Source organism: Grus americana, chromosome 1, assembly GCF_028858705.1.
Source record: "Grus americana isolate bGruAme1 chromosome 1, bGruAme1.mat, whole genome shotgun sequence".
Classification (NCBI taxonomy): Eukaryota; Metazoa; Chordata; class Aves; order Gruiformes; family Gruidae; genus Grus; species Grus americana.
The window spans coordinates 167,978,757-168,050,845 of record NC_072852.1 but is presented as its reverse complement, the minus strand read 5'-3'; positions in this window follow the sequence as shown (position 1 = coordinate 168,050,845).

The following is a 72,089-nucleotide window of genomic DNA, read 5'->3' as shown; positions in this document are numbered from 1 at the left end:
ATTAGCATGACAACAATATAAGAATGGAAAGAAATGTATAAGTCTTTGTTTCTTCTTTTTTTTTTTACGACTTAGGTATCACTGTGGGTAGTTTATCTTTTCCATTTTTTATAATTTGATAGTCAAATTAAATTAAGTAGATATAAACTCAGAGCATGTAAAGCGTAATCTGTTTTTGAATAAGTATTTCATATTCCTGTATTCCGAATCTATTTTACCTATTACAAAACTGAGGGCACTACTAGATATATCAGTTATATTGCTTCTATAATGAAATACAGTAGTTACACCAGTCTGAAATTTATATAAATTAATAAACAATGCAAAGTGACTCAATTTATGATCCATTCATTATCTTATTTTTTACAATAGCCTTGCATACAATCCCATTAAAATATTCATCTCCACAAATGAAGTGTGAGGTTTTAATATTAAAAATTCCAAGCATGTTTCCTCCCTGGTTGAGTTTACTATTCCTATCTTACAACATGTTTTGAGTTTCCTTTGCAGTTGCAAATACAGGACTTTACTATTTTATCCTTCATTAAACAATCTGTTTCTTTTCAAAATTGCTGCACATCAATAGATTTGGAAGAACAGATATATTTAAAAAAAAAAAAAAACAAAAAACAAAAAACCAAACTCAACACAAAATTCTATAAGATACACTCACACATTCTTATAACATCTGTGCCCAACACTGTGAATGAATGCATTGCTCTGTTATGTGGTCCAGTTGACTGACTTACAGTAAAGTTAACCGTTAGGAAAATCACTTCCTTTTGGAGTTTCAGACTTTTTTTTTTTTTCCCCCTTAAGTAGGCAGTTTTTCCCAAACATTCTTTCTCAGGGTTTTTAACTGAACTCCTAAGAATACGAGGATGCTCCTCTCTGTGTTATTGGGCTATGACAGTTTAACACTAGTTTGCTTGTTTGTTTAAGAAACAATTTTCCTCCCACATTTACATTAGCAGAATGAACCACTCTATTAAATCCTTGGCCATTAGACAGAATTAGGGAGTTTTCTCCCAGATCTTTGTATCTGAGTTAGTTGGTTGTTAAGGTGTCCTCAGAGAAGATGATGTCTGCACCCTGCCCTGGGGGCATGCAATGTTTCACTAGAAAGGAATCCAACCAGTCACAAAAGGCATTACTTCTGCTTTGGAGCAAATAACTATTTTGAACATTTCCTACTCTACTTCCCCCACAAATTAATCATCCTCTTTACAAGTGGAAATTGATACTACACGAAGCCAAACCTTTCCATAAGCTTATTAAAACATTTGGCAGATTTTTTACAAGTGCACAAAGATTAATGATAAAGGTGCCTACCAAACTGAACTCTCCTTTAAAACAAGTTTATTGTACTTTAAGATTTAAAGAAACATGGAATTCTCTTTTTATCTTCAAACTGTAAAATAATATAAGTCTGTTTCTTCTAACTCTCCAGGGATTTTTTTTTTTCCTCACAAAATATTCTTCACAGAATTACAAATACATAGGCCACCATGGAGCCTGATTAATTACAGGGAAAAAGTATTCACATGTCTCTTGTTATGACTTGACCAAACTTTTAATTACAATAAAATAACTTATTTTTTGCATAATAATATGGAACTTTAATGAAGCAACACTGAAGTCACAGCAATAAAGCTTCCAAACCCCTTCTTTAAGCCTTCACATTGGAATGCAGAATAATCCTTACTGTTAATTTTCTATATCATAAAAGATTTGGGGATTTATCTATCCTTAGTACTTACATAATGAACAAAAGCAAACTGAACAGCAAAGCTATTAAGGAATTTTGCATTCTCCAAACTCCACACAGACAAAGGCATCAAAGTCAGTGCTGTAGGCAATAAGCAACCTACAAAACAATCAAATTTCAGGCCAATTCTCATGCTTATTGGCTTTTTCATAGAACTAATTATATTTAAACAATACCCTGTTTAAATGTTTGTAATATGGCAGTTGTTACTTAAAACCACATGCTCTTCCTACATACTATAGAAAGAGCCTAAACAATTCTTTCAGTATTTCATATTTCTCTGCAGAGGCCAGATGCCTATAAATAAGGTTAAGTTCCTTGTTACATCCAGTCTTTCTGTATTTTAACTTCTTTTCTGTCAGACAGGGGATTATGACTCGTGATGAGGTGATGAGAAATAAATAAATTTTGTCAAGCACTGATATTAACACGGTGAGACAAGGGAAATATCTAACTATGCTGAATTCTGATTTTGATTGGACCTGAATATTGGAATGCAAACAATAAGTTACCCAAACCCAAGTGAAATTAATGTCAATTTTTCTACATGAAAAGATGTCTTAACATGTAGACTTTATTTTCTATGTAACCACATGGAAATGTTTTTCAGTGTGACAAAGTACCTCTTTTAGCTGCTTTCTGCAAAATCAGCCTCCCATGGTGAGTTTCAGCTTTTGGCACTTCTGTAATGCAGATTTAAACAAAAAGTATATGCAGAGTCAGGGTTAGAAAAGGGCGGGGGGGGGGGGGGGGAAGTATAAAAGAAGTGGTCCCAGAACTACCTGAAAGCTCTGCTGTATTGCTGTCTTTGCTCAGAAAAAAAACAAACCCTTAACATCTAACCAAATTAGTTGTAGAGAGGAGTAACAGTTTCCCATTCACAAGCAATAAGAGTTCAGCAGACCATTTTATGAGATTTAAATACAGAATACTCTGCCTGCCACTGTGGATGACTTAACTGGCAAGTACTCTCTCTCTGTGATATTTGTGACTGACCAAAAGAGGCAATGTCTATTGTTTTCATTTTTTATTGTTTTCCCCAGTCTCATAAGGCAAAAAGACACAACTTCCAAGACAGATATACTAGAAAAATCCAGAATGCAACTTTGCATCACTGCTTTTTTTCTCTAAACTCCCCTTGCAGAGGTCCTTATATAGACTTCATCTCTATTCTTCCCGGAGTAGTGAGTTCACTATAAATGGAAGGACACAAGGATAATTCATCTTCTCCCCCAAACCCTCATCCTTCAACGTCTGATAGGTCTCACAGTAGTTTGCCTGGGTTTTATGTCTTCTTCTGTGACAATACTGAAAGGGTTTCCAAGTGAGTAACGCTGCAGGTAGAAGTGCTGGGGAGTACGCATGCAGCTATCCCACAGCTGTTACAGCTATGTCTGTACTCCTGGGCACAGTCCAGCTCCCAGGACCTCGGAGTGTAAATTCATCCCTAGCCTGATTTTATCTTGGGGTATGCTACTTTTTGCACACGCACAGGAAGACTACAGTAATTTATAGTAGGCCTACAGTTTATGTGCCTTCAAATACAGTTCTGCATTTATTATTCTAGTCTTTCGCATTTTGTGGACAGAATACTTCCTATTCTGGTCTTCCTGTTCAGTTCTGTGTGTAAATTTGTTAGACTGTGTATAGCCCTCATCTCAGAATCTATTACAGTTATTCAGATCAAATTTTATGCACTGGCTGCGTAGGTTTTGCTGAGGACATTTGGAAATAATGCAAACAGTCATTAACAGACAGTTAGCTAAACTGTCGTATAGCTAACTTTCTTATATGCCGATACGCTTTCACATTACTAGGTACAAGCAATTGGGATTGCAGTGTGTGATCCTCCTTAGATGTCGAAGATAAGATTTCCTAAATTAATCCAAGTGCGAAAAAGCAAAAGACAAACAACTCATCTAACTGTATTAGTTTTAAATTAATTTTAAGAATGTTTTGAGTGAATGTATGGAAAGGTGACCTCAGAATTTCATGTTCAAATCTTTGTAGGCATATATCCTACCGCTACTACTACTAACTTTATGAACAACATATAGTTTCTGTTGATTACATAAGGAGTTTTCTATATACTTACATACATCAAAGATTTGTATTTAAACATTGGTCCTAGTTTGTAGGTACTGTAATGTCCCCCTTAGCAACTGCAATTTTTCATGCATGGTCAGTTCAGTTTCTTGAGTAAATTGGCAGTGAAAAGTGTATCTATGTTTTGATCTAAACTTTCTCATGCTATTTTTTTCTAAATTATCCCCATATAAAAAGTAAAGCTAAATAAACACACAACTAAAACATTAAATTAAAAATTTAAGAGAGTTTAAAAAGAAGTAGGGTGAGGTCCTACATGGACTCTACATGTCAGAACATTGCTACTTCTAACTTTTAAGTATCTTTTAAACTAACATAATTCACAGACTTGAATTAGATAGAAAATTGGGTATAGACAGATACAGTTGATTGAAAGAATGAGCATGCTGACCAAGGAGATGTGTAAGTTTGACAAGTGGAAACGAAAGTGTGTTTCAACAATCAAATGTTAGTGAACTTCCCTTTTTTTTTTTCCCATTCAGGCAACCTTCTACCAAAGAGGAAAATAGTCCTGGTATCAGCTCCTTTGGCTATGTTAATTTGAGTAGGACGTCTCTTTCCACAGACCACTGAACTACATTGTCAAGTCTACCACTCCATTGACAAAGCAGCACTATCAAGGCATGTTTAAAAACTTTCCATCCTCATTCCTGTTCTATTTAATAGTTTCCTGATTAAACTGGTTCTTGAGGAGGTACACACTGTCCAAAAGTGAGGCAGGACATGCCCCCAGTGTTGTTGAATTTTAAAGCCAGCAAGTTACTGTCAGAAAAGGGAATAACCTCTGCCTTCACTTGCTGCTATGTAGTACTAGCCTTACGTGTTCAGTGTTCACTGACAGTGTGCAGCAGGGAGTATCTTATGGATATTTTTTTAAAAATAAGAAATATTAGCAATACCCTTAGTTCATGAACTGTAAACTAATGTTTATGCTTAACAGCCGGTATTGTTATGATTAAGGGAGTTCCGAACAGATCTGTTAAGCAGGATGTAGCAAGATAGGGAGTTTGTTCTCTACCTTCCGAAGTATTTTTGGTTTTGCATGTCTGGTAGAAGATTATATACAGTCTAAGGTGGAAGAACCAGAACGCCAGAACACCTTTTTCTCTGCCAACTTCTCTGATCATTAGACTATTGCCGTCTGAACCACATCAAGCAATGTCTCCGCAGAGACCTCAGAGAATCCATGGAGCAGCCAAGGGTAGGAGACACATCAGCTTTTCAGCCTGGTAAAAGGGTAAGGTGCTGCTTGGTTTTTGTGCTGAATTCCTCCATTATATTAATTTCTTTATATTAAGAAGCTTTTCACAGGCCATGGCATTACATTTCATAGCTGCAAGGACACACCATTAATGAATCCTAATCTACAACAGAACTTAGAGAAGATGTTTATTTGCCTTCTAAGGTGCCTGTACCTCTGGACATATGGCGTAGCAAAACTGCAGACTTCAAAATATATATCCTAGAGAAAGCAGGTGTCCTCTCGGTTGTCCAAGCAGTTTAGTGTTTATTTTTCATCACTCTCATTCTTGCTCATCTATGTAATATTTTGATTCTCAGTCCCTTATTCCTGTCTCTCAATTTATAATATGCAAAATATAAATGAATAACCTATTCTGACCTCTGAGGAATTTAGCAAATATATATAGATATATATGTTTTTTTGCTAGTAGTTAACACCATGTGTTAAGTCAGCAGCTTGGTAGACGTGAATTATGTTTAGCTTTGAATTTTGTGACAACCATGCAGTTCTGAAATTCTTGGCAATTTATCAATATATTTTTCTGGCAATAGGAGAAGATTCAGCAAAAATCTGCTTTATATTATTTTTTAATTCCTGCTTGTTGGTTTGTACTTGCAGATATGCACCAGATGTGTAGTATATATCTAAGTCTGTTTATCTAGTGTACTACAGGTAAAAATACTTTTAACCTTCAAATACTTAAATTCAATTGTGACCAAAAAGTTGGGGGGGGGGGGGGGGAAGAACTCTGACTGACATTTAGCTGACCTTGATCTTTTGTATACATTTTTCTCACAAACCTTGTTGCTTTTGCTGGGCCAATATTGTGTACCTGAGACTGAACATAATTGTTGGTTCTGGGTTAGATATAAACAGAATTCTCAGCTAAATTCTTGCTGCAAAACTGGTAATGATACACAAAACTGAAAAAGCCGACTTTGATTCCTAGATACCACGGTGAGTTTGCAAGGCTGGTACTTGATAAAAGATCATGTTTATCCACTTTTCAATAATATAACAATTGAAACCTAGTTTCTCTGAAAATTTAATCTTCATTCTTAACAGCCTTCAGTTTTATGTTTGTTTGTTTTTATTTAAATAAAGCAACCTGCCGTAGTTACAGCTGTTTTCATAGTCCTTGTAAGTAGCTCTCTCTGCACTCTCACTGACGATAATTTGATTCTTTAAAGCTATTCTGCTTTCTGATGAAGCTTCATTTTACAGAACAGTCTTTAATTATTTTGTTTTTACCTCACTTCCCTTCAAGCTATCCAAGTTATTTTTCCTGTCTGTCATTCTTAGGTAGTGCATTGATCTTGGCTGAAACTATTTCAAGCTGTTCTCCACTGAGGTCAAATAATTAGTCACTTCTAGAAAGTAACTCTTTAGTTAGATCCTTTGAAGAATTACTTCTAGCCTCTGTGAGAGCTGATATTGCTCAATGTATCTGCAGTGCAAGGAAGACACGGTTACAAACTGACAGGCTGAAATGATGTCACTCCTGTTTTCACCATGCAGAAGCAGAGAATTGTCCTACTGGCAGCAGACCTAATGTCCCCAGAAAGGTCAGTTTCTTGTGGAGTGTTTTCTCAGTATGAGGTAGCACATTTTCCTCTACAAAATAGATAGGGCTCTCTTAAATGTTGATATTCCTTTGACACAAGAGTCAGTGATGCTGATCTTCTGCCTATATAATCTTTGCCAGTTTTTCTGTGCCTTCTCAGACAGTTTGCTGCATCTGGTGGAGGATCCTTTGCCTTTATCTGCACTGGGGAAGCACAGGCAGCGTCCCTGTTGGCCTGCAGCATCAGACTCCCTCTTGTTTATTCTCTCTGATGCTGTCAGTCTTGCATTCTTTGCAGGGCAGTCCAGTTTCAGCAAGAGGAGTAATGAATGTGTGTTTCTTCTCCCTCTTCTTTTCTCCAATCTAGCCCATTCTATAGCGTGTTAATGAGGGCAAGCTCTGGGAAGTGGGAACAGAAAGATGTAATACCCCGAGGGTCAGGAAAACCTTACACAAAGTCTCCAGCTCCCTAAGTGCTCTAATCACTAGGGCCATTCAGACTGCAACTCTCTATCACTGGGCTTGAAGTTGATGCTAAAGCCCAAATCAAGAGAGATTTCAGACAGCTTGTCTCCTAGTGGCCCAGCCACCCCTTGCGTGATAAAGAAACTCTTCTAAAATCCCTCTTAGTTGCCTCATTTTTGAAGCCTGCTGGTGTTCATTCCTAAAACTAGAGGCTTAGATTTCCGATGTCCCGATGATTTGAGTTGAAATGCCTAAAGGCTTTCTCTAAGACTAACCTCAATATTTTGCATTATGAGTCCTAAAACTTTTCTCTAAGTCTAATCTCTAGTGTGTTAGCTACAGTGGCTTAACTCAATTCTTGCCTTAGACCACAAGAGAAAACAAATCTTAATCTATTTCCTGTTCTTCTACTGCACAACACTCCATTTGGTTTACTGCAATTTAGAAGAGGTTTATATCAGAGGTAGTTGGTGTTGAACCACAGAATTTCTGTTCAGAAGCAGATTTACATGAAGAACTTGTAGATACCTGATATTAGCTAAAAAAGTTAAAGTTACATACTCATGTGTTTAGCATGTGTGACTGGTTATTGGGAGCCATTATGTCACACTTGTGGAATATCACTGAGTTTTTGGAGGCTGCGCTTCTAGTTACTTACTGGAAAGGACTGAGGGGGCTGATGATGGCTCTCGTAGAAAAGGAAACGCTGACAATTGGTACCTGCATGCTCTGGTACTGCTCTACAATGAAAGCAAACAAAAGAGTGAAAGTGAAAAACAAGCAATAAAAAATTTGCTGATGCTGGTTTCAGAGAGGCAATTCATATGTGAGAATGATTTTTCACAGCAGCAGAGTAACTGAGTATGTCTACTGTTCCAGCGTTAAAGAGGGTGTTTCCGTGTCAGACTGAACTGTGTATTTTGCCAGAGGGAGACGATTTTGCGCATAAGAATTGCTATTAGAGCAGTCAAAAGCTTAAAAAACAAGGGGAAAAAAAGTGCTAGTAAATATAGAGGCTTGTGTTGCTCAGCAATTTCATGTTGCCACTTGCTCTCTTCATCGATTCCATCTTGTCACCTGTCACTGCCTCTGACAAGTCCTGCTGAGTGCTGAGCCATGCTCTAATGCTATTATTGTGTCCTCAGCAGGTATAGACAATGCTGGGGTTTTTTTTAAGCTAACACTAAGTGTTACTGCACTCTTTATCATCCTCCTTACCTTCTGATGGTCACTTCAGGCATGTTGTCTGAAGTGGAGGGATTCTCAGCTTGCAAATAGTGGTATGGGTTTACAGGGCAGCGACTGATGTCAGTAAGGACATGAAGTTGACTGACAAATTATTAAAGAACTCAAAGAGGGAGAGCCAAAACCCAGGGAAGAACTGTGGGAGGAGAGGGAGGGAGTTTGCAGAGGCACAATATTGTGATCTTTTGTCTTTTTTATTAAAATATCTCTGTTTTTTACTCCAAGAAGACTTGAAAAGGGAAAGATCCCCTTTTACTTTGGATTTTCCTGGAAGCCTTTCTCCCCAAATGAGTGCCTGCTTGCATATGGATTACTAACTACAGCCCTCTCTTTGAAAATATGGTCATGCAACAGTGGTAAGGATGTGAATGGCCCTGTGAGATCTCATGTTTTATTTTTAACATCACTTGTTACTGATTTCTTTCATGCAGAAGTGACATAAAATTGTCAGAATACACAGTTTCTCTTTCTCTTTCAGCATGCTTTTCCTAGACATGGAATTGTTTGGGGTTTATTTATTCATTTACTTATTTGTGTATTATTTGCTTTAAGTAATATTATCTTTTTTGTAGGCTCAAAAGACCATAACTGAATAAAATGTTATGTCTGTATGTTGCAATCAAAACTGCTGTCAGCATTTCTCTGTGAAGGGAACTCAGCTCTGTATGAAGTCTGGATAGCTAACGCTCAATCATCAGCTTAAAAAATGTCGCAGAGTCATGTAAAACAGAAAAATAATTATTCTACAGACTCATAAATCTCCTAATTATCTTTAATGGGGATTTTCAGGTAGTAGCCTTTTAATGTCAGGCAAGGTTCTGGACATCATCTGTTTATAGCAAACCAAAAAAGAATTGTATGTGAAATTTCTGACAGTGTCTGTTCCAATTTAAGAACAGGAACCCTTATCCAGACTAATGTTCTATGTTTGGAAGCTATGAAGTAACTGTTAAACTAGAGTAAAGCTTAATACAGCTTGTGAATTAGACAAGCAGACTAAAAATGTGATTTAAATTTGCATTATGAGCAAGGAGGGGACTCATGATATGGTAGCAAAAATACTAACTGAACTTACGGAAGACCTAATACCTAGATTAAAACAAAGATCTTTTTTCTAAAATAATGTAGAGTAATGAAATGGAACAGTAGTGCTTTAGAGCGGCAACACTGTTTATCTCCTCCTGCCTGACTTTGAACATTAAACTGATCTTTGCACCACACAAATGTCTTCCATCCTCTGTATTATGCTTCTCTATCTGTTTCTTATGCTACACTATGCAGGTAGTAAGACTGGATTCTCAGATGGTGTAAATCATCAGAGCTGCTTAGGCCCATAGATCTTTTCAATGACTGGACAGAACAGAGAAGGAGAATCCTTTTGTCAAAGATCAATTATTTCTTAATTGTAAGTATTACCACAAGTCTATTAAAGACACTTCCTATGGGAGATGAATTATCAATTTAACAGGGACTGGTGCCAAGGTGCCTTATCAGTTCATGCTTATTCAGCTAACTTTGTTCTACTTGGCTGTGCCTCAGGTACTCTAAATAATCTTTGCTTATAACTTTTAATATCTCACAGTACTTCTGAGTTGCTATGTATTCTTGCACTTCCATTATTGTCATGGTCCTTCAGCTAAATTATACATATCTGACTTATTTTAACTTTCCCTATAATTTTTCACCAATTTTTCCATCTCCGCATTTTGCCAGCTCTTCCCAAATCTTTTTATAATTAAGATCCAGGTGTTACAATTTTCTGATTATGAGGTAACAAAATACTCCAAATGTGATCATACTAGAGATTTGTAATGAAGGCTGTATCTTTCCTGCATTAGAATAAACTTTTGTTGTGGATACAACCCAAAAACTCTTTGTGCTTTCCTGTTGCAAAAATACTACTAAAATTTTATGTCTCCTTCATTGTAAAAGACATTCTAAGGAGGGTCTACTAATGAAAGGACATGGCTGCAGGAAAGAAATAGCACTGTAACCACAGCCAGAAATGCTTTAATTAGCTGCATAGACCGTGCTGTCACTCTACTTAACAAATGAGGAGTTGAATGGGAAAACATGTAAGAGGGAACATACTTAGTAGATTTTTTTTTTTTTTTACTTATTTTCAGTAATATTTCAAAGTGGTACAGCTGTTTTATAGTTTACATTGGAAATAGTATGGGTCCTAAGAGCTATACTATTTGTATAAGGTAGTGTTGGTACTTGAGTTAGCTATGTTACAGCTTTTTGGTCAATATAACATACATATGCAACTTCTTTTCTCTTTTACAACGCGCTTTGACTACTTCTGCTCTATCCACTTCATTGCTTTCTCCTATAAATTGGCATAACAAAACCATATACTAGAGATCACCGGAGCCGTGGCCTTTGCCCCACACTTCCGTTTTCTTCCTTCTCTGCTTCCTCTCACAGCACAGGCAGTAAGGAGTTTCAACAGAGAGAAGCTTTAAAGGTCAGTGTCCTGCCGGTGCCCGAGGCAGGGCTGGAAAGTCCCTGACACTTTTGGGTTATGACCTTGTCATAAATTCTCAGGTACCACTCTTTGTTTTAGCAGAATCTATTTGAGTTATGTCAAAAAATCTGAGATAACTGATTCTTGATTAAGGTTGACTTCACAAAGTCAGAGGCTTCTCCAGTTATTGATTGTATTCTATTTGCACGCTCTTAAAACCGAGTTTTAGCTGCTGGCTGAGAGCCCTGGTACTGAATGGTAAATCAGAAAATGAATGCTATTTTAATGAAAACATTAGCACCTCAATGGTGTACGAAAGATTCTGACCTATGATGTGACCTAATACCATTAAAAGAGGTACAATATGGAATAAGAAGCAGTCTACATTTGTAAGTGAAGCTGCAGGAAGACAATGCAGTGTAAATGTACTGCCCTTCTGATAAGTTGCCTGAAAATATAATTAAAGTAGCTATAACCTGGAGCAACCAAAATATTACCCCAAATGGTACTGAGCTGTCTTTTCAAGCACAGCAGAAATGTAACAGTAGCTGAAAGTTACATCGTCCTGTTTTTTGTATCTGTGAGGTAAAAGCATTCAGAGAATCTGGGTAATATATGAAACAAAATTTTGAAAAAATATATCACAGCCTATGGTTTAAGTAATTTCTACTCTTCTTTTCTGACACTTTTTTTTTTTTTTTCCTAGCTGAAAATCAATGCATTACTAAATTTTGGTCCAGTACAATAAACCAAAATTACACACTGCTTCTTTACTATAAACTCTCTCTTCAGAAACATTTCAGCTTCTTTTCAACAGTATTTCCAAATCTAAATCCAGTCCAAAGATGTTTGAAACACATCATATACTTAACCACTCCATGTTATTCTCTGTCTCTGGCTTACTGTCTGGGCAACGTGCCCGTGGCAGACTCAGCATAGTCAATAATGATTCAAACTCTTTAGTTTTTGTCACCTGGATTAGCTCCCTTGTCAACATCTGCTCTGAGTTAATTCTTAAAATAAATCTGAATATGAGTCTACACTTGTCACATTTTTTTAGTTTTACTTGTTTCACAGTCTTGAAAGTTACTGTATCAAATATGTGGCAAGGAAGCCTTATCTGACTTGTCTGAGTATCAGATAACAATGGTCCTTTCTTAGTTTTCTAGTTTCAGTTGTTTTCTTAGTTACTCAACACAAAAGCAAATCTAAAGCCCTCTCTTTCATAAGAAAAAAGAGAAAGTGACTGTAATCATATTTTTTACTAGTGTATTCATTTATCAATTTAAAATTATACATTTTTTTCCATGTCTAAGTCTAGAGGACAGATAACATTCCTGTGTCATAAGTTATTTGATATTTTATATCTTCATTAAAATTACTTTCTGAGATATACTTTTTCCTTCCTGTATTATCAGCATTCTTCCCTCTGAGATGTATGACTTGACTTTAGGCCACAGTAAAATTAATCTTCCCTGGTGGTGCGTATTTTGCTGTTAAAAGCAGACTTTTTAATCTGACTAACCTGTTTCTTTAACACAACTTTCACAACAGTCACCTGCAAATTTTTTTGTTATGAATCAATGACAAAAAGGTTAAACTTCAGAGGCAGACTAAGAATGGTAGATTGTGTGACATCACTTACTGAAAGAAGACAGTATGTTAACAATTTATATCTACATAAAGGCTGATGCATAATGCATCCTGCATAATGTGTGCTGTGGTAAACATACATCTAGTATCAAATCACTAATCTAAATCATTCTTTTATATCTAAACTTCTACTTTTATATTTGAATAAATATATCATTCAATTGCTTCTACCAAACAAAGTTAAGCCTCAGTAAAAAGAAATACTGAAGATGATAGAGAAAATTAACTCTTGTATCAGCTTTGCCATTATTTTGGGATCAGTGTCAGAACTGTAATGGTCTAACTAACCTCATTTATGAGTTTTTAACGACCTAACTCACCCCATTCATGATTTTTAGATATTGGCACCATACTGGTTTTCTCTCAGGCAACTGTAATTTCATCAGTTCCAGACACTTAGTGAAAATTGACCTTTATCTTCCAAGGCTTCCAGCAGCTAGCTCTTTTAAAATTGTCTAAAGCACATTATCTAGATCTGATAACATTAAGATTCTAACATTAATAGATGCCCTTTATAGGCCTCTTAATTATGATGAAGTGGGAAAATTTTTATCACATGATATGAAGGTCATCTGGCTTTGTCCCCCTAAGCAGTTAATAGGATATTCATATTTTATATATGTGGATATATGATGTGGCTATATATGTGGATATATAAATATAGTGTGTATATTTAAATTTAAATGTAGATACCAACATTTTCACCAATCTTTTTGTTATACCTCAGTTGTTCTTTTTTGTGCTGCTTCCCTACATTTTCACTTCCATTATTAATTTTCCAAAATTATTTCTAGCAGTGAATCAAAATGATCAATTTCTGTTTTTTAATTTACTATGTGCATTTGTAAGTGTACGTGTATGTGCATACATGTGTATATGTGCCTTTTAAAACATGTATATGTATTCATGTTTTTATATATGCACACTTAATGTTGTCATAAATGCAATAGTAGCCTACCTATTAGTTCCTCAAAGTGTTTGTGGTGGTCACTAAGATGTGCTTAAACAGAGGCACTGCGCCATCATCTTTTTAATTGTGAGTATTTTATGATGTTTATCCTATCATCTTTGATCAGTACTTTTTTTCTCAAGATGGTCCTCAAGATATAGATTTTTCTGGTGCTGAATGTGCTCTTTTAATTTAAAACATTGTTTTGCATCAGTATCTATTCTTTCAAATCTCTGTAAGTGTTAGTAGCACGAGAGTAGAAGTTCTCCAAAATTAAAATTTTATTACATATTATGAAGGATTAAAAGGTCTAGTCTTATTGTTTTCCTGCATGATTTTATGCCTGTGATGCACACTTCATACTTTTTCTTTGGCTGCTAATCCATAAACAATCAAGACCATTTTTCAGTTATCAGTGACTCTGAAAAAGGTAATGTATTTTTCATATATATTATAATTTTCCTTTGCTCACTTCACCTTCCTCATAGTTTATAATCTTTTTTCATTAATATTTGAGTCACATTATTCTTTCTACACAATTTGAGTAATACTGCTAGGGTATTTATTTTCATAAACCTAAGGATGGTGCTCTATAAGCAACTAATTTTTTTCTTTTCTTCCTTGCTTGCTCTCGTGCCTTGATTTCTTTAGTTCTAAATGTGTGGTCATTTTTTCTCTCCTTCTATTCCCTGTTGTTGAGGAGTTCCTCTGTATGAATGCATATGCAGCAGGCAGATGCATCAGAACTGCCACAGGATAAAATGATCAATCTGGAAGCAGTCTTTGGTGCACATAGCAATTACAGTCTAGTAAGCATGTGAGAGCAAACACCACATGAACAGAAAAAATGGTCCCTTATGAGGCAAGGGCTACTCTCCCTGCATGCGTGCTTGCTAGGAAGTATGATGATGCTGGAACAAGGATTATGAACCTCTGCTATCTCCTCCCCAGTGATGATGAGGAAATCACACACTGCAGGTCATATCAGGAGTTTTCCACATGGGCTGAGGCTGCCTGTGTGAACTAGGAGGTATGAGAGAGCTCTGACCAGTGTTGGATAGAGTTGGCTGAAGAGAAGAGGGGCTTGAATGAACCAAAATGGTCTGTCTGGGCTTGACTGGGGTGTGTGGGTGCAGCTGCCTGCTGGAGGTTCAGCCAGCGACCCCAGGGATTCATCCAGGCAGCCTGCCACCTGGAAAGGAACAGGGGCCAGGCACTGCTGGGGGGTTTGCTCTGCTGCACACACTGAATTGAAGCTGCAAGGGGCCACATGAATCAGGAGCACAAGCTCTACCAAGGATATTTTCTCTAGCTCAGCCAAGCATCCAGGAGGAATGTAAGTTTTACTGGGTATCTGCGTGGCTGAGTGTTTTCCACTGACTTTTGCACAGTTGTGTTCTCTGCTTCAGACAACTACTCTCAATAAAACTAAGTGAAGAGTTGCTTGTGTCCCACTAGTCACTTCCTTGGATGCCAAAATTTGACTGAACTTTTTGTCACGGCTGTTTTCAGATTAAATTAATGACATCTTAAGAATTTCTGATTTTCTACTCTGATTATAAAGTAAGCCTGGAATAATTAAATGAGAATTAAATTACATGTATATAGTATATTGTAATTAAGCTGACCCTGTCTATATCCTTAAACACCATAAAAGGGTACAAGAGCTTGAGTGGGAACAGTTCTCCCTCTGTATCATCTTGCTACCTAAGGCAGTGAAAAGGAATTCAAGCTTAACTTGATTCTTCTTTTTCTACTTAAAGACTAATTTGAAGATCCTCTTTTATCAGAACCGGATGCCTAAAGCTATTTGTTCTATAAGGCACTGAACACACATATAAAGTGTTTTGCACCATGACTACTGCTACCACAGTGGTCTAGGGGGTTAAAACATGACTCATAATGCAAAGTTCGAAGGTCCCATCCAGCCAACATTCCTCTGATTCCTGTCGTAATTGCTGCCAGAAATAGTCTTACCTAGATGCTATATAGCATTAAACACCAGACTACGGATGGAATTAAGGCCAGATGAAACAGAGTTAGCATGTAACTCTCTCCTATTCCAGTTATTAAGCTGTATCATGATTTTAGATTATGGGCCTGTAAGAGTTTAGGTCCACACAGGTATCATGGTGCACCTCCATATTACAGTTTTTGTTCAGACCAGAGCATAATGTGAAGGGGTCTCAGAACACAAGAACAGAACTTCATTTGGATGAAAGAGTGGTGGAAGGTTTTCCCAAGAGTGTATTTAACAAACACCAGTTGCAAGTGGGCATTCAGTCTACAGCATCAGGCTGACTTGTGTGATGGGTTTTTTTTTTTAAAAAAAAAGGGAAAAAAGTATGAGACTTGAAATTTTTACATTATGACAACTAAAGTTTTTAGCATCAATTCTTTGCTACAGATCAATTTGTTTTAGTCCTCAAAATACATTGATGTAGACATAGCCATAAAGTATCCTGTTTCTATCTGTGCAACGTAGCTTCCCCGCATATGCCTGCCCCCACCTCTTGTGCACAAAGCAGATTGTTGTTGGTGACTTCTAAACCAATGTATATGTCCACTGCCCTTTTAAGTAAGGCCTGAGATGCCCTTTAAAATAACACCTGAGATGATGATGTTTCCCCTAAATTTCCTTCTTACTTTTGAGAGTTTATAGTCTCTGGATGGGAATACAACTGAAGGATACTGCTAAGAGATCTATCTTTCATATGCTTACCTGGGAATATGCGAAAAACATTAGAGCGTATACATACTCCTGACACTTTAATCAAAGCCTGCATGCATTGATTATATGTATTTCTTTTTCTGTCTTCCTCCTGATTACAAAATCTTGAACAAGAGTTACTGAGGGGTAAGTCATTGTTCTTTTCATAATTTTAACATGTGACCCTATAGAAGGGTAACTGCATACTGGGCTGTAGATTGCCTATTTACTCTTCTTCATGGTCCGTCTGGCAAGGTTAATTACAGGAAATCAAAGAAAAGCTTTTTGGCTTTTCCTCCTTGAATGAGGACAAAACGTACACATGGTCCTCATATTACAGCCATTGGACACATTTGACCCTTTGCCTGGGTCATCATCAAACAAACAAGCAAGGGCAGCAGAGGTAGGTTCTGTACCTAAATCTACCAGAAGAGCTAACACTTCTCTGATCTACTAAATTAAAACCACAGGTCTGCTTACTGAGGTTTGCTTCACACATCCAAATTCCTCCTCTACGGCTCATAGTAGATTCCTGGGAGAAAAGGAAGGCTACGCATTATATGGAGTCCCTGTGGCAATGTCGAGCAATTCTTGTATTTGGCGACATCTATTACAATTATCACTTTAACGACTGATATTGGTTGCTAAAAGAAATTATTTTATTAGTAACTTAAAAGTTTGATACGCTATTACTGTCTTTCTGATAAGACTTCTATGAAGCACTGCTCTTCAGGATGAACATATTTATTTTTATGATTCAAATGTAACGATGTTAGGGGAAAATATATAAAAGAAATGTGACTTACATCTCATGAATAAGACGCAGTATGTCACAGATTCTTTTAAACCTTCTACACTTTTTCAGACAGGAATAAAATCACATCCAATATGACTTTGAAGACAGATAAGATTTCTGAGTTTCTAAAAACCTCTCTGTGTTGTAAATTTTTTCAAGAAAAAGTAAAAGATATGCGTATTTTGAAGACAAATAGCAAAAATATGCTAATTCAATGATCTTCTGTCAATTTTTTTTTTTTTTAAGAATGGCATTTTAAGGTGCAAATCACCTCCATCCCTATCTTCAAAAGGGTACATGGTATATTATAGTTCTGTTCTCAGAAAATCTGAATTTATGAAACTCCCATAAGGCCTGATCTCCAGCATTTTAGACTGCTTATTATGTAAGTAGCCTTTTTTAAAAAGTGACTTTAAATTTTTTCTTTGTTTTAATGAATTTTCAGTTAAATAGAACTATTTTCTTTTGTTTGGTTTTTTTTTTTAGATGAACGGAGAAGAAGCTTACAAAGATTTTTATGCAACATGTGTAATAATAGAAGTGGTAAATGTGACAGGCTCCTAAATTAAGATCTTCTCTGTAGTCAAGTCAAATGCAAACTCTTCAGTCAGTATGAGGGGTCTCTGAGTTTCCTCAGTAAGAAGCACAGTTCCTAGCTGATCTGTGTTGGCCATGGCTATTGAATCCATGCTGGTAAATTTATATGACAGCTAGGCTTAAAACAGTTGTGACCAGCAGGTCGAGGGAGGTGATCCTGCCCCCTCTACTCTGCTCTTGTGAGACCCCACCTGCAGTACTGCATCCAGCTCTGGGGGCCCCAGTACAGGAGAGACATGGAGCTGTTGGAGCGAGTCCAGAGGAGGGCCACGAAGCTGATCAGAGGGCTGGAGCACCTCTCCTATGAGGACAGGCTGAGAGAGTTGGGATTGTTCAGCCTGGAGAAAAGAAGGCTCCGGGGAGATCTAATTGCGGCCTTCCAGTACCTGAAGGGGCCTACAGGAAAGATGGTGAGGGACTGTTTATGAGGGAGTGTAGTGACAGGACAAGGGGTAATGGGTTTAAGCTGAAGGAGGGTAGATTCAGATTAGGTGTTAGAAAGAAATTCTTTACTGTGAGGGTGGTGAGGCACTGGAACAGGTTGCCCAGAGAGGTTGTGGATGCCCCATCCCTGGAAGTGTTTAAGACCAGGCTGGATGAGGCTTTGGGCAACGTGGTCTAGTGGAGGGTGTCCCTGCCCATGGCAGGGGGGTTGGAACTAGATGATCTTTGAGGTCCCTTCCAACCCAAACCGTTCTATGATTCTATGATTCTAGATATTCAACCTCTGCGTATCTCACTTGCATGATATTTCAACAATCATTTTTGTGTTTTATAATTGTATAAGTAATGACTGAACAAAGAAGTTGACAGGTGCAAAAGGTGGAATTTGTGTGACCAAATGAACTCTGCCTCTGAGACAATTCCCCAACCTCCCTTTGTCATCAGCGGAATAAAGAGGTTTCATTTCTCTCCACGGAGTGTAAAGGGAGTCAAAAGGATCAACCCAGATGTAGATAGGTTTTATTGTACTCAAAGAAAATAAGAGAACAAATCCTTTTATAATTTTTTCTTCCTCTTTTCTGCAGCAGAGCATAACTATAATCCTTGTATTTAAGAGTGGAAGTACCTGTATATTTAAAGGTCAGAGAATCTTAATCTGATGTGACCACCTGCACCGTGTTTCATTCATAACTCTTGAACTCAGGGACTTGTTTGACTACTGCAAGCCTTTCAGAAAGGAAAAGTAATCTTGAAATGAATGTTTCAAAAGATAGAGAATCTTATTCCCATATCATCCCAAGAATCAGCAACTAAAAAAGGAAGCCAAGCTGATTCAGACTACAAATCATGCACCCTTTCAATGATGGACAGTAATTATTGGAACAAAATAATTAAAAGGACGTTGTACTTTAATATTTCTTTTGCTTTTTTTTTTTTTTCCAATATTATAATAGTTGTTAAGTACTATGACTCTGAGCAAAACATGAATCATACAAGACAAGGGTTCCTAAATTGTTATGTGTAACATGGCCTGTAAACCGCAGGCCTGAACAGAGCTGCTTCTGCTGCTGTCTTCACTTACAACATAGGGCTTGGATCAGTTGTGGCTGCTGCTTTACACCACCTTTGAGATCATCATTAATCACCAACTTCTAACAGATGCTTCAGAGAGCAGAATGCCTGGAAATGAGTAAGGCATACTCACCCATTTATCACGATATAGAGACAATGTAAAGGGACAGGGCTTTTCATATTCAATTCAGTTCTGTATTTAGACATTTGGAATCTTACAGATAATATTTGCTCTAATAAAAATAGGTTGCTTTAATGCAAAAGATATATCCAGTGTCAAAGATCTAGAGAAGCTCAATTCTAATCAAAATAGGGTGAGCATATAAGAAAGTAAACTTATTTTCACCTGCTGAAAGTTACAACTTTAACTCTGTAAACTTTACTTTTAAGATTGTAATAGTAAACTTTGTTAAATGTGTTTTCTATTTAAACTGTTGCTAATATACCTAAATTGACCAAAAATGTGCATGCAAGTGTGGAACACCATGGGAAACATGTTAAAACTTTTTTCTATGCAATCATTGCTATGAAGCAACTCATCATCTTGTGTTGGGTTTGCATGGCAAGGTTTTGGTAGCAGGGGGGCTACAGGGGTGGCTTCTGTGAGAAGCTGCTAGAAGCTTCCCCTGTGTCTGACAGAGCCAATGCCAGCCGGCTCTAAGACGGACCCGCTGCTGGCCAAGGCCAAGCCAATCAGCGCCTCTGTGATAACATATTTAAGAAGGGAAAGAAACAACTTCGGGGAGCTTTTGCAGCCAGAGAGAGGAGTGAGAAGATGTAAGAAACTCTGCAGACACCAAGGTCAGTGCAGATGGAGGGGCAGGAGGAGCTCCAGGCGCCGGAGCAGAGATCCCCCTGCAGCTCGTGGTGAAGACCATGGTGAAGCAGGCTGTCCCCCTGCAGCCCATGGAGGAAGGATGAGGGGGTGTAGAGATTCCACCTGCAGCCCGTGGAGGACCCCATGCCGGAGCAGGTGGAGGCACCTGAAGGAGGCTGTGGCCCGTGGGAAGCCCACGCTGGAGCAAGTTCCTGGCAGGACCTGTGGACCCGTGGAGAGAGAAGCCCACGCCAGGGCAGGTTTGCTGGCAGGACTTGTGACCCCGTGGGGGACCCCAGGCTGGAGCAGTTTGCTCCTGAAGGTCTGCACCCCGTTGGAGAGGCCCATGCTGGTGCAGTTTGTGAAGGACTGTAGCCCATGGGAGAGACTCATGTTGGAGAAGTTCATGAAGGACTGTCTCCCGTGGGAGGGACTGCATCCTGGAGCAGGGGAACGATGAGAGGAGTCCTCCCCCTGAGGATGAAGAAGCGGCAGAAACACCGTGTGCTGAACTGACCGTAACCCCCATTCCCCATCCCCCTGTGCCGCTGAGGGGGGCGGAGGTTGAAGCTGGGAGTGAAGTTGAGCCCGGGAAGATGGGAGGGGTGGGGGGAGGTATTTTAAGAGTTGATTTTATTTCTCATTCCTCTACTCTGTTTTGCTTAGTAATAAATTAGATGAATTTCCTCTCTAAGTTCAGTCTTTTTTGCTCGTGACGACAATTAGTGAGTGATCTCTCCCTGTCCTTATCTCGACCCACAAGCATTTCGTTATGCCTTTTCTCCCCTGTCTAGTGAATGCGGGGAGTGAGAGAGCGGCTCTGGTGGGCACCTGGCCCCCAGCCAGGGTCAACCCACCACAATCTGCACACAAGTCTCTAGTGGTTGTTTGGCCAGGAATTAGAAATAAATGGAACAGCTTTGGGTGCATTGTGCAGCCTTCAACCAGGGCTATATTAATTTGAAATGTCTCACTCAGTCAAAGAGCCTGGATGATATTATTTGTGCCCTTCCATCAGAAGCAATTTGATGAGGAGAAAGGGCAGTGAACTTTGGGCTCTGCTGTTAATAGTTGTCATATCAGATCTCTTTAGAGACACTATCTTCACACCTGGAGACAGGAGATAGAGCTTTCTCTCCCTTCATCTGTCACTACTGCATCTATCTCTTGGCTGTAAAGAAGTCCCTGCCTCCAGGGCTAGAAAGTTTATGCAGAATTTTCTGGAAATAGTCAGCCTTAAAGGCTGATTTAAAGCTTAAAGACTGGGAACATGAGGTGTAATGAGCTGGGAAGTGTGGACCTTGTGCTTGCAGAGCTCTCTCAGAAGGACTCAGCTCTGTGCCTGCTTACTTGAACCCACATCTGCGATGGAAAAGCTGAAGACGGGACTTCAGAACTACTAATTGTATGCTTTGAAATGTTAAACTAGTGCATTCAGAAGGGAAAAAAAACAGTACAGGGTCCGATTCTGATTAGTAATGAGGACACTGTTCTGTGCATTCCTTTTTCCAGTTCTGTGACATGTAATTTAATGAGCGTTAAATCAAAATTGCAAAATAATCCCTTTAGTAGGGACCCCTGACCCCAGCTGTTTCAGTAAGGATATTCTTCTGGTTTTAGTGACCTAAATAACAATAGTAATAGTTCATTTCAAGACCTCAGTATTTTCTGATATGTAAGACATTCACTTCTCATAAGAAGTAGTGAAGTTATGGCAGATTAACACTTGCCCAGTAATGCAGCCAGAACTCTCCACAAAGGAAAATCCTATTCCCCAAACTTCTGAAGCAGAAAGAATTATGCTATTTATGACCAAACTTTAATAGCCTCTTTTAACCATCATCTTAAACATTGGATTGTCCAAGTCTTTAGGAAGATTGACATGATTTTGAGAAGAGGGGAGATCAATTTTAAAAATAGACTGTTTCCTTCTTCTTCACCTTTATTTTCCCCTGCAGTGTTTTCATGAGATTTTTTTTCCAAATGCTCATTCACTCCTTTTTTGGATATGTCTTACATGTTTACACAAGTGCACAAACTCTCTGGAGACAATGTAAAAGCAATTAGATCAGTTAAGATAAGCTATAACTGCCTTGATGGCTTCATGTCCACTGATCAAAATAAAGCAATGAAGAGAAGTTAATACTACACAGAAACAAGTACTATTCCATGTAAATCAATATTAGGGATTCTATTTTACAATCTTTACTTATGATGTTGGCTGTTGTTCTATGGTCAGCCTGACGTGTAAGTACTGTTCAGCCTTAGTTAAGATTGTCAAATAAGGTCCTATATATTGATTAGCATTGTGCCAACATGTGCAGTGCTGCCTGTAAGCCAAATAGAATTGATAATTAATTAAATAAGCAATCACTCAACAGCTGATAAAAAAAAAAAAGCCCTAAAAGTAAGGAAATTCAACAAAATCGAAAAAAATCCCCTAAAACAACAACAACAACAAAACTGCACACAACCCTAAAACCAGAAGTTAAAATACAAAATAGAGCCACTGGAAATAAACTTCAGATGTGAAAGGAAAGCTTTGTAGTTGTAGTTAATTTAATATATACACAGAAATATTCGGAATAGAATTTGAAAAAGTTGGAAGTTTCCCCCAAAAAGCCACATTAAAATGGCATTCAGCACAATATGCATTAGGATTATTCCTATATATAAAATTAGCTCATTGAAACTTCTACTGATTTTAAAGGGAAGGATCATATATTTGCAACATTATGTGCATTTCACCCTTCCCTGAACCCAGGGCTGTTTCTCTGTGCAGTTATTTTAAATAAAAAGCATTGTATGTTGACACTTTTTTCAGTATCTTTTCAGTTTCTCTGTGTTCTCTGTTTATACAAAGTCTGGATATTACTTTGTTTACTGACAGAGAAGGAAATTACTTGTTTTCTAGTTTGTTCTCTTAAATGAAGTTTGCATAATGTCCAGCTGCCTAGTTAAAAGAAAAAAAAAAAAAAAAAACTAAAACAAAACCAAATGCAAATCTGTGTAATTCCAAAAGATTATGGTATGTGCACAGGCAAATACATGTTTACAGAAAGTACAACATGTTGCTAAAACTTTTGCATGACATTTGTGTGTAAGCTGGAGGAATAACAAGTAATGTTCAATAGTTTTATACACATATAATTAATGCTAGGAAATGCAATATCTATTACTTCAAAACTAGCAAGCCAATAGCTGTGGCTTGCCATCCACAAGTAAACAATGGTCATAAAACCACCACAACTTTCTGTGCTTCTAAGTCTGCTGCCTGCCTCTGGTGGGTCCTTTCAAACGCATTATAAGTTTACCTTTTGGAAGGTACTAGGTGTCTAATGGATCAGTTAAATCAGAGATTACTGCCGATGTGTCTGGCAGGAATTCTGTACTGTGTTGAATAATTTTGGGCAGTGCTGATGGAGATAATTGGGACTGAAGGCCTGCAACTGAACTGGACTAAGCTGGACTTTCAGCCAGTGTGTGCCTGACATCCATATATATTACACCTACATCAAGAGGCCACAGAAAGCTAGAGTATCTCCAAACATGACAAGAATGTATGACATGCATAAAAACAACTGCTGTGTACATATAAAATGCACAAATACATTTTGTAAACAATTAGCGAATTTGCAATGTTATGCATGACGGTGTACGTGTTCCACAGGGAAATGTAGCAAAGTCAAGCTTTAGCTCATGGAGAAGTAATCAACATTTTTTATTCTCTTTTATTTTGATACTGCCAGATTTGGAGACTAGGAAGGACAATGGTTGCTGGCTGATTGAAAACACGCTCCTTAGAAACAGCTGTAGAGAATGCCTCCTGCATAAAAACCCCTACAGCAAATATCACAATCTAAACAGGATTTTGGAGTTCATACAAAATATGCATGCCATCTTGCCTTTTGGGGGAGGAATGGAAGGAGTAGGTAATAGCACTGTAAGGAGTGCTCCTTTTCTTCCATAAGATAGTGCTGTGTGTTTTAAATCTATGAGATACTACTGGAGATGAAAAAGGATTTATGTATCTTCATTTCCTCTTTATCTTTCCTTTTGTGGCTGTAGTTTTCTTGATTTGGAGGAAGTCTGTTGTTTTAGAAATTACCCTGGGAAGACAAGGCTAATTTTCTCAGTTGCTATAGAGCTGGTAGGCAGACAACAATGCTAAAACAGCAATTAAAAACAAAAAAACCCAAAAAAACTCAAAACAAATTAGAATTTGGGTTTATCTGATAAGCTTGAAATTCTGTGTTTACAGAGTAAAGCGATAGAACTCCAGATGAAATAGGCAGAGCAGAATTCTCTTTGATTGTGAATTGGTTTATGAAAATATGCTTGCCATATGATTTTGTTCAGAGGAAAAGAACACATACATCCCTCAAATTAAAGTGTCATGTTTGAATAAGCTAGTATCCTCTGTTGTCTGGGAACAATGCCATAGAATACCAACAGCTGACCTCTGTGGTGAATGAACGTATGGTCTAGTCTGACAAAATGACTGTTGAACTGGTAAAGTAAAATGAAGAAATCCCGCATGGTCAGGAAGCATATCCTTGCTTATATCTTCCAGATATTTTACTTCCCCATTTTTTCTAATATTAGTTTATAAGAATTAAAAAAAAACACACTAAAATCATCATTTAGCTTTACACTTCTATGCCAGGTTAGATCAGAAGCTCTGCAAAGTGGAATACCTTATGGACTTCCACTCTGGGCAAATCTGACACAAAAAACTGAAAAGATAGACAGTCCTGATGTCAAAAATATTACCCCATTGTTTTGGTTTGATTATAAAGATTGCATAACCAAAGTCATGTTCAAACAGCTACTGTTGACAAACATTACTTTCCTTCCCAGCAAGACAGAACCTATGGAGTTACTAGCATACAGCTAAGAAAGAATAAGTTTTTGTGTCTTGACATCTTACTGTTCATGCTTAGTCTGCTGCTTGATGCAGATATCTTAGGTTAATATACTTCTTTTATAATTGAGGCTGACTCAAAATTTTTTCACCATCAATTACAGCTTTGCAGTAGATGTCTTAATATGTGATAGCACAACTGTTCTCTATCATGTACCCTTACTTTCAAACTAACTCTGCAAGAGTGAGACAGAAAGGGATCTTCATTTCCAGGCACAGTCCTCTGGAAAATTCCTTCAACGGGATGTTATTGGTGTGGGAAACAAACAATTGTTCTACTAGTAATGATATAAACCCACTAACTGATGTAAACTGAGGAAAGCATAAGGAGAATCTAGTCATGCAGGAACAAACAAGAAACAAAACATTTTAGCCTCCCTTGACTGTTGCTCTGTTTTAAGTTGAAATCTTCCAGTTTGACATGGAAAGCCTGCTAAGTCTGAGACTAATTTGGATATTTATTTTGCCCTTTTATAATTGAATAATGTTTAGTTCTAGGAGACCTTTTCATTCTAATTTAAACATTACATTCTCCATGAATAAATATTTATTCACTGCATATGGTCTTTTCATTACATGCAGACTGTTTAGTTTTCAGACTGAAAAAGGTCAGTTCATCAAAGAATACAGGTACCATAATGAAACAAAAGCAACCATTTGTATAATTGTAATGGTGGCAAGCAGTCCAGGTTAACAGTATGAATAATGACTAATTTAATTTCTTTCAAAATCTACAGTAAGGAAAATGTGAAAACATCAAACATTTCTCATAAGAATGTGTTAAAACTGGGTATCTTTTTGCACCCAGAATACAGGCTGAAGTCTCATTTATTCACAAAACTGGGCAAAGACCCTGAGGCTACATGTATACTTGTATACTAAATAGTGCTTTGGAACATTTTCGGGCACTGGAATGGGATTTTATGTTATGTTAAAGTGTTTGAACAGTTCCTTACATGCATTTAGGCTACGTTGATGATGATTACCCCAGTCCTTTTTCCAGGCTGATACTACCACAAGTTGTCATTTTGCAAACACATTGATATCACCAGCATCCCTTGGGTCACAAAGCATACTAACTCTAAGAGGCACAATCAAATTAACAGAAGAATCATTCTCCCTAATGAAAAGTATGCTTTTATTAAAAGCAGACATACATGTAGCTTCACATTTAATGTTTTTATTACTTTTACTGATTTAGATGACTATTTATTAATAAGGTGAACTGAAACTTGCACCAAAAGAAAACTTTTTTTTTTTTTGTCCCTCAAATGGTTGACTCCAGGTACTGAGACACACAGATATTGGAGAGAAAAGAACTCTAAAAAAGCAAGTGATAATGAATTATGCCATTTTTCAGTTACAGCTTAAGACTATCTTCATATCATTTTTTTATGTTATAAAATCCCAGATAGATGCCTGTCAAAAGTGAACAAAAAAGTTGCTATGATGTAACTTAAGTAGTGCAATACTTTTCTGGAAGGTTTGAATAAGCTTGCAAAATTTTTAAACAAATTTTCAAATGGATAAATTTGCATATGTCATTCTTTACATATTTAGAGTAGTACTTATTCAGAAAAAAAAAAGTTTAAAACATTTCATTTTTTCCATTTCCTTTATTTTTTTAATTTCCTTTCCTTTTAAATTTGCATTTTAACAAAAGCAAATGAAGAAAATATATGGAAGTAAGGTGCCATCATTTGGCAATTGTGCTCTTGTAGCTGCAGTCGTCTAGGAAGAAAAATATTGGGATACCTTCCGTGGGGGAAAAAAACACTTTCAGATCTGACTTCCTCAGTTAGTGGACTTCTAAGCAGTATTGTTTTATGATCCATTGCAAATTTTTCACCCTCACCTCCTGCTAACCCTCATTATTCCCCAAGAATCAGTTACGTCTCTCTCTTTCTCTCTTCCCCGCAGTGTGTAGTTTCATAAGACAATGGCTTTTCTTTCAAAGCCGGCTTGGAGTAGCCATGCCATTTGCTCCCTTTGATCATAGCTCACCTGCACAAAAGCTTGAGCAGCAGCTGTAAACTGGCTCACTGAAATTACCTGTGCTGGGAATAAGACACCATTTTGACCCCTACAATTTCACTTTGCTACATCTGTGGAGGGGCACAAACAGAGACAAGATGGGGAACTCATAAACTGTCTTTCCTGAAAAAACGGCGTCGTGAAATTACATCTTTCACCCACTGGCTTTATCTTTTACTTCTCTTCTTGCTAACCTGTCAGTCGACTCCAAATGCTAACTACCTTTTTCTGTCAAACTGATCAGTTAACATAATGAGCTGAATTTCATGGCAACTGTTCCCAGCATTTATATAGTATCAAGTTTAGTTCTTCCTTTTCAGCCCTGGAGAACATTTGAAAAAACATGCCTGCTTCATGTTTTCCCAAGTGTATCAGTGGGACTAATACAAGATATTAGCTCTCTTCCAGTTTTGGCAGGATGTAATGGCAGCAGGTAATAATGTAAAGTAATGATACTATGAAATGAATATAGAAATGCAGAGGTAGGAAGAAGAAGGTTTTACATCCATCCTTAAGTTGAATAAAATTTGTTATTTTCAGGATTTACATTGCTGTTGTCCAACATGTCATTGCAGCTACAGCATCAGATTACAACTGCTAATTTGTAGGAACATGTTTCATTTTATAATTTAACATTTTATCTCCATTGTAGTGACATCTGCAAACTTTAATCATGTTTTGATCTCACTGAGATAAGGCAAAATCATTTGGTTGACTTCTGTCTCTTTGCAGTTGCAGGGCTATGACCTTCTTGGGATCACAGAAAACTGGTGGGATGGGTGCCATGACTGGACTGTTGCACTGGGGGGATACAGTCTCTAGAGGGGTGCACCCCAAGAAATATGAAGTTATACAAAACTTCCAAAAGGCCTGTATGGATGAACAGGAGCTCCTGGCCAAACTCAAACACAAAAAGGGTGGAAGCAAGGATGGGTAACCTGGGAGAAATACAGAAACATTGACTAAGAATCTAGGCATAATGTTAGGAAAGCCAAAGCCCAAATGGCCAGGCATGTCAAAGACAATGAGAAGGACTTCAACAAGTACGTAGGTGACAAAAGGAAGACTCGGGAATATGTGGGCCCATTGCTCAATGAGACCGGGGACTTGGTTACACAGCACATGGAAAAGGCCTTTTTTGGCTCAGTTTTTCCTAGCAAAATGGATCTTCAGGAATTCCAGGTCCTAGAGATCAGGGAGAAAGGCTGGAGAAAGGAATATCTACCCTTGGTGGAAGAGGATCAAGTCAGGGAATACTTAAACAACCTGGACATACATAAGTTCATGGACCCTGATGAGATGCACCCACAAGTGTTGATGGAGCTGGAAGATGTCATTACAAGGCCACTATCAATGATCTTTGATCAATCATGGAGACTGGGAGAACTGCTCAAAGCGTATAGAAAGGCAAATGTCACTCCTATCTTCAAGAAGAGCAAGTAGGAGGTCCAAGGGAACCACAGGCTGGTCAGTCTCACCTCAATCCCTGGGAAGGTGATAGAGCAGCTAATCCTGCAAACTACTTCCAGGCCCATGAATGATAAGAAAATCATCAGGAACAGTCAGCATGGCTGCACCAAGGGAAAGTTGTACTTGACCAACTTGATGAAACTTTTGTGATGAAATGACTGATCTGGTAGATGAGAGGATAACACTGGGTATTGTCTATCTGGACTTCAGTAAGGCCTTTGACACCATCTCCCTTAAGATCTTCATTGGGATCAGTCCCAATAGACAGGGTGGACTTCTCTTGAACTTAGAGGAGGCAGTCTTCAGGCTGTTGACGTATGGGATGGATGAGCAGAAAGTGATGTGGATTTAAAACTGGACCAGAGTGATCAGTGACTAAAAGTCTAGTTGGAGGCCAGTAACCAGCGGTGTACCCCAAGGGTCAGCACTGGGTTCAGTGCTGTTTATCATCTTCATTAACATGATGAGGCAGAGTGTACCCTCAAAAAGTTTGCAGATGACACTAAACTGGGGGGAGTAGCTGATACGCCAGAGGGTCATGCTGCCATCTAGAGGGACCTTGATAGGCTGGAGAAATGGACTGACAGGAACCTCAGGAGGTTCAATAAGGAGACATGTAATGTCTGCACCTGGGAAGAAACACCCCCATGCACTAACATATGCTGGGGGCTGTCCAGCCGGAAAGCAGCTTGGCAGAAAAGAACTTGGGGGTCCTGATGCACACCAGGAATGGGCCCTGGTTGGAAAGAAGGTTAATGGTATCCTGGGCTGCATTAGACAAAGTATTGCCAGAGCGTCAAGGGAGGTGATCCTTCCCCTCTACTCAGCACATGTAAGACCAGACCTGCAGTCCTGTGTCCAGTTCTGGGATCCTCAGTACGAGAGATGGACATACTGGAGAGAGTCCAACAAAGGGCCATTAAGATGATTAAGGTACTGGGGCACCTGTCATACAAGGAGAGGCTGAGAGAGCTGGGACTGTTTAGCCTGGAGAAGAGAAGGCTCAGGGGGAATCTCATCAATGTACATAAATACCTGAAGGAAAGGTGTAAAGAACAAGGAGCCAGGCTTTTGTCAGTGGTGCCCTGTGACAGGATCAGAGGCAATGGGCACAACTTGAAACACAGAAGGTTCTGTCTAAGCATCAGGAAACACTTTTTTACTGTGAGGGTGACTGAGCACTCACACAGGTTGCCCAGAGAGGTTGTGGAGTCTCTTTCCTTAAAGATTTTACAAATCCATCTGGACACAGTGGCCAAATGGCTGTAGGTTGCCCTCCTTGAGCAGGGGAGTTGAACCAGCTGACCTCCTGAGGTCCCTTCCAACCTCAACCATTCTGTGATTCTGAGATTCTGTGATTTAGGCTATCACATAGATAAATTCGCAGTTCATCTTTCTGGTTTCTCTAATACCTCCTGTGTAATAAGATGATTAGCAGCATTTTCAGCATGACTATGGCTGAGATCAAAAAGTTGTGTTGTTGCTAGGGGATCTACCACCTACCAGTGCCTTGTCTTTAAAAAAAGTCAAGGTAGAGGCGCATTACCCAGTTTCATCTCAGTGCTGTGACCTGTTCCTCAATATAATCATATAAAACAGCAGTGTATTATACTGGGGATGAAAATAAACTTGAGAAGCCTGCTGAAGTATTGTAAAAAACAAAGTGTCTTTCCCCCTTGCTTTCTATCTTGCTCTCCCTGTCTCTGTAAGAACTGTTAAAAACTGTACTTTAAGGAATTAATGACCTACTTTCATCATGTTGACAAAGTTTTCCATTCTCATTCAGGTTGAAAATGGTGCTGATAAGGGATCTGGCATCTTCATTCACATACACAAATAATTGTTTGGATTAAAGCACAGATGAGCTCCAAGAAAGGATAAATGTTATACAGACATTCCATGACATTATTAAATGGACTAATATCTAATGTATTCTAACAGTATTTGTATTTATTGAAGTGCATAAAAAAATAGAAAATAGAACTTCGATTCTTAAACTGGGTCTGTTATTTTTGTTTCTGGAGTTATATTATATTACATTACAAAATGCCAAGTTTAGCTATTCCCTAGCATATCTGTTCTAGAACAATGTAGTTTAATTTCTTTTTCAGAACAGAGTACTAGATTTTGGGTTTGACCTATAGATCATCGTGAAAAGCTGTAGCCAACAGGAGAAACCATTGCAATGTAACTCTTCTGTTTTTACTTGGAAGGATATCAAGAGCTATGTTAGCTCTACTTTTTTTCCCCTCCTTTTTTTCTCTTTCTCCTATGATTAACATATAAATAAAATATCTAAAATTATTTAAAAGCAAAAGCAGATATATGAAAGTAATTATTGTTCTCCATGGTGATATTCACTGACAGAACATTAGGAAATAAATTGAAGACCTGACATTCTGCATAGGCTTAATTTGAGCTTCAGAAGGGAACTGAAAAAGCCAGTAATAAAGAACTTACTTTAGGAACTGAAGTTTACTTTAAGATCATATATTTGCCTGCTTTTTCTCCCACTTCTGAAAGCCCATAGCCAGAAGAAGATGAATGTATTGAGATAGAATTATTTTTAATAGTTATTTTTCATGGTGTGTTAAGCTTCAAACACTACTTGCATCTTGAACAACTTGGGCAATGCTGTCTGAGTATTGTTTGAAAAACAACAAAATCCTTTCATCAGGCTGACAGTCTGGAAGAAAATGACAAATAATTCCTCTACACAGACTTTTTGAAATACTGTGTTTTGATGGGTGATATTAGATGTTTTAGATTAAGGACACTTCTTGCTTAGAGGGACAGTGTCAACCTTAACATCTTTTTCTTAAACAAAGGCTTTACTTTGGTGCTAAAAACACCTTAGATGCTCAGACTTGACTTCTCTTCACAATACTACTTTTTCTGTCACCAGTTTTGAAATATGTTGCTTGTTTTAATGTTTCCCTTGTTTTGAAAGTACAAGCAAAGGTGTTGACATCCTTTCTTCTTCCTTTGTAACCACCCCAACAGAATAACAACATCGCATTAATAACCATTGCCCAGAGAACATAATCTTTGAATTCCTAGAAGGATCAAATTTGATATTCTTATAATGTCTTCCAGAATCATAAATGTTAATTGGATAAATTATCTCTTGATTTTTGAAATAAACTGGGTTTGAAATTCAGCACATGAATCCTCATTAGTACAGATGTTACGACGACCTGCTCGAGCGTCTTCCCATCAGCTTGAAAAAGTGGCACTCTGGAAAACAGTGGCACTTTTATTTTTAAAAGGCCACCATTAATTTCTAAAGCATGTTACCAGCTAAGTCTCCAGTCGTAATGAACACTCTTTTATGAGTTTTCAGATACCCTAGGAAGAGGAAGGATGGTGCTGTTAATATGATGTGAGTTAGGAGAGCCAGATTCAAGCACTTGGTTTTGCCACAGATGTCTTCTGTGATATTAAGCAAGTTGCTTTATCTCCATTCCACTCCATTTCATGCCAGCAATATAAGACAACAGGATGTTGCTCCTTTATTAGATTGATGTGAGGATATTGAAAGCCTAATCATGGCCCAGTGGTGAAATCACTCAGCCAGGAACAAAAGACTGGAATGCCTGTTCCCCTCAGTTAAATTTGTTTTCAATGAACAGTTGTTACAAAATTAATTAAGAGAAGGATTGCGGCTTTCCAGCTGGCTGCAGGAGAACACAGCTGAATCAGACTCTGTCCCATTCATTGGGCCAAGCAACTTCTGTAGGCAGTTTTCAACATTTCTTGTGCAGTAGCCTAACCAGCAGATTTCTGTGCAAAAGTACCATCATTAATATATTTATGTTCTAATTTAACCCAGTTAGTCCAAGTTGATTGCTTGAACTAAAAACACCCATCATTTTGAGCTTCTCCTGTAATTTCATAAATCATTAATGTACTGGCTACCTCTTAGGGCTTTCAAACATGTAAACTACCTACATGGTTTGCTTAATTGTCAGAAAAGTTCTTTTATCTAAACTTAAGAATATTTCTTTTAATTCTCTACCTACTCATGTGCACACAGAAATGTTCATGAAGTCATTTTATTGTCTCATTTGAAATATCTACAACAGGAATAAAACCCAACATTTGTATACATAAGAACTTTATTTTCATAAAGTCTTCAAATGTGTTTCTTAAATGGAAAGGAAAATATGAAAACAAAATGAGTTGAGGGGATTTAAGGAATTATCAAACTAAGTGTAGTCTTCAGGTCAACAGATACACCTCCTACTTTCACTAGTATAAGCACATTGTTTTATTTCTATACACTAAGATATACTTGAGACAGGGGTATATATTGAGCATTTTGCAAGAAATTCCATTGCTGTAATTGTGCGTTCTAAGTTTGATTACCAAGGAGAGAGGTGTATTACCTTTATACCATGATTTTAAAATATTTTGGCTCACTATTTAAGTGGTTTTGCAGTAACATTTCTCATTTTGAAGATATATTTTATGAAAAATTACTATCTTTGTTACATTAACGTTAACTTCTCTCAGCTTTTTTTTCTGTCATAATTAATACCTCACTCCTTAGGAATTTCTAATTCAACATGTGGAAGTAAACATAGACTATACCTCACTAACACTAAACAGTCTTTTATTTTAACTTCAACACGTGGTTGGTGAAATTCTGGTCCCATTCAAATCACTGGAAGAGTTCTCGTTAAGATTAATGTCATCATTTTTTCTCTTAACTGCTGTGTAAGAAACAGGTCTATTACTTCTTCTCTGACAGTGGAAACATGAGCAAGGGCTATGGCTCAGTGCTTGAGCTCGTCTTTCAAGTACAGAAGGCTTTGGGTGCAGTCCTCTTATTTCTGACAGCTTGTCTGATGCTTTCTTCACAGGTGTGACAGCCAAGCAGAGGACAGTAATTTCTTCACCCGGCACTGATGAAAGATTAAGGCCTCAGTTCAAAATACTTATGTTGCATATTTCTAAGGATGCATGTCTAGAACGATCCTTGTCTGCAAATACCTTGCAAAAGCAACACCTTAAGCATGCACTTTTCCCCTTTGTTAATGATCATGCCTAGACCAGAGGAGCCTGAAGCAGTCTCCAGCTTAGCCTCAAGATTCACTATGGCTCAATGACTTTCAACCAGAGTGAGATTTAAGCATGCAGCAGTTCCTCTTGAGCTCTAATTTCTATCGGAAAAAAAAGACGCTCCATCTGGGCTGGCAGGAAGCCATGGACTGCTTCTGTGTGTCTGAATGATTAGGGGAAGAAGGACCCCAGGATGCAACAGGTGCATTTCAGCAGGAATTACAGAGATTTAGCAAATGAGATGAATGAATGTAACAACATGCGTTTGTTGATGTCTTTGGAATACAAGGATGTGCATTTGTCAGAAGTTCAACTCATAGATAAACAATTATTTTTAAATAAAATATGTTTATATTTTAAGCATGCAAACTGTGTTCAGCTTTGTTGGCTTTTGGTTTTGACTTTTTTTTTTTTTTTTAAGGATGCTTATGTCTGCATTTTCAAAGAGGAATATTTAGGGAGAATTTTGGAAGCTGAAACCTTTGGGTTTAGATATCAGCTCAGGAATTCTGAACAGTGCAGTAAATAATTTTCTTACATTCATTAAACCACCAAATCCCTAGACAAAACTTGGAGGGAAAAAGACTTGACTCAACTATTATCCTGTAGTTGAGGGCAATTGCACTACCTCTTGTCAAGACTAAAAAAAAAATAATTTGGAAATTAAAGCAAGAATGTTTCATATACTGTGCTATTATATTTTCAACTTGGAAAAGAGATTATTTATAGTACAGAAACTCTATAATAATAAGAATCCTCAGGGATTATATTACAATTTTTTTTCATTATTTTTTGAGTCAGTTTTTATAGAAAATGGACCAAGGGAAAATCTGTTATCACTACTTTAATAGAAAGGCACAGCTCCTTAATAATTCCAGGGATTGGAAAGTCTCTGTGAATGTGTCTTCCTGTCTGTACTTTGTCTTGTATATTTGTGATCCTTACTAGCAAATACAAACTTAATTGGAGTATAAATAAATGATCAGCATTAACATCTTATTCCCTTTCAACACTTCCTCTAGAAATTTTACTGAGTTATTTCAGTAAAGCAGTGTATACATTAATAGAACACTTACCAGAATGATTCTACATAGTAATATCTTTGCTTATATTGTTCCTTTTAGAACAGAATTATTATTTAAAGATAGGTTAAAAAGTCTGAGAAAACCACAAGGGCTTTCCTTTTTATTTTATTTGAACTCCTACTTTAGTTTGTGCACATTACACTGTTAGAACTATTAGAGGACTGTAAGGTGCACAACCCTTTTATTCAGCATATATTCTCAGCAGACATTAATCATTAATAAATATCAATGATCAACACTCTATTTATGGTACTTATTTCCAAATGTTTTAAACATAACTAATTTCATTATCTCTCTCAAAAGGTGGTTGCTTTAGAAAACTAGTCTTTTAGATTTTTTTTATTTTCTATCTCAAATTTACAGTACAATGAAGTGTACCTATTTTTGAAGGAAGCTCAAACAAAAAGGTCTCCTTCTTTCTCCAACCAAAAAGGAAGTTATTTGATTTATTGCAAGGACTTTTCATTATAAATTATTTTTATTCAAAATTTAGAAATTTTTTTTTTCAAACAATATTCTACCATTCTTCCAAGCACTTGCAGCTAATGCAATTGCCACAAAAAGAAAGCTTTTCTTCTGCGTAGTTCTATATAATCAAATAAAACAGGTCATGTTCATAAATTTTGCATCGGTACTGCCACAGCACTGCACATCAGGAGAGGTATAACATCTTATTGGACTGTTAAAGCACCACTCAAAAAAAAAAAAAAAGAAAAAGGAAAAATGTCTTCAAATGTAATGTCCCTTGGCAACCAGCATGATATCACAACTTGTTTAAAAATTATTAAATGCCTGCAAACTCACACTGGATTATTGGAACCTAATTTGAGATTAATATTTTTGATGAGTAATGAGCCCACTTCCTGAGAAATACTGATAAAGAGACTCTCTTACACAGAGCTATAAATGACACAAGCTATAAAAATACTTGGAGCTATTTCTACGTTTAAAAGAAGCTTTTGCTCCTGAAATGAAGAAATGCAGACAAAGAAGGAATGGCAGGAAGACGTGAATTTCTGTTTTTGCTCTCTACATAAAATGACAACAGGAGAATAATATTTTTGTCAAACTCATTATCAGATTAGAAATTATATTTAAGTACGTATTTTAAGGGCAAGGGATGGCTTTGAATAACAAGTGGGGAGACTTGCTTGTTTCTGTAGCTATTTTCACACAAATTAGGTAAAAAAAAGTTGAGACATTAAAGATGTTACATTTTCACAGGTTTGAACCTGCTTTTACCTTTTCTGTACAACCAAAGGAGAGCTTTGTAACTGAAAGTTGAGGCTAAAAAGTAACCATGTCGTTCCAATATAGTGATGTTAAAGGAAATGCACATGCCAAGATTCACAATTAAATAGTAGCTGTTAGCGGTACTGACATTAACACAATGTTTGGACTTTGAGATAGAATTTCTAACATCTCAGACTGCCAGGGAGCCTCCTTCCATCTTGCAGTTTGTTCTCATCATCCCCACCACTGATTTGTGTAGAGGTCATTGTTGAATGGCAACCAAATGGCAGGCAACGCTGAACAGCTGCCTCAACAGCTTTCCCAGTATAGGGGGTAAGAGAAAGGGAGAATTGAAATCTAGGTCTCCTGGATCCTGTGCTACTGGATACCACCTCTCTCCCCTCTCCCCCTGACCTTTTTTTAAATTATTTATTTATATATATATTTTTTTTTATTTTCCCAGAAGTTCACTGAAAGTTTGGAATTCTTCAAGTGTGAGGTAAATATTGCTAGGTCACTCAGCTGCTTGTCAAACACTACACAGAACGTAACAAACCTGCGGAGGCACCACCATATGAATGGATTTTCTAGATGGGGCCATGTTGTGGTTTAACCTGGCAGGCAGCGAAAACAGGCACACAGCTGTTCACTCACACTGCCCCAGCCAGTGGGATGGGGGAGAGAATCGGGGGAAAAAAAAAAGTAAAACTCATGAGATGAGATAAAGACCGTTTAATATGACAGAAAAGGAACATTATGATGATGGCAATAATAATTATTAATAATAATAATAGAATATACAAAACAAGAGATGCACAGCACAATTGCTCACCACCTGCAAACCACTGATGCCCAGCTGCAGTTTAAACCCCTGGCCAGCTTCCCCCAAGTTATATACTGAGCATGACGTCATATGGTATGGAATATCCCTTTGGCTAGTTTGGGTCAGCTGTTCTGGCTGCATCCCCTCCCAGCTTCTTGTGCACCCCCAGCCTCCTTGCTGGCAGGGCAGTATAAGCAGCAGCAAAGTCCTTGACTTGGTGTAAACATTGCCTGGCAACAACCAAAACATCAGTGTGTTATCAACATTATTCTCATCGTAAATCCAAACCACAGCACTATACACACTATTAGGAAGAAAAATTAACTCTATCCCAGACAAAACCAGGACACGCCAACATGTTTTTATCACATGTAACATCTGAACAAGGACCTGCCTTCTACAAATATTTGATGCAAATGAGAGCATGCACTCACATGAGGAGTCCTGCTGATTTCAGTGAGACATCTTGCATGCATAACATTTTGCAGCATTGAGACAGTTCTGCAGCCAGTGAGGCTCAGCTGGAAGCTTGTCAAAGTTGATTCTAAATTTATGCAACATAGGAATCAATCTGTGCATATTTTCTCCATCTTCATATTTGGCGTGAGGTAGTGTTTGTAGCTGATTGTTTTGAAAAGTGGCAGTAAGGCTCTTATTTTACCAATTTATTTAACCAAAGACACACAATATTGAAAATTTATTTTTGTTGTCTTTTTTTTGTTTATATTTTTGAATATGCCTAAATATTTAACCTATTTATGCTTTAAGAATTCTATGCCAAAGCTAAAGTGAAAATTACAGCTTAAATGTTTTCTTTCCATGAATTGAAAGTTTCAGCAATTCATGTGTACTTCGCAGACCATCTCTGAGCTGGAAAGGCACTGAGGCAGACTTACATATGGCAACACCAGTGCACGTCATATGTGTTTTAGCACTTACAGCTCTGATTGAGGAACCCACAGGATAACATGTTAAATCCATTTCATTTTTTTTGTGAAAGTTGCTCTTGGAAAGGAAGGGATTTTAACTGAATGTGCGTGTTGAGGAGGATAAGAGTACTGGATGCCTGAAATTAACTTTGTCTGTAACCTTCAAGGCACTATGCAGACTAATGAGATGTAGAAGAATTGCCACTACATCTGTTCCCATTTGCTCACATATAAGATGAACACTTAAAAAAATATTCATATTATGGAGCCCTATTTGTTGAAAATAATATAATTTGTGCATACACATTCATGCTGTGTACTTGATGCTTGAGGAAAGCAAGTAAGTGGGATACTTTTCTTCCCCTTTATATTAATATTTAATTAAAAGCTCTAGAAGATCATATTTTGACAGATACTCTTAGCCATAGGAAAAATACATCTGCAGTACCACTTTTCTTGTTTGATCTCTTTTTTTTTTGGGTCAGCTTACATCCATACACAGACACACGCACATACTGCATTCCATGATTGGGACACAATGCTATTAGTAAGTTTTTATGCTTGAGGCCAGGGAAATTGTATCACACTTGCTTTTGACTCCAGATCAAGAATTGTAGCTGTAGCATGAAAAAATAAAAATAGAGAAAAGGCTTTGAAAGTTTGAAATGCTGAAATTCATAACTCTGACTTGTTAAAGTTATTTCTTGTTAACAGTAGCATTTGCTGCCTTGCTAATGATCTTCCAGTTGGGATGGATCCAGCCAGTGTATCTACTATTCATTTAAATTCATGTGGAAGTTTGAAACTTCACAATAAACTGTTTTGTTGAGACTTCTGGGGAAAAAAAAAACCCGAAACATAAAAACTTCCATAAATCTAAAAATTACAGTATCGTGAGATGCAGAACTTTTTATTTAAACAAGTGATTTCTAAGTCAAAGAATATTATAAAATTGCTAGCCAACTTCTCCACAGTGGTGTGTTAAACCAGGCTGGATGCCAAGTGCTCACCCAAGCTGCTCTATCACTCCCTCTCCTCCAATGGACAGGAGAGAGAAAATATAATGAAAAAATATAATGGAAATCTTGTGGGTCAAAATAAGGACAGGGAGAGATCACTCACCAATTACTGTCATGGACGAAACAGAGTTGACTTGGGAAAAATTAATTTAAATTATTACCAATGAAAATCAGAGCAGAAAAATGAGAAATAAAATTTAAATCTTAAAACACTTTACCCTCACCCCTCCCTTCTCTCCTGGCTTAACTTTATTCCTAATTTTCTCTAGCTCCTCCCCTGCAGCAGCACAGGGGGATGGGGAAATGGGGGTTGTGGTCAGTTCATTACACGTTGTCTCTGCTGCTCCTTCCTCCGCAGAGGGAGGACTCCTTACACTCTTCCCCTACTCCATCATGGGGTCTCTCTCAGGAAGACAGTCCTCCACCAACTTCTCCAATGTGGGTCCTTCCCATGGGCTGCAATTCTTCATGAACTGCTCCAGCCTGGATCTCTCCCATGGGGTCACAAGTCCTGCCAGCAAACCTGCCCTGGCGTGGGCTCCTCTGTCCACGGGTCCACGAGTCCTGCCAGGAGCTTGCTCCAGCACAGGATCTCCACAGGGTCATAGCCTCCTTCAGGTGCCTCCACCTGCTCCGGCGTGGGGTCCTCCACAGGCTGCAGATGGATATCTGCTCCACCATCATCCTCCATGGGCTGCAGGGGGACAGCCTGCTTCACCATGGTCTTCACCACGGGCTGCAGGGGGATCTCTGCTCCGGCGCCTGGAGCACCTCCTCCCCCTCCTTCTGCACTGACCTTGGTGTCTGCAGAGTTTCTTACATCTTCTCACTCCTCTCTCCGGCTGCAAAAGCTCTCTCTAACTGGCTTTTTTTCCTTCTTAAATATGTTATCACAGAGGCGCTGATTGGCTTGGCCTTGGCCAGGGGCGGGTCCATCTTGGAGCCGGCTGGCATTGGCTCTATCAGACACAGGGGAAGCTTCTAGCAGCTTCTCACAGAAGCCACCCCTGCAGTCCCCCTGCTAACAAAACCTTGCCACACAAATCTGATAAATCCACTCATGGCACAGTCAAAATTTCCACTGAAATAAAACTTCTTTGGGATCTAACAGTCACCATGTTTCAACTTCTACATGTACCTATCTTCAAAATACGGTAAGAGAGGAGGAAATTGTATGTTTTCCTACCTTATAGCTGTGTAACACAGGCAAAATGGTGCCTTGTGTGCTCATAATGCACACACCCCCTAATTCACAGACCCTCAAGCAGACAAAAGTGTCTGTTTTCAAATAAATTAAAGTCTATATACTGAATCTCAAAAGTGCCTCAGTTCACCCTTCAGTTTGCTTCTGATGAACTATTACTCTAGACACCAATTTTCCTTTCAATGATTTATGGACTTTCTCAATATAATCATTCCAGCAGAGAAAAGGGGCTCTGCCACAGAAAAATGTAGAGCCATCTGGAAATGACATTACTGTTACTGATTCTTAGTGTGAAATACAAATATTAGTGTAAGGTTGATGTCTCCTACTACTAATACTAGCACAAACATTCCCTCTATTAGTGCAGTCTCATCTCAGCTGAGGCAATGAATAAAAGTGGAATATAGTTGTGCTCTTCAACATTTTTGTCCTGGTATCAATAAATGTGATGGATAACTGAGGAATTGAAGTATTACCTTCATAAATCTGTCCAGTAGCATTAACGTTTAGGCAATAAATAATGACGATTTTTAATTAGATTCAGATGCCATGAAGCTTCAACTATACATTTCCAGGTGGATCAAGGTTTGAAAAAAATATTATGGAGGATAACAAACAAAAATAATAATAAAAAAAATCATATGCCTTGGAAAATAGTTTTGATATATTATATTGTGGATTAACCAGGGGGAAAATTATTAACTCCGTACAACAGCAGCATCCAAACTTCTTTCTTAGTGGCCTAGATAGCAGCCTGTGCATTTGCGCAAAGACCACGCACCTCTAAGCCTACACCTGCCACGTGACCATACATCCCTGTGTGTATGCATCATGCATGAGCTCTACACGTTTAAGAAAATGGATGTCCCCCCAAAGAATTGTACCTACTGCATAAGCACTGCTCAGTGTCTATCTCCTTTTATTAGACCTTTACCGACTGGGCTCATGTTGGAAGACTTTTTGGAAAAGAGGGTTTCATACTGGATTTATTCTGATTGAACATTTGTACTTTTAAAGACTGAGTTTTTCTGTATGACTGTAAGTGCAACTCTAAGTAGCAGACTTCTACTGATACCTAAACTTTAAAAAAAGGCAAGTCATATACTTTGTAACAAAGTTTTATTACGAATAACTTAGGTTGGTTTGAACAGGTAAGAAATGTTCTGTTCTTCAGCACAAATTGACAGAATCAAGTAATTTTGCTACCCCAGTGGAGGCTCATTTCTGGTGTCTAGGTGACAGTGCAGTGGTACTTACACTGCGATATGTTTTAAGTCAGATGAAGAATATCTAACAAGTTTTTGTCAAAAACAAACACTGAAAGCTCTGACTGGGTCAGCTGGGTTTCTGTCTGAATAATTTACCCTGCCCTGTTCCTTTCAGGGAAATGTCATAAAACCAGCTGCTGTATAAGTTTAACCACATGTATGCATGGGATACAGCCCACAACATCTTTTCCCTGTAGCTCATTTGTTTCCACTGCCCCGAGCTACATCTGAACTTCCTCTATGTAGAGTACAAAAAAAAATTTAGTCAAAGGTTACATTTGTAATACTCAGAGAAAGGTGAGGAATTTTTTTGTTTAATGGTAAAAACAAATTGTTGCCTTCAGTTCTTGTGATTTATGTCTCTTCTTTGTTTATTGCTACAGTCAATTTTTTCTATATGTAGTTAAACATTCATCCAAACAATCTGGGGCGGGGGGAAGGTTTCAAGTGACTTTGGGAAAGATTTTAAAAAATATTAGGGGACAGAGAGCTCTAAATCCCACTGCAAATTGATAGAAATTGTATGCATGCATTCCAACATGATTTTAAAATAAACCAAACTAATCAAACAAAAAAAAAACAACCCAACTCTTGATTCTAGAGAGGAATCAAGCTTGTGACAGTCCAGTTTTTAACAAGCTGGGTTTTCTTTCATTAAATTTGATTTTGAGATGGGATTGAGGGGAGGTATTAATGTATTATCTTAGAAATCCTAGTTATGAGGAGTTTAAACTGTGAATTCACAGGTGGAAAACAGTCTGAGCTATTTATCTTGTTTCTAGGAGACCCACAGACTTCACTGCCTTTCCCTGTTTCTAGAGAAAGCGTTTGCACTGATCTGTTCCTATCCCTCCTGCTCTTCCACCAGAGATGCTAAGGACTCCACTTTCAGGTCCTTGTGGCTTTTTTAGGCAGGTGGATCCACTAGAAGGCAAAGCAAGAGGGAAGAAAAGCTACAGCATCATTGTTAAATACACCACAAAGCCTATCCCTGGCATTTAGGCCAATGGATGCAGATTGTTTTATGTCCACATTCTTGACAGTGAACTTGAAACAGATCAGCTATTTCCACTTTGCACAGCATTTGTATCCAGACTGGGACTTCTGTCATTCTCTGAGAGAACTGCTATGCTCTCTTTATGTCATGTGTGTTATAATCACAGAGCTGAATTACAGCCTGCTACAGTAATGCTTTTATAGAGAAAAAGCAAAATAATACATTGCTTGCTCTGGATGCCGTCATGGCAGATGAGGTCTCTGAGGGACAAATCTTGTTGAAACACTGTAGAGAAGAACAAGCCAAGGCTAGTGCAGTCTTGTCTACATTGTCGTTCTCAGAGTGATCTCCACATTCTTAAACTTCAAACAGGGTTTGGTTTAGAAGAGGCTAGATGTTGCAATCAAAACGAGAGACAATTAGAGAAGGCCACATTTGTGCAATAGAGGCAGTTAATGAACCAGAATCCAGGAGTGAAAAGGGGACTAAAATTTTGAAAAGGGAAATGTGCTCTTTAAAAACCTGTAGATAACAGATCTCTAGTTTTATAGTCATTGCCATTTCTGTACCCCAGGTAGTCTGGTTAAATAATATTTTAGAAAGACCAATAAGATGTCTGTGTTACTGTTTCAGATTTTATTCCATACATGAAGTACATCATGACAGAAAGCCCTAAGGTAGTCTTCTAAATGCTACCTATATGGATTGTGAAGAAGACAGATGAGAATTGGGGTGTTCACACCTTTTTAACATTTAAGATATAACAATTAAGGCCAAAATAGACTATGATGGGCATCTGGGTGAGTATCTTATTGTGGGTACAATGGAAAGATACTAATACAGGAATAATTTGATTGAAGTTATAAGCCTGGAAAAATAGAACAGAACAGAACAGAACAGTTCAGTTAGAAGTGACCAACAGCGATCATCTAGTCCAACTGCCTTCATCTAGTCCAACTACCTAGATGGAAAAGAAGAATGACAAAAGATGCATTCAGCGTCCTTTTGAACGGATAAAGATGAAACAAGATCCTATTTCTTAGTGTTGGAAAATAAAAGATCATAATAAACAAAACACAGGAAGGTACACTAAAAAATCATCTTACAAGTGTTATAAAAAAGTCATCTTACAGGTGTTATATAGACTCTAGATACTTAAAAATTGTATTGATGCATATATTATTGCTTATGATTTAGATTTATTGCTTCAGGTGTCCCACAGCAAACATTTTATCCTTATCACTTGATTCAAAGGAATTTACAAGCATTGCGAAAACTTTAAAACTGGGATTTTTGCCAAAATAAAAACTGAAGCAAAATACTCCAAATGGCATGAGGATTTCCATAAATAAGGAAAGGAGCAGATAATTCCAAATATCAATTTTATTTATTTCTGTCTTTGGGGTGGCCCTCAAGTGTCATATCAGCTCATCCACAGCAAAAAAGTACCACTCAAGAATGTTAAATATTTAGCGTATTTCTATAATTCATAGCAGAACAAAAATATACCTATGAAATTCTGTTTATCCAAATCTAGAAGAAACATAGTTGTCACTTTCTTGAATGGGATGGAAATTTTAACTGTCTTTTAGGATCAGACTGGCCTGGCTTTAAATGCAGATCTGCAATCAGGTACAGATGGAACAAAGTAGGGATATCAAAACAACTGAATTATGTAAGGAATTGTAAAGATTTTTTTTCCCTCTGGAGATATATCTGGCTGTTTATGCATTTTTTTTTTTCTTTTTAAGTGGAAAATAATGTGGATCATTAATATCCTCTGTCTGTGAATTAGGGAGATTTTTTTTTGCTAACAGAAATAGTATAACTTGTGAACAAAGTAACCTCAGTTTTTATGAAGGTGCAAAATGATAAAAACATGTGATATAGAGATCCTCAAATGGCATATGAAAAGCAGTATCATAAAATCACATGGTTTGTCTCCTTTTGCATTTCCACCCATGTTTTCTCAATGGTTATTTAAATGGCACAGGCTTGTCAATCAGCACCATGTTCTAAGGTAATTAACATCCTCAATAATCTTTCTGTAAGCTTATGTTAGTTAATAGTCATCTAATATGTAATCATACAATCACAGACTTTTTTTATACTGAAAAAGACCTGTAAAATCATCAAGTCCAACCATTAACCTAGCAATGCAAAGTCCACCACTAAATCATATCCCTAAGCACCACATATACATGCATTTTAAATACCTCCAGGAATGATGACTCAACCACTTCCCTGGGCAGCCTGTTCCAATGATTGATAACACTTTCGGTGAAGAAATGTTTCCTAATATCCAATCTAAACCTCCCCTGGCACAACTTGAGGACATTTCCTCTTGTCCTATTGCTTGTTACTTGGGAGAAGAGACCAACACCCATCTGGCTACAACCTCCTTTCAGGTAGTTGTAGAGAGTGATAAGGTCTCCCCTCAGCATCCTTTTCTCCAGGCTAAACAAACCCACTTCCCTCAGCCGCTCCTCATAAGACTTGTGCTCTAGACCCTTCACCAGCTTCATTGCCCTTCTTTGGACACGCTCCAGCATCTCAATCTCTTTCTTGTAGTGAGGGGCCCAAAACTGAACACAGGACTCGAGGTGCGGCCTCACTGGTGCTGAGTACAGGGGGACGATCCCTTCCCTAGTCCTGCTGGCCACACTATTGCTGATACAAGCCAGGATGCTGTTGGCCACCTTGGCCACCTGGGCACACTGCTGGCTTATATTCAGACAGCTGTTGACCAACACCCCCAGGTCCTTTTCCGCTGGGCAGCTTTCCAGCCACTCTTTCCCAAGCCTGTAGCAGTGTTGCCTGGGGTTGTTGTGACCCAAGTGCAGGACCCAGCACTGAGCCTTCTTGAACCACATACAGTTGGCCTCAGCCCATTGATCCAGCCTGTCCAGATCCCTCTGTAGAGCCTTCCTACCCTCCAGCAGATCAATGCTCCCACCCAACTTGGTGTCATCTGTAATGTTCCTAACTGCAAATCAAGTCATGTGTTTAAGAATACATTTTTCCCTTGAATGACCTTTAGGAAGCTCTGGGTGTGTGTACATGCACACACATATATTATTCATGTTTGGCAGCACAGTTCAATGTAAAAGACCAGGCATGGCATGAACAGGAGTCCGCACTACCTGCAGCATTTCTGTGACAGAAAGAACTAAAATTGTGTGTAAGGCACACCAAGTTTTTAAACTGTGGCCTAATTTAACCTTTGACAAAGACGGAAGGATTCTTTTTTTCTTTAAGGTTCACAATAAGTACATGATAACCTGTTTACCTTTGCATCTCCACAAATCATAGCAGACCCATACTATTTGACTTCCTTTAGCACTAGCTTTGTAAAAATGTCTCTCTCTATTTCAATGACACAACAGATAAGATTTTAAAGAGGTCTGCCTGTACTTAAGTTTTAATATTTATACCTCAGTACAAATATCGTCAGCTGCTTATGTGAGCAGAAAACCAGTAGGCATAATATGTTTCTCAGTTCCCAACTTCTACTTTTATTAAATTACTACCTGAAGGAAGTTATGTTAGTGACTTACTAGTCGCTGTTAAAGTAAATGAGTACGCCCCTCCTAGTACGGGATAAGTCCCTAAGTTGCCAAAGTTGAGCCTACACCTCAGAAAAATAAGCCTAAATATTTCCTAAACTCACCACAGGTTACGCTTGTTGCTTCTTTCTCCTTTCTGCCCTTTTTTTCCTCTCCTAGATTTCTTCGGACTAATTCTCTGGTTATTGATGATTGTAAGGCTACTATAAAAGACACTAAAATGTTCCAGGATACAGCAAATTCAGAGCTTTAAAAATATATATGTTTTCTACCAGATGCTCATTACATATCTAGTTACACATTTATAAAGATGTAACATTTTTCTCACATATGGAGACAGGAGTGATCCAATAATGTCGGAGGGAGTCTGTACTTTACTTTGTAAGTCAGCAAAGAGACCCATACCTAAGTCATATGTATGGGAAACCACAAACAGTTCTGACAGCCCGTTTCTGAAGAAAATAATGTTGGAGGACAGACTCACAAATTAAAACCACACCATAAGTTTAAAAAGGCAGAGAAAACAAAGAAACTGTATGTACATTCCCCTTATTGCATCACATCTCTGTTACTTTGTTGTGAATAATTTCACATGACAGTGAAAAGGACAATGAGCATAAAAAGCTTTCAAGTTATTTTTCAGAAAACAAAGCAAACACCACTGGCGCAAATACACATTGTGATGATTACTCACTGCGTTTTGCAAACACCAGCTGAGTATAAAAAATTAGTACACTGCAACTGATTTTCAAGTTTTTATTTTTATAAAGTTCTAAAGATAAAGATGACTTTGGAAACTTGTAATTGCTTTAACAAACAATTACTGTATACTTTAATATATTAAGGAGAGGAAAAGAAAAAGTTAATTTTGTCTTCATATATGTATCATGGCCAAAGTAATTCGTTTCGGGTTCTTGACCTGGAATTGTTTTTCCTTCTTTATTTTTTCCTCTTTAAAAAAATCCCTTAAGGTTTTTTAAACTGAGGTAACAAATTCATTTTTTTTTTTTCATTTTCCTATAGCATATGTGCTGTCAAGCAGGAGAAGTAGCTTGTACGTTACCAGAGTCCAGCTTGCTATCCAGAAAATTAAGTTATTACATTGTTTCTACCCTGCTGATAATTTATTATTCTTGCCCTGAATAAAAGCAAGCATATGAGCACATTGAGTAGCTAAGATGATAGTTTTGACTTATCTGTTAAGAAACAGTAATGATTAAATAGTGTTTGATTATTGGCAGCTTGGACATAATAGATTACTCTAAGGATTATTTTATGAATTATTATTTTGAAATAGTTTTAAATTGACAAACTGTTGAAGAGTCCATTTGTTTTCCTTTTCACATGCACACACACACATGCATGAAGTTAAATGAAAGCTGAAGTTGAAATTAGCAGTAGCCTAAAGACATTACTGTAATTACTAGGCCGTTTAAAATGTATCAGTATCATGTCTAATATAATAAAAGTAGAGTCATAGCTGTAGCACAATTAAGAACAAGAGACTATGCAAAAGGTTGTCAGATTCTGTTAGCTGAAATCAGAGCTAATATAAATGCATTATGTGTGTAATTATGGCCACCGCTTCTTACCAGAAAATCATCTGCAAAATGAGGTCCTTTTATATTTCTGACTCTATTGCTTTCTGCTTTCTTTTGTTTTGTGTTTCCTGAAGAGGTGAATTAACTGAAATACAGAAGTATAACCCTCTCTTTAAAACAATGGAATGAGTAACAGGGAAGGGAGGAAAAATCAAGATGTTAGCTTACACAATAAAAAAAGGTTTTATCTGTTAGACTGCATCATAAAAATGGGCCTAATCATTCATATTGGAATTATTAAGAATTTGCAAATTCAAGTAAGGGATTTTTTTTATCTTTCTCTGCATTAATAAGAACTGCTGACAGCAAAAGTTAGGCAAATTTTAAAATGGAATGAGTAATAAGCGAATGCATGAAAGTTTTGGCACTTGTGGTGGGTTGACCCTGGCTGGAGGCCAGGTGCCCACCAGAGCCGCTCCCTCACTCCCCTCATTCACTAAACAGGGGAGAAAAGGCATAACGAAACGCTTGTGGGTCGAGATAAGGACAGGGAGAGATCACTCACTAATTATCGTCACGAGCGAAACAGACCAAACTTAGAGAGGAAATTCATCTAATTTATTACTAGGCAAAACAGAGTAGAGCAATGAGAAAATAAAATCAACTCTTAAAACACCTCCCCCCACCCCTCCCATCTTCCCGGGCTCAACTTCACTCCCGGCTTCAACCTTCCCCCCCTCAGCCGCACAAGGGGGACGGGGAATGGGGGTTACGGTCAGTTCATCTCACGTTGTTTCTGCCGCTTCTTCATCCTCAGGGGGAGGACTCCTCTCATTGTTCCCCTGCTCCGGCATGGAGTCCCTCTCACGGGGTGCAGACCTTCAGGAGCAAACTGCTCCAGCGTGGGGTCCCCCACGAGGTCACAAGTCCTGCCAGCAAACCTGCCCTGGCGTGGGCTCCCCTCTTCACGGGTCCACCGGTCCGGCCAGGAACTTGCTCCAGGGTGGGCTTCCCATGGGCCACAGCCTCCTTCAGGTGCCTCCACCTGCTCCGGCATGGGGTCCTCCACGGGCTGCAGGTGGAATCTCTACACCCCCTCATCCTTCCTCCATGGGCTGCAGGGGGACAGCCTGCTTCACCATGGTCTTCACCACGGGCTGCAGGGGGATCTCTGCTCCGGCGCCTGGAGCTCCTCCTCCCCCTCCATCTGCACTGACCTTGGTGTCTGCAGGGTTTCTTACATCTTCTCACTCCTCTCTCCGGCTGCAAAAGCTCTGTCCCTCTAAGTGTTTTTCTACTTCTTAAATATGTTATCACAGAGGCGCTGATTGGCTTGGCCTTGGCCAGCGGCGGGCCCGTCTTGGAGCCGGCTGGCATTGGCTCTGTCAGACACAGGGGGAGCTTCTAGCAGCTTCTCACAGAAGCCACCCCTGTAGCCCCCCCCCCGCTACCAAAACCTTGCCATGCAAACCCAACACAGCAATTAAGGTCCTTCTGAGATTGTGAATTAATTTCCAAGCACTCAGATCTTTTCAGGGACAGATAAATGGACTTGGGAAGTCTGCCACTGTGGTTAGGGACAGGATGCAAGAGCCTAAGCCAATTCCATATCGGGTTCTTTCCACAGGGTGACACCTATGCCGATGGCCAAAAACAAGGCTGGGAGAGCAAAAACACCAGTCTGAAGGATGCGAGTGTTCTGTAGGCAGGAGGAGGGGGTAGAATACACAAAAGCTGTTGACTAGATGTGGTGGCATCATCCTGTCAAAAGCAACAAATTATTTGCCTCATAATTAGGTAACAGTGCACAGTGTTATTCAGTCTTGCAGTCCAATCCTCTGTATCCTGGACAGTGGAGGGTAGCCAGGTGGCTGTTTCCAGGCTGTAGTTATTTGGCAGCATGTGTGGCAGCATTGAAGAGCCTCTTTTAAGTTAAGTCTGTTTTGGTCTTCTGAGATTGAAATGCCCCAAACCACAGAATATTTTAAGTTCTTATCTTGATATTTTTATAGCTTGGAGGGTTCTGATTTTGTCTTTTTTTGTTTTGTTTTTATTTTTCTTTTTAACATGGAAAAACATTTTTGTACCTTTGTTGTTGCCTTTGCAACAAGCATGTAAAGAGCCATGAAAGGTATCAACATAGAAGTAAAACATTTTCTTCCACTCAGTTATTGCACAAGGGATGCATTTAGTTCAAAACGTTCAACAACTGCAAAGAGAAAAGACATCTGGGTTCAATCCACAGAAGCCTAGGGCAACTAAAAACCCTTCTAAAAGCACATTGAAGCAGGAGGAGGAGGTGATTGTTTCTAAGACAACAAAGAAAACTCATCCATTATGCAGAGACTTAACAAAAAGATATAATTATTAAAAAAATTCGAAGTAACTAAGGAATATTCAAGGCAGGGAAAAAGGACGAAGGGAAAGAGTCGTGTAGGTTTCTTTTGTGAGAGCGGTATGGATGTCTCCAATACTCTTTATTGTGTTTATAGAGAGACACTTATGCATTATAGTAAAGATTAGCCTTATGAAAATGCCTGGAAATTACAAAATGTTTTAACTACACAACATTGTTATACCTTACTGACTATCCGGACATACCACTCAGGTATTTCTGGAATACCTTCACTCTGTAACACAAACATCCATCAGTCTAGTATTCTCTTTCTACTACTGACCTCTGTGAAAACACCTTCATATTCCTAACTAGTCAATGACATGCTGTGGGATAATGTTTCTTTCACTGTGTCTTAATTCATGTAATTGCAGCCTTCTTTCTTGCTTGATATCAACCCCAATTTTTTTGTTTGTTTGTTTGTTTTTAAAGAGTATGTAAAGCCATTTGGTCAAGTAGTATCCTGTGTCATATTATCAGTAGGTTAACTTCACTTCATAGCCATTATTTTCCTTTTATCTCTAGAAGTTTTTAAATTTACACAATAATTTTTTTATGACAGAGAATTTAAAGGAGCACAAAACAGATCTGTGTAGCATTAATTACTGTTTTAACCGACCTTATTTATTTAGTCATCTGGTTTCAAATCAAATACTGTCTTTTTTTTTTTTTGTCATAATTTCTCCTTCCAGACCATCTTAATTTAGAAAAAAAAAAATCCTTTTTCTAAAAAAATTACAATCTGGTATTTCTCTGTTTAGACTTACATACAACTGTCATATACACTGACAAAATCAAATGTGCTTAAAATAATTTCTGTGATTTATTAATAGAGCCTTTTTTCCTGATGAGAAGCATTTACTGAAATATAGAGCATTTACAAAAAAACATGGGCAGAATCCACTCCCTCATCTCCTGCATAACATGTCCCCATATGGTGAAGGAATACAGGACAGTAGGGTGAATTTCAGAGAAACATTACATATGAGACATGAACATCTTAATGGAAAGCATGAAGGAAGGAGTAATAGAAAATTGCAGTGTTTAAGTTCTCCAAAGGAATGACTTACAGCTTGCATCTAGTGTCCTTATTTTGCACTGGGGTGAAATACTTGAAGATTAGGAAGCTGTAATTTGCAGTTATTCTCTGTCTTTGATCTACTGTGTCCAAGTTGAGTGAAGAATGTGCCAATATAACATTTCTAAGCCATACTGCTGAGGTTTTCAGGCAAGAAAATTAAATTATCTAGTACAAACCAGATGTTTTTTCTCAAGTGTTTATTTTTTTACTTTCATAAACAGTAAAAAAAGCTGACAAAAAATTCTAAACCTAAAATAAGAGGAAGAGAAAGACAAAAACATTCAGGAAAAAATGTTGCAACTGTAAGCAAAACAGAGTAAAAAAAGTATGAGATGCATTAAAAAGCCCAACTAACAAAAACACTAAAAAATATTGATTAATATTTAACAAAGTAGAATACCTGTTAGCTATTTGTTGCTCAATTTGTGAAAAACATAGCACTACAAACCACATAGGAATATTTCTCACACTGGGAATTCAATATGCAGGTGTGTGAGATTACGTTCAAACTCAGAAAACCTAAAGGATAAAAAGACATATTTTTAATCCCATATTCCCTAAAGATCTCTAAATTAGGCTTCTGGGTTGATTATAGAATTTGTAAAGAAATTTAGGCTCTGTCAAATAAGTTTTTTTAAAAAAAAGCTTAGAATGAAGGGACCTTCAGTTCAGAATGCTTTTGATGCTTTGATGCTGACATAAGATACCAGGATTGATGACTGCTGAATGTCTACTGGAAAAACACAGCAGAAAAGCTTGGTTTTGCTCACTCACCTAAGGAATGTACAAATCTCACTGGAGACTGTTAAGGACGACTGAATCTGGTAGAGTGAAAGACCCAGTTGACTTTTCCCTCTTGGCTCCTTAGAAGGAATGCTACTGCTTTTCTCTGTCTTGCGTTCAGTCAGTAGCACGGCTGAGCACCCGTTCCCAATAGACACATGGACACACAGTACAAACGCTTACATGCAACTAGTTTATGTTCAAACTTGACCTCTTCTCTTCATTTTCCAATGCTTATTTTCCCTTGATCCGCTTTGATCCCTCCCTTTCTCTGGCCTTATTCCTTCCCAAACACACACCTCTATTTTTTCCCCATTACTCCTGGGGAAACCATTACTGTTTCCCAGGATGTCTCAAGTTTACATCACCAATGGTGTTACGGAGGCATTGCTGGTCTTGTGAGATTCCTTCCCCCCAAAGGGCCCAGTGCTCCCCCTGAAGGTCAGTCATCTCTTGCTTGCTTCCTCCTGAACCATCTGTGATCCGCCAATGTCTCACGGCACCATTTGTAACTTCTACCAGCTTCTTGCACTGTTATTTGCCATGTTCAGTCTTTTCTCATGTCACACCAAGCAATTCCTCATCATCTGTTACGTTAGGTACACCTCAGGGCAGGGCTTAGGCATCTGCCTGTAACCTTAGCAACAATAGTGTTAAAATACTGTGGAAAAAACGTTACCTACTTACCTGTGTACAACAGGTCAATGTTTTGCATCGCTCCTCTCAACCCAGCAAATTAGAGACCCAAGTTGAACTCCCAATGAAAACATAAGGGGACAGAAACTTAATTCTCTCTTTCAGGAGAGCATCTTAACTGAGAGGCTATTCTGGGTGCAAGACAGAGGAAAAGTTATTTGTTGTTCCTCTCTGGGAGTTTTTATGCTATCTAGCAAATTGTTTCAGGTCCCCCAGTTCAGACAGAGAACAAGGAAGAATATTGCTAACTTCTGGGATTGAAAAATCTCAGTCTTTGATTTAGCATTAATTTAATATTTTGGGGGGTAAAATAGAGAATTAGAAAGCAAAAAAACCAGACAACCTCATCCTCCCCCTGCCCCAGCCTGGTGTGGGTATACTTGAAAACCAAAGATTGTCTTTCCCAGATAGTTTAGTTGTCACTGGAGTCGTGTTCCTCTTACATAGCTTTTATTACTCTAAAACCTTGAACTCTTTACTGCACAGTAAAGAACGTTTCACTGCACAATGAAACAACTTCAGAAGAGTAGGCAGCCCCCTTCATTACACTGATTCTCAAGTTTAACTCTGATTTAGTTACCAAAGCACTTTTTTTGAAATTAGAGCTTCGAAGATTTTAATCCCCTTAGTCATGAAAAGCAACAATTTGCCTGACAAATATTTCATCCATTAAGCAGTAAGAAAAAGGGAGACTAAGCCCAGTTGTGTATGAAAGAAACCAACTTCACTGTATTTTGGTGGAACCCAATTGTTTAGGCAAATATCAGGAATGCTTTGACAACTGTTACAGCCATAATGAATTCCTTGGATGGGACAAAAAGATTGCAGAGCACACTTAGGTTTATTCCAAGATGTCAATGACAACACACTTAGCTCCATCAAGACTCAGAATATCACTTCTGAGTAATAGGAATGCCTGAAAGCGTTACATTAATAAAACTTGTGGGAATGAGCAGGAGCTGAATCAGGATTTTGGGTAACAATGTTAGACATAGATATTTCCATTCCACCTAAGCCTTTAAGACCTTATCTGGAGCTTGTCATAAAGTTTATTGTAAATGTTTGACCATTTCTAATCTGCAAGTTTACTTCTTTGAAATGAACCACTGGGTTTACTGAGATATAAATCCCAGATCTAAACTATTCTACAAAATAAATTTTGCATATTTGTTTCAACTTTTGTTTCATTTGTGGCAAAAGTAATAACAAAGTCTAATAAAGGCATTGTATGAAGTAAGTTATTCTCTGCCTGGAGGAATAGAAACAATAATATATAAAGTATAAAGCCAGTGGCAAGTAACTTTTGGTAAGTCCCTTCTAATTTTAGATTTAAAATACCAGAACAATAGCAATAAAACACATTTTCCCCCTACTTTTTGGAGGGATCTAGAAATAATAAACTCAGGAATTCCAGATTTTTTTTTTTTTAAAAAGGAAATTAAATAAAAATATGACACTAGTAATGAAACCAGCTACTTCAAACTCATAGAAATATACATTCAAGATTGTACAAAATATTCTAAAATGTTATATTAAAATTCTTTCTTCTCACTCCTCAAAGAAAAGGGAAGAAAACCTGTAATATAATTCTTACCAATTGGAATTAAAAATAGGTAATTTCAGTAAATATTTCCCTGTCACATTTATGGTTCATTTTTCATTTTTTTTTTTTTAATTCCTTTTCCCAATTGGGGGTTAGATTCTGCTTATCTAAATTTAGCTATATAAAAGTTATCTTCTATTTCTGTTTGGTACTGCAACATGTAAATATCAATTGGAAATACAAATTTATGTTTCTTGTCATTGTTCCCACCTTAACACCAGTCACTTTTTCACTTGATTTTTAACTACATTTAGCTGTGTTGTGAATTAAACTGATAAAGGGGGGGGGGGGGGAAGAAAAAAAAGAATTTTTTGTTTCCAACCAAAACAGTTTTCTGAACCGATTCACGAACTACGAAGGGAGACAAATGAGTGTAGGACACACAAAGGGACAGAGGCAGGTGCTGTGAACTTGCATTGACACCAAATACTTCATAAAGTCAATACACACTCTAAGTTTTTCATTTAGACTTCCTTTATAGTTTGAACTTTCAGAAACCAGGACTTTTCACAGCCATTCAGTATAGATATGTGATCATATTTCAGGTATTTTAACTGGACCTTTATAGCACAGGGACTGCTGTTCTAAAAATACCTGACTCCTTAGAAACAGGCTAGAAACAGAAAAGGAACAAGCAGAGCTAAGAATGAAGAACTGTTCTGAAGCACAGTGATCATTTTCCTGTGTACTACTTTCCTATGGACAGGTCTTTTTTAGCCATTGTTTTGTCCAATATCAGCAGGAAAATATTGTAGGTTCATCTTCAGAAGTCTGAGGAAAATCAGTGTTTTTAAGCTTGCCCACCAAAAACCATTTCTTGTGTCAAGAGTCATCCTTCTCCTGCTGTGTTGCACTGTCCTAAGTGATATTCCATTACTATGAACAATATAGTAATATCGTACAATATACTAATGTAATTTAGAACACTAATTCTAGTATCTAAAACATTCGATCTACAATATGTGGCACAACTCATTATCTTAATTATACAAGGATAACTCAGGAAATCTTGGTTTTCAGGTTTTTTTATTCTGTTCTAAAATTGAGCTTTAACTTTGCTTTCATATTACAGAATACTTTTACTATTTCTTCCAAATTGCGCACAAAACAACCTGAAAATAACATGGGAACTTTCACAGGCAGGTAAATTGCTCCTCATGGGTAAATTATGTCTTTCTTTTACCTTATTATTATTTTTTTTTGATTCAAACATTAGTACTTCTTCTTTCAAAGTGACAAGTAGTATTTGTAATTATATTCGATATATACATGTTTTACATAAGTAAAATATATGCAAAATTAACTTTAATTTTAATTAAAATCTCTGTGCAGTCTTTTTTTTTCCTCCTCCTCACTTTTTGTTCTAATACGTGTTCAGTTCTGACCCACTTCTGGGTTTATATTCTTACTTTCTGTGCTGTTCAAAAATCCAGTAAAATAAAATATTTTAAATAGCAATGGTTCCTCTGAAGCTCTGCAGAAAATGTACCATTGGGAAATGGGTGTCCTCAGTATCCAGTGTTGCATGAAGTCAAAAGAAAGAGGTCACCCTTGCTCCAAAGGCTTTGTTTCTAAATACGTCGCAGCAGACAATGGTTGTATAAAGATAGAAAAAGGGCAATTATAGGGAAATTGCACTGTTCAGTTTCACCAGCAGTGACCTTTTGTGTAGGCATTTTCAAGTCCCTCTATTTGTAGTTTTTGGGAGAAATCTGAGTTTTACAATCTGAGTTTTATGTCTCTAAGGGAACAGAGCATGTTTAAAAGGAATTCCCTGTAATTCAGTTTGCACCCATAGCCTCTTGTCCTGTTACTGGACACCTCTGAGAACTGCCTGTCTCTGTCTTCTCTACACCCTCTTGTCAGGTATTGCTAAGGTCCCCCTGAGCCTTCTCTCCTCCAGGTTGAACAAACTCCTGCAGTGGGTAGGGCTTCTCATGCAGAGCTTCTACCTTCCATGAAAGTGGCAATTCACAGCTCACTCAGACTCACTTATGTGTCATGTACAAGACACGGACATGACCTAAGAAATATGCAGTGCCATATGTGAAACTATACAATTTCTAAGCTGAACTTGGCAGGGTTTTAACCTGAGTTACAGGCAGAATACTGCTCATGAATTTATCAAGGGTAAAGGTTATTTCAAACTGTATTGGGTTTACATGGCAAGGGTTTGGTAGCAGGGGGGGTTCAGGGGTAGCTTCTGTGAGAAGACACCAGAAGCTGCCCTCATGTTGGGTAAAGCCAGTTTCAGCTGGCTCCAAGATGGACCTGCCGCTGGCCAAAGCTGAGCCAGCCAGTGATGTTGATGGCACGTCTGTAATAACATGATTAAAAAAGGGAAAAAAAGTGCTGTGTACAAACTGTGAGAGAGAGGACAGAAAAATGTGAGAAACAGCCCTGCAGACATTGAGGCTAGTGAAGGAGGAGGAGGTGCTTCAGGTGCTGGAGCAGAGATTCCCTTGCAGCCTGTAGAGAAGACCATGGTGAATCAGGTTGTCCCAATGCTGCCTATGAGGGACCACAGAGGAGTACCCTGCTGCCCAAGAAGGACCCCACGCTGGAGCAAGTGGATATGGCCTAAGGGAACAGTAGTCCATGGAGAACCCATGCTGGGGCAGGCTACTGGCAGGAACTGAGGCCTATGAGGGACCCATGTTGGCGCAGTCTGTTCCTGAAGGACCAGAGTCCATTGAGAGGATCTCTGCTGGTGCAGTTCTTCAAGCAAAATCCTGTGGGAAGGACCCACATTGGAGCAGTTCATGAAGGACTCTATCCTATTGGAGGGACTCCATGCTGGAGCTGGGGATGAGTATGAGGAGGAAGGAGCGGCAGAGACAGAGAGTTAAGAACTGACCACAAACCCCTTTCCCCATCCTACTGCACTGCTTCGAGGAGAGGGAGGAGGTAGAAGAGCTGGGAATGAAGTTGAGCCTGTGAAGAAGAGGGAGGTGGGATGAAAGTGGTTTTAGTTTTGTTTTTATTTCTTACTCTCCTAATCTGTTATTAATTGGCAATAAATTAAATTAATTTCCCCAAGTTGAGTTTGTTTTTCCCATGATGGTAACTGGTGAGTGATCTCTCTGCCCTTTACCTCGACCAAGGAGCATTTCCACTGTATTTTCTCTCCCTGTCTTGTTGAGAAGAAGGAGTGATAGAGAGCCTTGGTGGGCACCTGGTGGCCAGCCAAGGTCAACCCACCATGCAAATCTACTAGGTTTTTAACTTAAAAGAAAGGCTGAGATTTCATTTTGGACAGAAGTAAATCGATCTAAAGACATGTACTTCTGAGACAGTAATGAGTATAGATCTGTTCATGTAATGTTAAGCTGAAGAAGAAGAAAACAAGCAAGAAGGAAAGAATCCTGAGAAACCTCAGCCAAAAGCCGAAAGAAGTGACGAAGTTTCTCTAAAGGGAAGGAGAAATTTGATATGGCTCACAGTTGGAGTGCATTGCATCATCAAAAGCAATTAATCCAAATAAAGCAAATGTTGCAGACAAACATCTGTGTGCCGGATTTCTGAGGCCCGTTAGAGAATTTTATAGCCTGCCAAAATTAACTTTAGAGGCTAATAGCATCAAGGCCCAGGACAAATGAGAAACCTTCTCCACCAGTTTTTATTTGACATTTATAGGGAAGTAAAGAGAGAGCCTGTGACTAGAGGAAAACAAGTATTTTCTCAAGATCTTCATAGGAAGTAATGCTTTTAATTGAACAAAAAGGTACTTCAAGATGGGGTCTAAAGATGAATTATAGCTTTCTCTTAAAATATATATTTTTTAAAATATATATTTTTTAAAAAATTCCTTTTTGTTTCACTTCAAATTTCCTCCTTCAAAGGGAATAGAACTAGAAATTTGCTATGTATATATTTAATCTACCTAAAATGATGAGAGTCAAAACATGTGCTTTGTGTATGAGACTTCCAACACAGGGCTTTACTTACACATAGTTCTTTACTGTCAAGGTCCTGTAAAAATAATAATAGTAGTTATTTTTACAATTGTCTACACCGAAGTTTCAGTCCTAGCAATTTTTCCATATTTAAATTTGTAGCATCCTATGTCTTCAGTAATGTTTGCAAAGTTAAGTAAAATAGAGGAAATAATTAGAGAGAAAATTCTAGAAATATTTGGTCTAAGTTTCAATTAATTTATCTTTGTTCTCTTTTCATTAATATTTCAGTTACTTTGTTTAGAGGAACAAAGATTCTCAATGAGCACATTTCTCAGTATTTGTGCTAGAAATTTTTGTGTACTTATTCAGAAAGACCTCACTCCATATGGCTCATGGTAGCAGCAATAGCTAAGCTATAATTAGTCAAAATGTAACTCCAACTACATATCTTTTTTAAAAACTGTTTATTTAATATCCCTTTATTTTAGAACTTTGCACTAATTTTTAATTGTGAGATAATTGTTGTTCATTTTATCTATGAAGTTATTTGGTTGAATTTGAAATACATTAGAATTCTTTTAAACAATTGCACAACTTTCCCTTGAACTTTTTTTCAAAAGAACATGGAATCTGTCTAGACAGCTTTTCATTTAGATAAGCAAGACATGTAGAGGCTAATATTCACATGTCATCAGGTAGCAGAAATGGTGCCAGTGAAATCAGATGGGTTAATGATAAGCTTAAATATGTAAATGTATGGATGTTTAAGAGTATCTGTATTGTATTTAACATCATTTGGCTAAGAAATAGCACTTAAAGTTTAAACTGATTACCTACATATCATAGAATCATAGAATCACAGAATGGTAGAATGGTTTGGGTTGGAAGGGACCTTAAAGATCATCTAGTTCCAACCCCCCTGCCACAGGCAGGGACACCCTCCACTAGACTAGGTTGTCCAAAATGTATTAGTATATACTTTTTGGGTATTTCTCTTACATGTGTTCTGTAGACTGACCCTTTGTTTCTATGTCTTAATTTGATGCAATTAGTCAGCTTCAGTCAAAATTAATAGAAAAGAATAGTTTGATTCCAAAATACAGTATGTATGTCATATAATCATAGTTTCCATTATTATAAGGGCAGGAGGAAAAAAAATGAATGAACTTTTTGTAAAGATAATTTTTTCTGAAGTCTACATTTAAAAATAGCCACAAAAACATTCACTGCCTTCTATTTATTTTAAATTACAGGATCAACTCTATTACCATCACACCCCGCCAGTCTATTTATCTTTCAGCAGGGATAGAAAAAGCACTGATGGGAGTGGACATTAAATTAGAGAGGGAACACATACGGTGAAGATGCTGTTGAACACCAGCATATAGGAAATAAATAAACCCTTAATGAACCAAATCTGCCATCTCCAATTACTGCTCTCTCTTTCTTGACCCTGTGTCTTCACAGTCTCCCATGAGATCAGGTTCTTACATGAAAAGAAATGACAACAGATAGCTCTAATTGCCTGATCATGAAATATATTTGAGAGTTTGTTTACTAAACGGAACAGCTAAAAGTAGCTTAAACCTTTAAAACTTAAAAAGTTTCACTGACGTAAAACTGAGTTGTGTTCTACCATGGACTATCAAGAACTGCTCAGGTACCACATCACATGGATAGTTGCAACAACAATGCAGCAGTATGGTTACCTAGACCTGTTGTAAGAAAGGGACATAAAGGTTCTGTGGTAACATTCCTTTCCTTGTAGTTAACTAGGAGGAGAAGATCCTTGTGATTATAGTATAGGAATAGAGTTAAAAAATATGAATGCCATAAAAGATACTGCTACACATTTCTTATGTCATGTCCATGTCTTGTACATTCCCTATAGGTGAGTCCAAGCAAGCTGTGAACTGTCATTTAAATAGAGTTTAGCAGCCTTCATTTAGGAGAGTGTGTCTAATCTATTTAGCATATCAGAAGCCCCATCTGTTTAAAATTACAGGAAAAATATCCCCTCCAAGGGCCTAAAACTATATAACTCCTTGTGTCAAACATGGCTTCTTTACTCTTTTGACTACAAAAAGCACAAAGAAGCCAACAAAAAGGCATCTGTGCACTTAAACCTCCTGACAAGCCTAGTAGTGCAAAAGACTCATAGTAAAGAAAATTTGTCCAGTAAATGAGAAACGTAAATGCCTTTTTCTTTAGTATCATGCTTCTGATGCTATTCTCTCAGACTTCCCTAATCACCACAGCACCACCAGGACAGAGATGGTGAAACCAGCCTCCCATCCCATTGCTGAAGCCACATCACTGTCAAGATGTCAATGAAAAAATAACAGTCCCAAAAAATGAGGAACGAAGGAAATTTTTTACAGCCCATATTCAGTATTAAGGGGAACATTCAGAACACTGAAGGGCAGGGAGGTGGTCTGTTTTGTAGTACCATTTCTCTACAATAGATAATTAATTTGTAAAAAAAGGACTGGTCCTGAGTAAAAAGAGAAATACCTGTTTATGTAAACCTGGGAGACGCTTCAGACTTTCAGTCCCAGTTTCAAGGATGTGGTTGAAGTCTGGAATATGCACAGAGTTTCAGGTAGATACACAGCCCTCTTAGGCCTTTTAGATTTCCAGGTACCTCACTCAATTCATTCTTTGTGTGAGGAAATACAGTTGAAGCTGAAGTTTTCAGGAAATGTTTAGACCATCTATTTTTATGCATAGATAGAGACTACTTGAATAATGAGGGTAAAGGGGACTGAAAATGTACAGAGCACCTTAGACTAATAACTAGAAAAGAACTGCAATTTCTTCCCAAAAAAGAATTTTATACTATTGTAAACACTGATGTAGCTGTATGTGTTCCAAGTAAAACTGGCAAATTTGGGGAAAAACATCATGTGTCAGAAAAATATGGATTACTGTGTAAGTACATAATTAAACCATTACTCTCATTGTGTAGAATTTGACTTGCATTATGGCAGATCTGAATATACATATATAAGGCAAGAAAGCTGTTCTATTTTGCATCAGGTACTTCTGTGTTAAACATCCTTTCTTTACTATATCTTCTCAGTTGTTTGGAGAACTGTTGGCAATGACAAAGCTTCTGAAGCATTTATATATTGTCATAGACGAACTGATGCTGTACTTTAATATGTGTGATAATACTACCTTGTACCTGTATTTAGAAGGGATAGAATGTAGTGTGTCATACAAAAGAGCCACTGCTGAGGTTTACTTTTTTTAATGAAATTTTAAAGTAGTGACCATGGTCTTGTATATTTGCACATGCATATATATTTGTATAAATTGCTTAATCTATGTCCATCTTATTGAGGCTTCCTGATGTCTCTGAACCAGTTGAATCTTGTGCAGGAACCATTTCTGTCCATATGTTTGCATATGGCTGAACTCACTTTGACATTCAATAATTATAATGAGCTGTCAGAAACTGTTTAGACAGGAAGGATATGACTGATTTTCCTCCTTTGCATCTTTTCATTGCAGGCTGTTGGTGAGGAAAGGAAATCTGATTGCTTGCTTGGCTGTCCAACTGATTTGCTGTAGGGTACATAGAGAAACAGCTCAAAGCTTCTTAGTAGTGCAGGCAAAATTTGCTTTTGAGGTGACAGCAAAATGAATTTAAGGAGAAACTGTGGTCTGTTAGTATTTTGGAAGGTTGATGACAGCAGGAAGAGATTTGCCAAGGTCTAGAACTGTTTTTTTTAGCAGGTCATGAATGAGAAAGCGAGTCTGAAAAGGTTAGAAGAGTTACCAGGGAGTGAAGGTGAAACTATAGAGCTAGAGAATTAACATGGCTTCCAGAGAGCTGTAGCTTGATGGCAGAAATCTCTCTTATTCCCCTTCGTCAGTCTTCTTCACTTCTTTCTACTGTCTCACATTCTTTCTTACTTCCTGGGGGTATGAGGCACAGATACTATCTTCTTTCTCCTGTTATGCCTCCTTGTTTGGCAGATAATCCCTATTCGTGTCACAGACAGCCCTTTCCCTCATAATTCCTATCTCGTTTCCCCGTGAGCTTATTTCGCCCCATTTCCCTATGAGCTGCCTTCAACGACTACATCTGCTTCCTCTGCAGTAGCCCCAGCACACTCTCCTCTGCGGCCACGCAGCGAGGAAGGGGAAGAACAGAGTGTGACGCTACAGTAGAGGCTGGGCTGAGAGAAAGAGCTACGGGGAGCAGAGCTTTCTCTGTCTCTTGCTAAGGCTTGGAGAGAAGGAGGAGACGTAATAACCCACGCCACATGACCTCAAATCTCCCTTAAAGTGAAAAAGAAGAGAAAACTCTGAGAAAGGGCTCTACTGCTCTGACAAGACATATTGGTCACATAGTTAGTCTGTATCTCATAGGGAACAGGAAAAATGAGCAGTTCGCTGTCCTGTGTGACTCTGACTCTCCTACTTCTTGCAAATGCTTTTGTGACATGTAACATTGAGCTTTTCTGTTAGACATGCATGAAAAATCATGGTGTTATGATACAAGGAAATGACTAAATCTTGTTTGAATATATGAAAATTTGCTATGCTTGTTCTGTTTCATTTCTATAATGCTTGGAGTACTTGTGAAGAAAGGCTGAATTTTGCATATAGTGCCATTTAAATAACATTGCATAGGAATAAGTGAAATGAGAATTAGACAATGAAGGTAATAGGCTGCTTAATCAGTAGATCAGTAGTTTTTTCACTTACTATCAAGGTAAAAAACATCTGTGTCAGTGTCATTCCTAAACTACAGGTCACTCCCTTCTCCCTCCATACATGTTTTTAGTGCTGTGTCTGCACTGAGAAACCATAATTTCTCTGGCATTATACTTACTTTTTAATGATGTTCTGACTAATAACAATTATCTGTCAACAGAAGTGTAAAAACAATGCTTATAATTAGGCTTTCCTAATATTTTTCATCATTAAAGTTACTTAGTACCAAATACCATAGACAACAGAAGCTTAAGGGAGGAGTTTGTTAGAAGAAAATGCATGAAAGAGTATTTGTTACGAAGTCACAGCCTCTGTGAACTGCAAATTGTTGAAAGGCAAGTGAGTATTCAAAGTACTTCTGTATTTTTTACTCATTAAATTCTTTCCTTGATATCTATCTTGGCCACCGTAAGCAGTAGAATAATAGTTTAGATAGACCTTCCTTCTAACCCAGTAGGGTTGTTACTTCTATGTTATGTCTTTATTTTAGGGGTGGTTTTTGCATGTGTGTATGCTTGCTTTTGCAGGAGGGAGGGATAGAGGCAGCATCTGTTGTGTTTACGGCAAGCCTCTAAATCTTTGTACCCCCTGGGGCAAAGAAGTACTTTTTCTTTGCCACCTGTGAGTATAATGAGGCTTAGCTGTGTAAGATACTATTTAATTTTTTTTTCCTTCTCTTTATTGCTTGTATCAATGTTTTGTTTTTATTTCCATAAAATAAAGCTATCCAATAGTAGTCTGAAACCATGAAAAGCTAGGGGACTCCAGATTTACAGTAACTTGTGTAACCTTAATTAGGTTGCATTATACCCTTAATTATCTTTATCTTTAGTTATATGATAACATAAAGTTTCTTTCCCACATTCCTTTTAATCATATAATACAATGACTCATTTTCCAGCCAGTTGCAGATGTGCCTAAATAGCTACATATATATACATAATTTGGGTGATTTGCAGCATAGCGGGCAGCAGGCTACCTGTCAGAAGCCTCGCTCAGTGAACAGTGGAGAGATGGGATCCTCCAGGATGCCTTGCTAGGCCAGAGGCTGCACATTTGCTCAAGGTAACCTAGGAAGACTTATTTGACTCATTTCATTTCAACATGTGACCAAGACATCAGCATGTGACCAAGACATCTAAGTTAATTGCCATGTAAAAGTAATCTTGCCTCAGAAATTGTGTGGGTTCCTTAATACTTACATGATACGTACATTTTAAATACAGAGTTTTTGACTGGAGCCAACCAGTGACAGGTACATACTTTAGTGTCTGGAGAACAACCATATAAGACTCAGCCAGTCAGAATTCAGATTCTAACATTTGCTTAAATACAATGGAGATGAAGGAGCTTTTAGACCTTTTCATGCTCTTCATCAGGAAGGACAGGCTTTGTTATAGGTATGACACATCCCTATACCCCTGCACCTTTATTAGCATTTGCAAACACATTCCCAGCATGCTGCTATGATAAACATACAGAGTGATGATTCATCCTCCCTTTGTGTCCCTGAGATTTTCTCCTGTCAGCTGCTCTGTTTAGCCACAGTAATACCCTGCATGACAAGCTGGGTCAGATGGAGTGGTGACATTGTTCCACTAGCTTTACCTTATTTCAGCTGACGTCCTTTCCAAAAGTGCTCATTTAGTTCTCGGTAGAAAACTCAGAGTTTCCAAATATACTTTATCTAGATGTACATTTTTGTGTTCCTCTTTAGGTATTAGCTTTTACTTCAGGAAAATATAACAATACAGAGTTATGCAACATGACAATATGTAAAATAGATTAATTAAAAAAATCAGGATTTCAGAGGGAGTGCAGTAGTATGAATGAATGTCAGACCATTGGATTTTGATTCACAGAATCACAGAATGGTTGAGGTTGGAAGGGACCTCTGGATGTCATCTGGTCCAAAAGCAGAGCCATCTACAGCCAGTTGCCCGGGACCATGTCCAGATAGCTTTTGAGTATCTCCAAGGAGGGAGACTCCACAGCGTCCTTGGGCAACTTGTTACAGTGCTCTGTCACCCTCACGGTAAAAAAGTGATTTCCTGATGTTCAAAGGGAGCAGCCCAAAATGAGAGACAGGACTCCAGGGAAGGATCACCTCCCTCGATGTGCTGGTGAGATTCCTCCTAATGCAGCTCAGGTACCATGAACCTTCTTTGCCACAAGGGCACATCATTGGCTCATGGTAAACTTGCTGGTCAGCCCCCCAGCATATACTGATGCATTTTTTGTTAAATTTTAGTTGCTAAAAATGAATACGTATCTTCTGAAGTATTTTCCAGTTGCTTACAGAAATTTCTTCAGTGCTATTATACATAAACTTTCAAAATCCTTTTGAAATACACGCAATTGAAAGATGCAATTAATTTAGTACAGCCACTATCATGATAAGTATCATACAGAAATGAAATACCCTCCCTAAACTCACAAGTAAGATTTTATATGAATTTCCAGTGTTTTATATTTCCATATATGAGGTACTATGCGGGCAAAAGCAAATGGATTTTAATACCTAATATCTGTAGATCTGACTAGGTGGAATCTTTCATGCATCATTCTAAGACAGCAATGTTACAGGCATTTGAAACGCTTAGAGAGTCTATTGAAGGTGTGTCCCTCGCTGGAGGCAGAGCCTTCATATACTTTCAAAAGAACTGGTTTATATCACAAATCTTGAAATAGTTTTTTTCTGGGCTGTGATCCTTCCCCTGACAATTTTTTTTTCCTCTTCTTTCATTTTTATTAGTCTGGTCAGAAAGTATACGCTGAATTTGTTAACTAGTCCTCACTAGCAAACATAGCTTTTGCTGATCCTGGCTTCCGTGCTTTACTCAACACAAGTATTTTTCTTTTGTGAATCTGGAGAATGGAATTCGGACTTCCTTTACAGTGGGGAAACAAAGAGATTCCTATGGTGTGATTCACTCATTTAAAGGTAGAAGCCAAAAATATTCCTGAGCTAACTAAAACAGGAGTCTAAAGAGATTACTGCGCTTCTAGGTGTTTAGATTGTAGATACAAAAAGTTAGGCTGCATGAATTGCACTCTGAATACAAGATCAAGAATTTATCTCAATTCCTTCCCTGAAGAATATGAGACTTGGTCTTTGATAGCACAATCATACCATTAAACTGAAATTTGACATTTCTGGGACTTCAGAAACATATACCTGGACCTCCAATATTGCAATATGCCTACATTTGTGAAAACTCAGCAAGAACTGAAGTTTGGTCAGTCTACAGTTAACAGAAAGTTAGAGAAAAGATTCTATGAAATGCAGTACTAAGAAATTGTTAACATCATTCTAAATAACACACTGGAGAAAAGGAAAAAAAAGTAAATTATTTGTTTCGTTAAAAGAGTCCACTGATGTGAAATAACAGTTTGCCTACTCAAGCAGGATCAAGTTTCTTCTTCTTCTCTTGCACTCGGATACTGTATTTTCAGATACTCTGATTAGACTCCTGACACAGCACTTGAAAGCCTCCCTCTGTCCCTCAGTTCTAGGCCTGTTGCTGCTCCCACCAGCTGTGCAGCAAAGAACATAGATTAAAACGTAGAAAGTGCTCATAATAGCAGAGAACAGGCTGTTCTTCCCTCCAGGAGCAGCTTGGCTGTAGAGATGAATATATTTTTCTAGAAGAGAAAGAATGGTATTCTATGCCAGTCTGTTCTTTCCCTTGAACAGGAGCCAGTAACTATAGTCTTAAAAGCTTTGTGCAAGGATCATAACCATGTATCACAGGCTCTATACAGCAGTCATTTAATGAGAATACTTTAGCCTAAGTGGGAGCTGGTGTGTCTGGACTAGGATGAGCTTGACTGCTTCATCATTATTTATATAACAGTCCACACAGCCAATAAATAACACTGTCTACGAATAAAACATGCATAAAATTAGGTAGAATTCTGGCCTCCAACTCTCAATGCCTTTTCTGCATTGCGAGGCAAAATGAGATCTCACAGAGCAGATGGAATTCTTCACAATAGACAGGGGTGGTAGGATGATATTGCGTCAACATAGACACATAGCAACTTGATAATGAGAGAGCCATAGTACATTCTGTGCATCGCTGAGAGAAGGAATATGTATGTGGAACACATTTTCTGCCCAAATGTGCTGGTTTTGGCTCAGATAGAGTTAATTTTCTCCATAGTAGCTAGTATGGGGCTATGTTTTGGATTTCTGCTGAAAACAGTGCTGACAATGCAGACATGTTTTCACTATTGTTGAGCAGTGCTTACACAGAGCCAAGGCCTTTTCTGCTTCTCACACCACCCCACCACCCAGTAGGCTGGGGGTGCACAGGGAGTTGGGAGGGGACGTGGCCGGGACAGCTGACCCCAACTGACCAAAGGGATATTCCATACCATATGATGTCATGTTCAGCATGTAAAGCTGGGGGAAGAAGAAGGAAGGGAGGGATGTTCAGAGTGATGGCATTTGTCTTCCCAAGTCACCATTACACGTGATGGAGCCCTGCTTTCCTGGAGATGGCTGAACACCTGCCTGCCCATGGGAAGTGGGGAATGAATTCCTTGTTTTGCTTTGCTTGTGGGCACGGCTTTTGCTTTACCTGTTAAACTGTCTTTATCTCAACCCATGAGTTTTCTCACTGTTACACTTTCGATTCTCTCCCCCATCCCACTGTGGGGGAGCAAGCGGGCAGCTGTGTGGGGCTGAGCTGCTGGCTGGGGTTAAACCACACCACCAATCCACTCAGCTGAATTTAGTGTTAACTCGGGCTGAAAACTTGGAATCCTAAAAGGGTCTCTCTCCTTAATGACAGCAATACCATTTTCTGCCTTGGGTCAATTATTTTTCTATGTTTAAACTGCAAGATTGCAATCTATTACAAGAATGCAAGTTGGGGTTTTTGGATTTTGGTTTGATTTGGTTGCTTTTTAAACAAAAAAATAAAAACAGTACAAATGCAGAGGGTTTTCCATGTTGCAGTTTTTTTCTTGAAGTAAAACATCTGAGGTCATCTTCCAAAGAAAACTTTCTGCAAAATTACATTTTTTATGCTTGGTACTAGAGCCTTACACATTTTGATTGTGTAAACCATGCTTGGTCCCTGAGGAATGTTCATATGCCAGCATAATTCTGCATATATGCCCCCAGTATTTTTCAGCTCAACGCTTCAGAGTTTTATTCAGGAGTTTGGGTTTTGGGTTTGGTTTTTTTTTCCTTCTTTTTTCCCTTCATTCCCACACTTCTTGATATAAAAAAGTGGAAATTCCAAGTGTCATGTATTTAAGTTTCTCTGAGTTTTCTTCCAGGAAAATGAATGGTTTATTTTAAAATTCTTAGGGGGGGGGGGGGAAAGCAAACTTTCCAACATCACAAATGTTTTAACATTTGATTTAGGAGCAAATATCTCTAGATATGCAAATGTTTTGTAAATTAACTTTCTTAATAAATAAATTATATATACATCTATATATGTTAAAAAAAATTCAAATCAGCCACACCTTATTTTATGCCTGTGCCTGCCATAGTGTCTCAGCACAGTTCTTGACATGGAACTTATTTTGATGTTTTTGCCCTAGCCTGCTGCTGTAGATTCCTCATAGTCCTATTGCAATGTGAGTCACTGGGGAGTCATTTAAAGCTGAACCGAACATTTACATATTCAAATGAAATCTACTGGAGATGTACCTATGCTTGAGGCAAGTATCTCAATTCACAAGATAAACATTCATTTCAACATGGTAATGTTGGCCTCCTTTTCTTGCTTCAAAATGCTCATAGAAACATTTTTTAAAGTTAAAAAACCCTATAATATATATACCTACCCAATGAAATAGCTGGAGATTTACCAGGTTAAAATTAGAGAGCACAACTTTTTTGAAGTAGTAACAATGTATGAAACAAGTGGAAAAATATGTACCTTCATTAATCACAAGCAATAATGACAACAGTCATAACATTATGTTTAGATGACAAAATTAAGAAAGTTGCCTGGTGGATTCTTCAATGGGGTTACTTGCCGGTTTGTTAGGGACGTGAATTTTCTCTGTACTTAGCCTCAGGTTTACTGCTCACTGGGCTAACATAAACAGGAGGCATTGCAAGGTGACCTTTTCAGTCTCTTGCAGTTTGCATCATTCTTGAGCAATTTAGTGAAGGAGCAGCATTAGCATTGGCCTCAAGAGAGATGAAGCAGTTTTACTTCTCCTCCCAGGTGAAGAAGATGTGGCTCTTTTTATGCCTAACATCAGTATGATGGCATGAACTCAACAACAGCCTGACACATGAGATACCATTTCTTACCACCTTACGTTCCTGATAGGAGATCAGAAGTCTTGAAAGGAATCCGGCTGGACTGCAAAGGGCATGCTGGTTTCTCCTGAATGAAGATGCCTTAAGCTAACTCACCATTGATTAGCTTGCTAAGGATACCTGCAGGATTCCCAGAAGCAGAAAAGAAAGGCCTTAAAATGCCCAAACAGGAGGCTAACGGGGCTTCCAACCTTTTGAGAAAAATCTGGCACTAAAAGTTAATGGAAATAATCCTTGGACAGATTTTATAGGAAAGTAAGCAGATAAGTTATGTGCCAGCACAATGTAAATAGAGGAGCATAATGGTGACATGAATTAATGATATGTAATGAAGTGCTAAGCACTGCCATTATCGCTTCTTCCCAGCATGTCTTAAACAGCTGCAGCTGCTGCTGAAACAACTTGCAATAGGGCTTTTTTGAAGAGTTTAGTAGAAATCGCACAAGATTTTACAATAAGCTGACAGTTTATAAATTCTATTTCAATTCTCCCATTATACAATATACACATTTCATTTTACTATTTGACAGTACATGTTCACTGAACTAAATCGCACGGGATAAATCACCCACTGTGTTCTCATGTCATAGCTCTGTATCAAGGGATAAATCACTGTGCTTTGAGGCAGTGTTGAATGAATAGGCAGTACCTGTCTGAAAACTATCTGCACACCAAAATAAGCCCGGAGCTCCCAGAGATTCTAAACTGATATAACCCCATTTATGTGCAAATGAAGGGAGATGAATTCCCACTGATAATATTAGTGTGATGCATTATTGGGGGGGGGGGGGGGAAAGGAAAAGATAAGGTATCAGACTCTTACACGGTGTGGTAAGAAGAAAGGGTTCATTCCCTGCAATCAGCTACTGGATCTGATTTTACATGGAAACAGAAACCAATCCTGTATTCCTACCCACAATTCTGTATGGGAATGGCCAGTTATTGTTTTCTGATTAGCTGATGCTTAAGTAGAATTAATACACTTTTCACATGCAAGAAGCAATTAAAAAAGAAAAAGAATAAAAGCTCTAAGGGTAGTGTAGGTCATTTTGAATTACTGTATGTCAATTATGTAGTTGAAATGAGATGGTATCATTCTCTATAAACATTTCCAAACATCTGAGCATTTTAATTAGCTAATGGTTAACATGATTAGTCCAAAATAGCATGGGAGTATGATTTGGAATAATAGATCCAGGAATTAATAAATCAGAGAATTATGCATGTACAAAGACGAAAGTCTTGCACTTTGTATTAGGAAAAATAGTTCAGTGTATATGCTTATCCATTTCTGTAATCTGCTTTCCAATTTACACAATTATAACACAGTGGCTACAGGCCGACAAATCTGAATAAAGATGTTGATCTACCAAAACTATATTTCATTACATTTGAAGTATTGTGCTTCAATGCAATCCCATAAATTATTCATTCTTAATAACATTTAACTGTATAGTCAAAGACACTGAAGATAACTAGGTAAAAAGTTCGGAGAAGGTTTCTAAAATGTGTATTGTGGCTTATATTAAATTTGCAGGACACATATATATACCAGAAAAAGTACTTCTTTGGTTCCACTGCAGAGGAAAAATCCAAACTTTATAGGTATGTTAAAAAAAAAAAAAAATCTTTTTTGTTCAATTTAGCAATACAATAGTATGTTTCAGTTCTTGCTAAAACTTGCTGAAAAAGCAATTTAAATGAAAATAAAAGTAATTACTAAGTGCAAATTTATTGTGTTTTTGCACACACACAAATAAAAATGTTTCCTATAAATAAGTTATTATTTTGATAAAAATTTTTCTTCACATAAAGGAAATACCCCTGCATAGCAAGGAGGTGCTTGCAGGTTTTGGTACTCAGATCTCTTCAGAGTCACACTTAATAGATACCAAATGCTCATATACTGAAATTTCAGTGTTGATGATACTGAGGTAGCCCATCATCTTTGTACATAAGAGTTTCAACCAGAGTGTAAATCTACGAGTACACTACTTCTGCTTTGGGTTTATATAATTTATTGAATTGTGGAAATAGTGCTTATGGGCAAGGACAACTATTGTTTACTGGTTTTCAAATGTGAAAGGTTAAGATACTATTGCCTTAAGATATTTTTGAAAGCCTACTTCTTAATAGATTCAGGGCTTTCAACTTTTCTGAGTAATGTTGGAAATCTCAGGCAAAGATTTCTGTGAAAAACTTTTTAGGTAGTATCACTTCCTTGCACAGGAAAAATCTGTGCAAAGAAGTCTTGACACAGTACTTTGTATTTCTGTGAGCAGGGTTCTTAGATTAAGTATCTAATGAAAAGCCCAGTCAGCAGCACTGTTTTGTTGTATTATATGCTTTAATTTGTTAGGTTTACAGATGAAAGAACTATATAGATACCCAGAATACAGTCTTTTGAAACCCATCTTGCCCTAATACATATATTTTCTCCCTTGTTCATACATTTTTTATCTAGAGCAAAATTGATTTTCAATAGGTCTGTGAATAGGGAAGTAGTCTGGTAGTTATGAATCCACATATCCTTTTTCATAATATGAATAAAAAAACCCTTTCTGCATTTTTAAGTATTGTTCTTCTGGTGGTAAATGCAGATCCAATATGGACGACTTCACCCTATGGTTATATACAGAGGTGGTATATGTTCCCCAGAGCAATGCTGAGATTCCAGCTTGTGCACTATAATCAATACTGTCACAAGACTTTCAGCAACAAGGGCTCTCCCTCCCTTCCTCCCTCCTTCCCCATCCTTCACTTCATTCCTGTCATTCATGCCTTGCTATGATAATGTAGCAAAAAAGATAGGCCTGTAACGAAGGCCTACTTATACGTGTTAAGAAACTATTCATTATTACTTTAGGTAGAAGGCTAACGATTCTTAGAATGAGCACCTGCTACACATCATGATAAAAAGGAGGAGCTACAAGACACTTCAAGGTCCTTATGTACGTACTTTTCAGAAAGGGAGGACACTAATTGCCTCCAGGAGCATCCTTATCTTCCTAAGGCATATAGCAAACAATTACCAACACCGAAGTATTGAGAAACTAGGGGAAAGGTAATTTGGGCCAGGGTCACCACGACCACCGACCCATAAGCCCCCTACCCAAATTATCCCACCTACTCAAAAGATAGAGGTGGAGAAAGGAACTGAGCATGCGTTCTAGTTTGCACACTAGGCGAAGAAATATGAACCAATTATTGTAATGGGGAGTGTACCGCTTTGTAATCTTTGTAACATTTGTGTATAAATATGACAAGAGAACCAGCATTAGGTGTGCCTGATTAGAGGAACTATCCTCCTGACACCCAGCGCTGCAATAAAAGGAAATGCCTGCTTCTTAATGCTAAATTGGTGTTAAGGAGTTTTCTTTTATTCCCGAATTTCGGTGACAATAATGGTACTGCTTGCATCTCGTGTATAGCACTGAAGTCCTGTGAAAGGCAGGAAATGCTTATTTATTCATAATTACATTTTCTTATAACAGACTATCCTAGATCAAATGAAGATGGGGAAAAGACAGCTGATGGCTCTCATTTTCTATGCT